The 72,089-nt window shown below is 38.6% G+C and overlaps 4 protein-coding genes across 8 annotated transcripts in view; 1 reads left to right on the forward strand and 3 right to left on the reverse strand.

The window, feature by feature from the left end:
• The first annotated feature begins 277 nt into the window (after positions 1-277).
• On the forward strand, positions 278-10,481 carry LOC131318977 (eukaryotic translation initiation factor 4G-like). 5 transcript variants are annotated; one of them, XM_058349060.1, is made up of 10 exons: positions 278-500; positions 614-793; positions 1,192-1,322; positions 1,764-1,913; positions 2,043-2,110; positions 2,260-2,316; positions 2,779-4,134; positions 4,229-7,326; positions 9,500-9,694; positions 10,003-10,481. In XM_058349060.1, the coding sequence occupies exons 2-10, from the start codon at positions 633-635 to the stop codon at positions 10,334-10,336; spliced, it is 5,550 nt and encodes a 1,849-aa protein (XP_058205043.1). In that variant the 5' UTR covers positions 278-500; positions 614-632; the 3' UTR covers positions 10,337-10,481. The 5 variants fall into 5 exon arrangements, with proteins under 5 accessions (XP_058205043.1, XP_058205058.1, XP_058205067.1 ...); XM_058349075.1 differs by having other exon boundaries at positions 368-500; positions 2,046-2,110; XM_058349084.1 differs by having other exon boundaries at positions 368-500; positions 1,770-1,913.
• A 10,319-nt stretch (positions 10,482-20,800) lies between these two features.
• On the reverse strand, positions 20,801-33,940 carry LOC131319005 (metacaspase-1-like). The gene is made up of 5 exons (XM_058349098.1): positions 33,391-33,940; positions 26,828-27,158; positions 21,861-21,981; positions 21,542-21,754; positions 20,801-21,061 (listed from the first exon to the last, which is right to left on the reverse strand). The coding sequence occupies exons 1-5, from the start codon at positions 33,881-33,883 to the stop codon at positions 21,002-21,004; spliced, it is 1,218 nt and encodes a 405-aa protein (XP_058205081.1). The 5' UTR covers positions 33,884-33,940; the 3' UTR covers positions 20,801-21,001.
• An 8,261-nt stretch (positions 33,941-42,201) lies between these two features.
• LOC131319021 (uncharacterized) lies at positions 42,202-44,183 on the reverse strand. The gene is made up of 3 exons (XM_058349119.1): positions 43,224-44,183; positions 42,967-43,116; positions 42,202-42,894 (listed from the first exon to the last, which is right to left on the reverse strand). Exons 1-3 carry the CDS (start codon positions 44,181-44,183, stop codon positions 42,442-42,444), a joined length of 1,563 nt encoding a protein of 520 aa, XP_058205102.1. The 3' UTR covers positions 42,202-42,441.
• A 19,944-nt stretch (positions 44,184-64,127) lies between these two features.
• LOC131319029 (uncharacterized) overlaps positions 64,128-72,089 on the reverse strand; it is an 8,776-nt gene continuing 814 nt past the window's right edge. The window contains exons 1-3 of the mRNA XM_058349131.1: positions 71,325-72,089; positions 65,296-65,557; positions 64,128-64,734 (exon numbers count right to left, since the gene is read on the reverse strand). The exon at positions 71,325-72,089 is cut by the window's right edge and continues 814 nt beyond it. Coding sequence (XP_058205114.1) covers positions 64,552-64,734; positions 65,296-65,557; positions 71,325-72,089 — 1,210 coding nt within the window. The 3' untranslated portion in view covers positions 64,128-64,551. The remainder of the gene's footprint in view (positions 64,735-65,295; positions 65,558-71,324) is intronic.

Below are 72,089 nucleotides of genomic sequence, written 5' to 3' on the forward strand. Positions count from 1 at the left end.
GAGAGGAGGGTTTTCAGTTTTTATGTTTGGTAGTGGAGTATATCGAGGGTAAAAAAGTCCTCAAGTAACAGACCCGAGCCATCCAGCTTCGGAAAAATATTTCAGGGTTGGTATCAAACCAAGCTTAAAAAGGAGGACAAACCTCTAATTTTCTTTTTTTTTAATCATGACCGATTCGATTTCTTTTTTTCATTTTTCATTTTTTTTTTGATCAACTACCGATTCGATTTCGATCTCCTTAAAAACGTACCTTTTTGACCGCCTTCCATGTTAGTTTGTTACCAAATACGGATTAATAAGTCTCTCTCTCTCTCTCTCTCTCTCTCTCTCTCACCAAAACACAACACACAACCCCCCCCCCCCCCCCCCCCCCCCAACTACACCCATACTTCCTCTCCTGCGTCGTCTTCTTCACCTCGCACTGTCGTCGTGGTTCCCGCCAATCATTCTATTCTCTGAACTATCCAAAAACCTTATTTTTCTCACTCCACTCAGTCCAGGTAACCCAAAAGGAATCACCTTTTGATTTTGTAATGTCAATTTTTTCTGGGTTTTTTTATTTTTATCTGTGCTTAATTTTGTGTTGTGATCGGTGGATCTGTATCGGGTGCAGGTAAGCCAACATTGGATATATGTCCCACAATCAATCTAGGGCTGAGAGGAACGATTCATCACAGTACAGAAAACCAGGTCGATCGGGCAGCAGCTCCGGGCAGCCGAGAAACTTCTCGGGTGGTAGCGGGAAGGGCGGCGGGACCGCCCCTCCGTCGTCTTCTTTGACGACTAGTCGGAGGTAGATTATTAGCGTTTTTTCCGTTCTCTTGTTTATTCGTATTTGGAAATTAGGGTTTGTAGTCAGGGACTGCGCCAGGAAATTTGATGGAGGGGAGGCGGGGATTTAACAGGAAATTCTACGTAGTGATATTTTTTTTGGCCACTTCCCGTGCTATTTTTTTTTTTTTTCCACATTGTGCTATGACATTAGAGCTTAATGTATGTTTATAATCTTTAAATTTATGTCCTTGAAGCTCGTTGTGATTTGTTAGACGTTAAAATCTATGAATCACTGTAAAATAAAACGAAAATCTATTGACCACCCCACCCCAAGCCCTCCCTCTGTCCCTGTTTGTAGTGGATTTTCTGCTTTTTGATCTTTGATTTTTTTTTCTTTCTTTCTCGGTTATATTATAGCTTTAAGAAGTCTAATAACGCACACGGAGGACAATCTTGGGCAAGCGGTGCAAATGTAAATTCAGATTCTAATATTGCTTCTGCTGCCCGTACTCTGCAGAATGGTTCCCAAAATCAACCACCAGTACATGGTATGTATATTTGAGATTTACATTCCATTTGCACTAATAGTTTCTTGTATGAATCTATTTTACTGCCTGGAAATTCGGAATAGTGTTTTCCTTAAAGAAGGTAAAAAATTTCGTAAACATAATTGGTTTTAATCCTTGATAGAGCAGTAGCAAAAAATATTAATGTAGCCGACTTCAATTGGTTAGGACTTAGGACACATGACTCAGTTTGGTGTGGTTGGTTACAAGTTGCGACCTTTTTTATGTGTTCTTTTTGTTGGTGTAAAGTTTATGATTGAATGATGAGGTTGTCGGTTGTAATTGATTTTTCCAAATCTAGAGGGATCAGTAATTTTGTATCATAGTATGATTATTAGTTGATATGGTAGGCGAATGATATTGGTTTGCTTATTCTATACTTGAAATGCTACGGTTTTGTTCATTTCATTGTTCTTGTTTTAGGAGCAGCTGATGCCCCAGTCACAGGTGTTACTGTCAAGCCAACAGCTGATATGGCGCCTCAGAAAAGTGCCCAAGCTGTTCCAAAGGCTCCATCTTCTCAGCCTGCTGCTGTCAATGTTGATACGACAGCTCCTGCAACCCCTACAAAGGGTACATATTTCTAGTGCTCGATATACATACACGATTGATGTAGTTATTTTTTGTGAATGTTTTTGGCTTTTTTTTTTGTTTTAATCTCTATTAGCTTGGTAATAGTGTTTTCCAATGGCTTATCCCCAGGAGATACATCTAGGTCATATCCTCTTCAGTTTGGGACCATAAGTCCTGGTTTTGTGAATGGAATGCAGGTATATTAGTATTCGTAGTGTGTGTTGATTCATTTGCTTATGCTTTTCTGGACTGATATCACGCGGGTTTAGTTAATTGTTTGGATGGCATAGCAATTAATCTCTTAAATAGTCCTGTCTGATGGTAGGGTGTTTCATTTTGTTTTTAGATACCTGCTCGAACTAACTCAGCTCCACCAAATTTGGATGAGCAGAAACGTGACCAGGTTAGTCTGTTCTTTCCCCCTCTGGTCTGGCAGTTTGTTGCAGATAACTAGTCTGTTACAATTATGCTATCTTTACTCTTTTCTTGTTCTGTTTCGCGTGGTCATAAATTCTGATGCATTTCACTCTTCTGTCTATGCTAATCAAAACAATGATCTGCCGAATTTGAAGTTGGCATGAATACACCATGTAATATCTGTAGGTTTCTATATACCAATTGAATTGTGAAAAAAAAAGTTGGTTTGTATGGAGCCTCAATCGGTAGTTTCTTCTGGACTCTAAATGATTAGAGTATGTATTTTCCCTATTTTTTGTGTGTCTAAACTGCTGGAGTTATGAGTAAACGTAACTATTACAATTCTTGCTTAGGGCAAGTGTCAGTAACATTGTGTTGCTGTCAATTCAGTTTAGTCTAATGCGTTTGTTTGCCACTTTCCCCTTCCCTTGTGATTCCTGGACTGCAGGCACGACATGCTTCTTCCAGAACAATACCTACATTTCCAGTTCCATCTGTGCCTAAGCAGCAAATCACAAGGAAGGACGCAGGTGCTGGTGACCAATCTAATACTGGTGGGTCCCATCAAATGCCCAAGGCCATAAGGGATTCTCCAATTTCGTCTGCACCCCCTGTAAGCCAAACTCACAAGGCTTCTATGCATCCTATCCCTGGGGTTTCCATGCCCATGCCGTTTCACCAGCCACAAGTCCCTGTTCAATTTGGTGTTCCCAATCCACAGATTCAGTCGCAGGGAATGACAGCCACTTCCTTGCCAATGCCATTCCCAATGGGAAATGTTCCTACGCTGCAGCAGCAGGTATTCGTTCAAAGTCTACAACCTCATCCAATGCAGCCTCAGGGAATAATGCATCAAGGTCCGAACTTGAATTTCACAACTTCAATGGGTCCTCAGCTGCCTCCTCAGTCAGGCAATATGGGAATTAGTAACAATCTTCAATTCACACAACAGCAGGTAGCAAAATTTGGTCTCACCCGCATACCTGTCAAGATAACTCATCCGGATACGCATGAAGAGTTGAGGCTTGATAGAAGGCCCAATATGCTTAGGGATGTTGGGTCGACTGGGCCCAAGTCACGCCCAAATGTGCCACCATCCCAGCCTGTTGCATCCATTCGACCTCCACATTCTATGAACTACTACAATTCTTACAACCCCAATTCTCTCTATTTTCCTGGGTCAAGTTCTGTTCCTTTAACAAGTAACCAGATTAATCCCAGTTCTCAGGCACCAAGGATAAGCTATCCAATTAGCCAGGGCCCACAAACTGTATCTTTCTTGAATCCATCTGCTCATAATTCGAGTTTTGAAGTTCCTCATGATGTCCATAAGGCAAAATCTTCAGCACCATCAGCTTCTGTACCGGTCACGGTTAAACCAGCTGCTGCGTCACATGTAGAAAAGATTGCTGAGTCGTCACTTGGAACTAACCCACCTTCTGTTGAAAAGTGTGGATCGCCCAAATTCCTGGAGCAGCCTTGGGAAACTAGCTCAACTCTTCTTCAAAGGAATTCAGATACTCCATTAGAAAGCTCTTCACATCTGCCAAAACATGGTCCAGAACTGATGTCATTGTCATTGCCTGTTGATGGTAAACAGCATAACGCAGCATCTCCTTTTCCTGTGGACGGAGCGGTATCTAAAGCGTTGTTGTCTACCCCTCCTGTTTCCCTTGAAGGGTCTGCACCAGTTTTACCCCATAGTACTGAAGAAAGAAGAAGAGTAACTGTTAATAGGTCCGACTCCATTAAGGACCCACAGAAGAAGCAGATGAAGAAAGGACTTTCTCAACCACAGCGTCAGGTAATTGTAACGTGTTGGTTAGATCAACAGCTTATGCTTTTAGAGACTTTATGTATGCCATAATTTGTGGGTGGCTTCTCAATTTCTTTTGCAGGCTTCTGGACAATCTACCTCTACTTCAGGCTTGCCTTCTCAGACATTAGAACATGCTAATTTTCCCAAGAGTGGAACTGCTGAGACCATGGGGACTATAACCACTGTTTCATCTAGTCCTAGTGGATGCATTATCAAGTCCACCAGTGAACAGGTGGCCACCCCTAGTGTTGCAACTCCTGGCTCTTTAGGATTTATTGATAGATTGGACACAGATCAATCGCTAAAGCTTGAGACTCCCAGAACAGAAGAACAAGCAGAAATTGTGGTGAATGAAGGGCCCAGACAAGTTGAAAGCAGTTCTGAGACATCTTCAGAATCTGTGTCTTCAAAGTTTTCGGAAGTCATTACTCATACTAAACTGAATTCTGTGCTGAAGGTAACAACCACCTCCAATGAGGTTGAATCTGTCGAAACTGCACAGAAGGATTCGGAAGACCCCAATGGTCATTGCGAAAAAGACGATATGAAATCTGATAATTTAGAGATATCAGTTTCCAGTTCAACGGTGCTGGATGCGACAAATGCTAAAACTTCCTTATGTCCCAATTTATCTCCGCGTTCAAATTGTGATAATATGACTTCAACTTCAGAAGCCTCTTTTGGTAAAAGTGACAGCTTGGGCGGTAGAGAATCTGTTGTTACAAAGGCTGTTCTGGCAGATGAGGAGCAAGCTGCTGTTTCAACATCCCAATCTGGCTCCAAACCAGCTTCGAAACATGAAAGGGAAGTTACTGATGATGTAAGTAATATCTTGGGTTCTCTTACAGCGGCTGATTCCAAGGATATACCTGTCATAGAACTTAGTAGGTCAAAGAGTAATATGGGGAAAGGGAAGAAGAAAAGAATTAAAGAAATTTTGCAAAAGGCAGATGCTGCCGGAACAACTTCCGATCTCTATATGGCATATAAGGGTCCAGAGGGAAACAAAGAGGATATTGACCCGTCACAAAGCATGGTCAGCGCCTCTAGTTCTGATTCTAAGCAGGTACCAGTTGATGCACATGAAGATAATATTGGAGAAAGTGAAAAGAGCAGGCAGAATAAAGCTGAGCCAGATGATTGGGAAGATGCTGCTGAAATCTCTACTCCTAAGCTGCATCCTGTAGATGACGGAAATGCTGTCACAGGCAATAAGTATTCAAGAGATTTCCTACTAAAATTCTCAGAGCAGTGTAGTGATCTTCCGGAGGGCTTTGAAATTACATCTGATATGGCCGAGGCCTTGATGGTTTCTACTGTCAATGCTTCTAGGGAGTCAAACCCTAGTCCTGGAAGATTAACTGACAAGTCATCAGGGGGACCTAGACTTGACCGCCGTGGGAGTGGCATTGGCGATGATGACAAGTGGAGTAAAGTACCTGGCCCACTCCCTTCAGGAAGGGATCCCAGAATGGATGGTTATGGGGGCAATATCCGAACTGGCCAAGGGAGCAATTTTGGTGTTCTAAGGAACCCACGTGCACTGACACCTGCTCAGTATGTTGGAGGGATCCTGTCTGGGCCAATGCAGTCCCTGGGTTCTCAAGGAGGTATACAACGAAATACCCCTGATTCTGATAGGTGGCAGCGTGCTTCTGGTTTTCATAAGGGTTTAATTGCTTCTCCTCAACCTCCGGTGCCGGTGATGCACAAAGCTGAAAGGAAGTACGAAGTGGGTAAAGTAACGGATGAGGAACAGGCCAAGCAGAGGCAGTTAAAAGCTATTCTTAATAAGTTAACGCCGCAAAACTTTGAAAAACTTTTTGAGCAAGTCAAAGCAGTCAACATTGACAATGCTGGTACTCTCACCGGTGTGATCTCACAGATATTTGATAAAGCTCTAATGGAACCAACTTTCTGTGAAATGTATGCCAACTTCTGTTACCACCTTGCTGGAGAGTTGCCTGATTTCAGTGAAGACAATGAAAAAAAGATCACGTTTAAGATATTGCTTTTGAACAAGTGCCAGGAGGAATTTGAGAGGGATGCAAGAGAGCAAGAAGAAGCAGACAGGGCTGAACAGGAAGGTGAGGTTAAGCAGTCTGAGGAGGGAAGAGAGGAGAAGAGGATCCGTGCACGGAGACGGATGCTGGGCAACATCAGGTTGATCGGGGAATTGTACAAGAAGAAGATGTTGACTGAGAGAATAATGCATGAATGTATAAAGAAGTTGTTGGGGCAGTATCAGAATCCAGATGAGGAAGATATTGAATCTTTGTGCAAATTAATGAGTACAATAGGAGAGACGATCGACCATCCCAGAGCCAAGGAACATATGGATGCGTATTTTGATATGATGTTCAAGTTGTCAAACAACATGAAACTGTCTTCCAGATTAAGGTTCATGTTGAAGGATGCTATCGATCTGAGAAAGAATAATTGGCAACAGAGGCGGAAAGTTGAAGGGCCAAAAAAGATCGATGAAGTGCACAGGGATGCTGCTCAAGAACGGCAGGTCCAAGCTGGTAGGCTAAGTCGTGGTCCAGGGGTCAACACTTCAACTAGGAGTCGTCAACCCATGGATTTTGGTCCCAGAGGGTCAAGTATGTTTTCTCCTCCGAGTGCTCAGATGGGTAGTTTCCGTGGGTCACAACTTCGTGGTTTTGGAACTCAGGAGAGCCGATTGGATGATAGACACTCCTTCGAGAATAGGACTCTGTCGGTACCTCTGCCCCAGAGACATATTAGTGAGGATTCTATTACACTTGGACCCCAAGGAGGTCTTGCAAGGGGAATGTCCATCAGGGGACAACCATCAATAGCAAACATCCCTTTAACTGATGCACCAGGTCTTGGTGATTCCAGAAGAATAACAGCTGGTCTGAATGGGTACAGTTCTGTATCAGAACGGACGGTTTCCGGAAGAGAGGATCTCATGCCAAGATACATCCCGGATAGGTTTGCGGGTTCTCATGAACAGTCAAGTATACAGGGTCGCAATATGAACCAGGGTAACAGGGACACAAAGAATGCAGATCGCAATTCCAGTAGTTTGCCGGAGTCACCAACCATTCGTGGTCAGGGACCAGGTTTTGCGCAAAATGTTTCATCTGATAAGGTTTGGCCGGAAGACCGCTTGCGAGACATGTCCATAGCAGCAATTAAAGAATTCTACAGGTAAATATCTGGTCCATGCATGATTTTCGATAGTCTTTTCTGTTCGGTCCTTCGTTATTTGTCCAATGTCCTTTATAATTGAAATATACGGATTGAATTTCAATTTTTATCAATGAGATAAGCACCAATTTTTATATGCTGTTCTGTACTTCATACCAGTCCCAAAGCCTAATAGGTGGAGGTAGATATTCACCTTCCCTTGCGCTAAAATACAAAATCTTCATAAGTTTGATCTTAATTGTTAGAAGAAAAGAATCCTCTATGTACCGGCATTACATCAATCAAAGACGAGTGGGAGAAAAAACCCTAGCTTGAGTTCCATTTACGAAAAGATGAAAGGCACTTTGAGGAGGTATTCACCGAAATAAACTCCCCCCACCCCCCCCCCCCCCCCCCAAAAAAAAAAAAATAAAAATTGCTGTCTTTATTAAAAGGAAATTCCACTATAGTTCTAAAGAATGCTGGTTCTTCGCCTACGAATGACACTCATCAGACAAAGAAGGGCAACATCTCCAAACTTCCATTTTCAGCCATGATGCAACATGCTCTCTGTCGATATATCACCAGGGAAATTTGCAGTACCATAACTGATTTTGCGGTTGCTTGAACCAACATCAACAAATGTGGTCAATAGAGATTCCTAGAGATGAGATGTGAGTTGTGATGATTGTATCTGTGTAACGGACAATGGGAAAAGGACTTCTTATCAGAGATAGTAAATGAATGGGAGGATAAGGAGCGTATAGGTATTTCACCTTCCTACTGCACATTTGGACTAGGTGTCACTTGTTATGGTAATCCAAAATTGGAAGTGAAGCCCTACGATAAAATATGCAGGAGAAGTAGGCAAACTAAGAAGGCCCAATTGGTGCACTTATTGCTTTTTTGTTTTGTTATATTATGTCGAATTGAAGGCACAGGAACTTTAAAAAAGTCCCAAGTGCATTTACCGACCACAATCTATATGAAGTTGAGATGTTTAACCGTTAGGTGGTGGCATTTTAAATTACCTCGGGCTGGCATTATTCCGGTGATTCTTCATTGGCTGTCTGATTTCCTGCACTCTATGGTTGTATACCATATGCAAGTTATGCCCCAAAGCTCTCTTTTCTCATGTCATGACGTGGGATTGGTTATGACGTGAGTGGTGTTGGTGATCTGTGTATATGGTCAAATCAAAATAGGAAGAGGCTTGACTACTATCTAAGTTGGTGTTCTGTTATGACTCAAAAGTGATGGTTTAGTTACGACTCATAGTGGTTATGAATCAAAGTGATTTTGCTTATGCCCCTGAGTAAGTGTATATGGTATGTGCACTCAAAAGGTGGTGCATATGGTATCAAGTCCCCTTTAAACTATCAACTTCATGTGAAATGTTTATGTTAATCATGGACTGTATTTCCTGTTGTGTAAACTCCCATGTTGTAGTCCATGTTTTGGGCTTATCATTGGTTACATAAGCACGAGTGCTTATGTTGGATTTCAATGCTCAATTGGATTACTTATGGTATCCAAAACAAACTTGCAAGTACAAGAATACCAATTAAGAGTGTTTTATCTCAATTATTTCAGGTTGCCATGCAAGATGTATTAAAGTTGATATATTTCTGTCTGAGGATTAATGTTTTAGGAGAAAGTAGAACATCTATGGTGCTACATTGAACTGAATGAATTTATAGAACCTGTCTACATTGAACTGAATGATACCTTTTCTCTAATTTTTGGTTATGGATGATTTTCTTCCTTTTCCAAATAGCAAAAACGCCATTTAGGGTGTTTTCTCCCACCTGCTAGGAACTTAGACTTGGCTGCTCCAATCCAGACTTGCTCTTTCCCATTTGCATGGTTCAGCTATCATATGTTTTGTGCATGCTCAAGGGTAATCTGTTTGACATAGGATTACAAATGATTAGCTAGTTTCCTAAACTTCAGCTTTTTTGGTTTGATCATAATAGCTGTGGTGAAGACAACATATAATGCTATTTAGGGAACTATTTATCCAATGTATTTTCGACCAAATCTACAACTTTGTTGTGTGAGCTTTGTTCTGCGTTGTGGGACTTGTGGTCTGCAAAAAGACTTTCTATATTGTCAATCTCCTATAGTGGAGGCCCTGTTCTCAGATATATTGTCATTCTGTTGAGCGCTAATACTGAACTGTTAATATTTTCAGCGCCAAAGATGAGAAGGAAGTTGCACTGTGCGTAAAGGAATTGAATTCCCCGAGCTTTTATCCCACGATGATATCTATCTGGGTCAACGATTCTTTTGAGAGGAAAGATATGGAAAGGGATCTTTTGGCCAACTTACTCATCCACCTTTCACAACCTCGGGATGGCACGTTAAACCAAGATCATCTCATCAGAGGGTAAAGAAAGGAAAATTCATCTTGTCATTTAAATAATCACTCCTCTGTCCCACTTTGTTTGCCCAGCTTCACAATTAACGACATCTCAATTTTATTTTTATTTTTGATAATTTTCTATGGTCTACACAAACTGATTGACATCTTTTGATTGGTAGTAAAAAATTCTGGAAATCATTCACGAAAGCACATTTTTTTTATCCGCTTATGGGGAACGACTGTCGAAAATGGACAAACACCATGTAACGGAGGAAGTAATCTGCATGCCTTCCTATCAGTTTGAAGCTCTTTCTGACTTTATTTTTGTTCAGGTTTGAATCTGTTCTTTCTACTTTGGAAGATGCCGTAAATGATGCCCCCAAAGCAGGAGAATTCCTCGGCCGTTTCTTTGCAAAAGTTATTTCTGAAAAGTTGCTTCCATTCTCAGATATAGGGCAATTGATATATCAAGGTGGGGAAGAGCAAGGAAGTCTGGTAGAGATAGGGCTTGCGGCTGAAGTTGTCGGAACCATCCTGGAGACTATCAAGTCAGAGAAAGGAGAATCCGTCGTGAATGAGATCCGTACAAGCTCTAGTTTGAAGTTTGAGAAATTCCGACCTCCAGATTCTAAGAAATCGTGGAGACTAGATAAGTTTATTCATTAGAGGATAGTGATGCTCATTGTACGTTTTAGTAGTTAGGGCTTTTCAATCAAGCAGTAATATGGGGATTCAGAATATGAGGGGTTTGCCCTTCCATGTTTTGGTATTATTTTCGTATAAAATCTACAGCAAAAGGTTCAGTTGGGCATCCAAATTTTGTTGCTCTTTTCATGGCATGAGTTTATGCTTGTACTTGTGATCCAATTTTTTTGTACCCAGTAATGGAATTACATCTTTTTTGCTCAGGGTTGCTAGGGTACTGAGAAGGGATTTTGGAGTGCTTATACCACCAGAAGTACATTTTCAATTCGACTTGCAATAAGATGGTACAATCAATACCTGCACAATCCGGTGGAATAGGAAATGTGATAATGAGCTATTGAAAAATAACACGAAGTGGTGGGGATGATTACACCAAATGTTTTTCAACCTTCAAACCATATCAGCTCCATCCGACGTAGATAAGGGCGTTTATGAAACGTCCAAAATTGCTCCAGAATTTTGGCTAAATTCAAAAGCGATTTTAGACGTTTTGTAAACGCTCTTATCGATGTTGGATGAAGCTGATTTTTTACGGAAACATTAAGCAAAATATATTAAACAAAATGAGTGGTTTCAATTATCTTTGTTGAACATAAGACGCATTGTCTATGCATAGATTGTTGTACCAGTAGCAGCACTTTCTTACAAGTCCAAAACACTTTTCCCTTTACAATCAAATTGAGCATACACGAAGTGAATACAAACACAAAGTATGTTAGAATCAAGAGAGAACAGTAGAGAATACACAACACAAGGAATATGTTGCTTAAGTCTGAGAATACATTGGTGGAGGCCTCCTCTTTATATAGAGTGAAGAGAGGCCTAGGCTGGGAAGGTTCCCAGAAGGTAACTATTACAGACATTTATTATTACACGAGTGATACATCATGGCATCTTTGAAAAACTACTAATACAAACACTTCTGGTGGAATCTCTCAGACCAGTACATCACGCCTAACTACGTTACACATATGGACCCATATGAAAACAATACATTTTACCACTTCCTAAAGGAATGACATGACTAAAAGTAAAGCAACAATTATCTTGCTACTTTTATTTTATTTCACTTTACATTGCTCCCTCCGTCCCTAAATAAGTGTCCGGCGCGCAAAATTAGGCTTTACAAAACATGCATATTTTTCATTAAAAATTTTAATTTTTTTTTACAATTTAATAAAACTCATTGCTATCTATTAATTTGTGAAAAAAAAATTAATTTTTTTAACGAAACAAATGCATTTTTTTGAAGGCCTAGTTTTGCGCGCCGGACATTTATTTAGGGACGGAGGGAGTACATAAACATACACCACACAAAAGAAATAGTTGTCATGAGCACATGGTTGTCACTCTGCATCATCTGAACCACTCTCTCTAAAATAGTCTTTAGTTTTATAAGTCAAGTAATAATGGTCCAAAAGATAGCGAATATTCTGGCGCCACTTTTCCGGATATGTATCATTGAATTTCCAATTTGCAGTTTCATAATGGAGGAGAGATGAGGGAACTTTTACAGGCGTCAATCCATAGAGTGAACACAGTTTTTGAGTCATGACAAGATAATTTCCACTGTCGATCTGGATTCTCTGAGACTCTGGATATGCAAAAAGAAATATAGTGTGATACTCCTTCCGCCAAGTGATAGAACCATCTGGATTAGGAAGACTCCTATTGTTGCAACTTGTCCAAAAAGCAAATTGGAGATTCCTGCCTGCGCTGTTAGGGATTCCTCTGATCTTCTGTTGCCAGAAGGATATACTTCCGAAGAGCAAGAGGAATTTCAAAAAAAAATCTTCTGGAGGATGAATCTGATTAAATGCCGCATGTGCTAGATAAATAAATACTGCTGATTTATTAAAAAAGACACTTATGGTATAAATATCTACTAAATACCATAAAAGGAGGTAGGCTTCTTTCTTGAAATAAAAGACATTACGGTCATATATTTCCAACTGGGTGAGAAAGGGGTAGACAGGATGGAAAGGTAAACCTCCCATGGGACCTTCATTAGGACCATACTTGAAAATGTAGAGATGTTGAAGATTTTGACACATTTGGACACACCTAGAAAGAAGGGTTAACTCTAAAATATGACACTAGAGGGGGACAGAAAGATTAATTGGGTGGAAACAGGAAATCATTGAAAAACAACCATGAACAAATGAATGTGATTTTGTTTTTAAAAACTGGTTAATTTCCCTTTTGAGCCTTGACAGAAAATCTGGGAGAACATTTGTTTTTCCTTTTATGTGAATAGAATCAAAACTCTAATTGGAAAACCAATTTGCTCATCTGAGCAACTGTACCTTTGGAAGATGCTTCTGTTTGAATTTGAGCACGCTCATCATATTAGTCTCAATTAAAAAATGATGACCGATTAAATGAAATTCAAACTTCTCAATACTCCTTTTGTAAGTAGAGTGGTAATGAAACTCTAGAGGAGAGAATGCACCACTCTTGTATCCACAGATTCTATGCTTTTGATTTGTATTTTCTTCCAAAAGAACTGCACCCTAATATAGATCAGAGGCATCTGTCTGAAGTACTCTTTTTCCATCTGAAGGCATGGTTAATGGAGGAAGGGTTTTGATTATGGCTTTGAGGTCTTTGACGGCTTTGGTACAATGAGCTGACCAAAGAGGAGGGTTTTTCTTTAGTAAAGCTGAGAAAGGAGTACGATATTGGGTAAGGTTGGGGATGAAATCAGCCATATAGTTAACAATTTCAAGGAACTGTTGAACTTGTTTGACTGCGAGATTTTCATCCGAAAAATGATCAAGCTAGGAGGCTATATGAGGCTGGAGGGTATGTTGAGCTTTACAGATATGCATCTCTAAAAAATCAATCTCTGGTTGGGCAAGAAGCATCTTTTTCTCTGAGAGCATGATACCATGGGTTTGAACCAAGGAATAGAAAGTTTGTAGTAAGATAGCATGAGACTCAATATCTGGAGAAAAAAGCAGAATATCATCAATGTAGACGAGTGCTGAGGATAGGATGCGGGCCCGAATCATGGCCTTTTGAAACAAGAATGAAATTGTTTTTAATCCAAAAGGCATGACTAACCACTGAAAGTGGTGATTTGGAATGTAAAAATCAGTTTTGGGATGATCATTTGGATGGATGCCTAGTTGCCAAAAACTTGCTTTCAAGTCAAATTTTGAGAAAATCTGAGCTTTAGGCAAGTTTGCAAAAAGAACACTTCTTCGAGGAAGAGGAAATTTGTTATCTTGTAGAAAATGATTTAGAGGCTGGTAATTGATGACCAAGCGAAGCTTTCCTCTTATCTGTTCTGTCCTTTTGTTTACATAAAATGCTTCACATGCCTACTGAGAGGTTGTGGGCTCGATCAAACCTTCTGACTGGAGTTGCTGGAGCTCTTGAAGAGCAAGTTGGTAGTGTTTTGGGTTCATTCCATGATGAGTAGCTTTTGTGGGGTTGATGTCTTCATTTTTCTTAAAGGGAAGAGAAATGAAGAATTCTAGGTTTTTCCATAGTTGATTGGAGCATTTGGTGAGGAACTGGAAATGGGATTAAGCACAAGAAGTTTGGATTATGGCTTCTTTGATGGAGGAGAAATTTTCTATGGAAAATAGATTTGGTTGAGTGGTCCAGGGTAACAGGTAGTTTTTGAATTTCAAGCATTTTTTGAGCTAGGAGATTTTGCTGAGATTTTGGAGAATATCAAAGCTTAACAATAAATCTTTTCTTGAGAGATCAGAACCATAGACTTAGTGTTTTATGGTGTATCAAGGGAAAAGTTGGATGGTAATAGGCTTACTAATTAGAGTGATGACAAAAGTTTCCCCATTGGCTGTTGTAAAGGGTTTGAAACATGACTGCCAGTAGGATCTGAGGAGAATTGCTGGATTGAGGATGGAGGCTGCAGCACCAGTATCAAAGAAGGCGAAAATTGGTATGGGTTTTTTATATTTCCCAAGCAAGATTTCGACATTGGCTAAGGGTTAAGATAGCAAGATGTTTGAGAATTTAAATGTTTGGATTTCATAGGAGAATGAGTCAGAATCATTAGAAGAGTCATCTGATTCTGACGAATCATTTGAATCATCAAAAGTAAATGCTAGGACTACTTCGGCTGTTTCTTCATCATTAATAGAAAATAGGGATTCGACATCAGCATCTTCAAGATCATCGTCAATAAGAGACAAAGAACTCACCATTTTGTTTCTTGCTGCTTTAGTTGGACACTGTTTGGCATAATGCCCTTTTTTCTGCATATGTAGCATCGATTAGACTTTCGCTGCCCTCTGAACTTTTTCTTCTTGAAAAATTTTCATTTTTTCTGGCGTGAAAACTTGCCAGATTTAAAAAACTTTGGAAACTTGTTAAGAGATTGGAACTTTCATTTCTGAAAGTGTTTAAATTTTTGATATGAAGGACGGCAAGTGCACTTCTTGTCTTTGCACTTTATAGATAAGTCTGGCCGGTCACATGCTTTGCCAAAAAGTTTTTCCTGTTCTTCAAGAGTTCTGAGGAATTTCTAGTGATTGCACAACTTTTTCAAAGTAATCAAAGAGTACTGGTAAATATTGCCAAGAGATGTTGCATTCAACGTCAATCCTTTTGTTTGAAGTAACCTTGTTGTTTCATTTCCCAATGGTTCAGGAAGTGAATTGAGAAAGCTTGCTTGAGGTTGACATCATCCATGCCGTTAAGGAGATAAAATCTCTGAGAGATATGGTCATAATGAATCTCCAAATCTTTTCTTTTGAATGAACAACACTTCATTGTAAGATATTCTTCTCGAACAAACTCCTTTGTATTGTTACGATCTCCAAAAAACTCAGTATGTAAGATTGAGATGAATTAATCAAGTGTTGGCAATTGTTTAAGCTGTAATTGTCGGTACTCACCAAGAGCCATGTACCATTGATGAAGACGGCCAAGGAATTTTGTTGTACACTTAGTAATGACGATACTCAGTGTAGCATTTGGGAAGAGCATAGCAGCAGTGCACCAAAAATGAATTTCATAAAGCTTATCCAACTATTTTGATGGAGAAATATTATCGAAGGAGAAACCATGGGTATGAATATTGGAATGCAAGAAGGAACCAAAAGTTAGAATTTCAGGAGGTGTGTCAAACTCGGGACCTTCTTCAATGATAGGATCTTCAACATGTTCCTCTGGTTTTCTGGGTTCATCATGAAAACATGAGGAATTGGCATAGAATCAGTGGATTCAGTATCCGAATTAAACTCAATGGTTGGTTCAGGAGATGAGGTTTCGGGTATAGTGGCTAAGGTATATAGGAGAGTGGAGATTGGATTTTTGGAAGGGCTAGAAGTTAACTGAACCATTAACTGGGGTGACTTTGAATTTGGATCAGATGGTTTAAAATGAGTGGAGTTAATTGGAGCAGAGGTAGAGGTGGATGGTGGAGATAGAACTGTTGGAGGTCAGATAAGTTTTATTTGAGGCTTTGGAAAAAGGAAGTTTTGGTGGAGATGGTCTTTTTGGTGGAGGAATGAAAGTTGATGAGCTCTCAAAGATGTTGGAGCTTGACTTACCAAATTCTGATGTAGGGTTTATAGGTAAGGGTTGAGACATTTGAGTATACCCAAAAAAATTTTGTTGAGAAGAAGATGCGAACATGTCATATGAGCTTTTTTGCTGATAATACTACTGAGCTTGAAGGGATTGAAGCTGGTTCTTTAGATGGTTCATTTCAGTATCCTTTTGGTAAAATACTACTGAAAATGCCTAGTTGGCATATGCCATTTGGAGAAGTTCCTGATGAACATGTTGAATTTTCTGCTGCAAATCTTTAATAAGAAGTTCCAAAGATGATAATTTCTTATGGACAACATTCTCCAAATTTTGTTGAGAGAGCAATTTTCTGGAGAATTTTGTTTTGAGTCAAAGAATTCGCTGACTGCCAATTTATTGCTGCTTCTGCTGCTGACACTGCTTTGGTGCTACCATCAGGGAGAATGGTAGTAGAATTTTATTACGGTGGGTCATCCTTTCTTGAGAATTATAGAACTTCAAAGGAGGAAAATCCGCTTCAGTCCAAGGAGAAGATGAGGTGAACATAAAACACCCACTGGATTGAGCTAAAAGACCATCATTAGATGGTGGTTGAGGATGAGGTGGAGATTTACAAGGAGTGAGAGGTAAAAGAGGGCATAGTGGACATGGATCTTCAGAATCTTCTTCATCTTCTAGAAGACTGTTTTCGAGACACTCATCACATTCACAGGCATCAAAATAACAATGGTCTGTTTCTGAATTTTTGAAATAGAAAACTAGGAGGCCATTGGGTCCAAAATATTTAATTGGAGGGGCAGATCCATAACCATCTACAAACATATCAATCTTAAGGGAAAAATGACAAGATGGGTGGAAGATGAGACAAAGGTTTCTTTTCGGGAACGAGATCTCTACCGTACCAACAGGTTTTGGGATGAAAAGTGGACTTGAGGATTGAACAGGTATGGGCTTTTGTTGGTTTTTCTCATAAGCTGTAACCCAAAATTCTGGGAGAAACTTGAGAAGCCCAGATCGAGAAATCTGTCGTGGAACATGGACACAGGAAGCTTGGTGAGGTGCGTTGACAATTAGAAAAAGGGTTTCATCTATGGAGGAAGGTAATAACATGTCTAAGGCATGGTTATGAAGGTGATATGGCATTTGGTAGTGAAGGGTTGCTGCGTATGTAGTGAAAATTTGGGAGGTACCACCAATTTGACTTGCACCTTTAAAGCTGTTAGCAAATAAGGATCTGCTAGTGGCATGTTGAAATTAGGATAAATGGTAAAGACTACAGTTCCAGCATTTAAAGTGGTTTGAACTGTAGCAATACATGCATGCTGGTACTGTATAAACCTGGTATCTACCAGAGCAAGTCTGGAAGAAACAGGTATACCTTTTCTACCATGAAAAGTGATAGCCGATCTGATTGCTTCAAAGTGAAGATAAGTAAATTCTTGTTGTTACCAAACGCGAGACAAATCAACTGGGATTTTCAAGGGTAAAAATTGTTCAGCTTTCTGTAGCTGGTATGAAACACTGATCAAACTTGGAGGCTTAGACATACTCTTTTACAGAAGTTGATCATTTTGTGGAGAAGAGTTGGGTGACAGTCTTTTTTTACAAAGATTTGTGGTCTAACAAATGCATTATAGGGATTTAGGAAAGGGAGATCAGTAAGGGGAACTTTACTATCATCAAGAAGATATTCAAATTCGTACAAGTATTCAAGATTAGAAGAAGAAGAAAAAGAATTTCTGCTAGAGGATAATCTTGAGGGAACAAGAGATGAGGTGGCAGAGCAATGGGTAGAAAACAAATAATTCATTCTTTAGGTAAAAATCTGGGTTCTTCGTTTTCTCATACATCAAATCTTTTTCTTTTCAATGTGAGATCTTTAACTAATTTTAATCAATGAAATTTTGTATATTAGGGTAAACAAACCGAGACACACTGCTGACACAAAGGCCAAAGTCTCAAGGTACTTTTAACCCACTGATACAAAATTCTTTAACCAAAATAGTTAATGAAGTTTCTGATGTAGAGGATTCTTAAAAGGCAATCATAGAGCATACGCTTCAAATTTCTTTTAGAAAAGATTTGGAATAGTTTTGGAAAAGAAGTTCTCAGAAGGGGTTTAAGTAAAATGGACAATATGGCTCTGATACCAAATTAAGCAGACACGAAATGAGTACAAACACAAAATAAGTTAGGATCAAGAAAGGACAGTAGAGAATACACAACACAAGGAATATATTGCTTAAGTCTAAGAATACATTGGTGGAGGCCTCCTCTTTTTATAGAGTGAAGAGAAGCCTAGGCTGAGAAGGTTCCCAGAAGGTAACTATTACAGACATTTACTATTACACATATGATACATCATGGCATCTTTGAAAAACAACTAATACAAACACTTCTAGTGGAATCTCTCAAACCAGTACATCATGCCTAACTACATTACACATATGTCTATGACTGTGATGAGCGTCTAGAAGACAGTCTTCTAGAAGATGAAAAAGATTCTGAAGATCCATGTCCACTATGCTCTCCTTTACCTCTCACTCCTTATATATCTCCACCTCCTCCTCAACCTCCATCTAATGATGGTCCTTCAGCTCAACCCAGTAAGTGTTTTATGTTCACCCATCTTCTCCTTGGACTGAAGCAGATTTTCCTCCTTTGAAGTTCCATAATTCTCAAGAAAGAACGACCTACCGTCATAAAATTACAGATTCTACCACCATTCTCCCTGATGGTAGCACCAAAGCAGTGTCAGCAGCAGAAGCAACAATAAATTGGCAGTCGGCGAATTCTTTGGCTCAAAACAAAATTCTCCAGAAAATTGCTCACTCTCAGTAAAATTTGGAGAATGTTGTCCATAAGAAATTATCATCTTTGGAACTTCTTATCAAAGATTTGCAGCAGAAAATTCAAAATGTTCATCGGGAACTTCTCCAAATGGCATATGCCAACTAGGTATTTTCAGCAGCCTTTTACCAAAAGGATGCTGAAACGAAGCATCTAAAGAACCAACTTCAATCCCTTCAAGCTCAGCAGTATTCTCAGCCAAAAAGCCCATTTGACATGTTCGCATCTTCCTCTCAACAAAGCTTTTTTTGGGTATTCTCAAATGTCTCAACTAGGGATGAAAATTTTAACCGAAAAACCGACTGAACCGATTAATTTTTGCTTAATTCGGTCGGTTTTAGGTATGAGTCGGTTCGGTTCAGTTTTGATTTTTTGAGAACCGAACGGTTCGGTTCGGTTTCGGTTTTATACAAAAACCAACCGATTCAAACCGAACCGAACCGATCCGATCCGATTATATGAAAGAGATTATGCTTTCAATCCTAACCGTTGGATCAATCACATATATATCCCCATTACCCACGATCATCTGATCCTAAAATCCCTAATACCCCCACATCTGTTACTCCTATTCTTCCCACCGACCTCACTTCCCAGTTTCCATTGCCGACATCACTACCCACTCCACGACTCCATGTTGAACACCTCTCTCTCTCTCTCTCTCTCTCTCTCTCTCTCTCCTGTGAGAACAAAGAACAGATTGTGATGGAGAACAAAGAACAGATCACAAGATGGCGCTGGAGAATGAAGAACAGATTGCTTCTCCGAAAGCACAATCCACACCTATCTCCCTCTCATCTCACTCTAAGATCTCGACAGTCAACACTCAACAGGTTCGAAACACAACAGTTTTTTTGAAAAAAGTAGGGTTTTTTGAAAAGAATATTTTTTTCTGTTTTGTTTACACGATTTGGTATGATTTGTATTGTTTATGGATGGATTTGGACATGATTTTGTATGATTTGTATTGTTTATGGATGGATTTGGACATGATTTTGTATGATTTGTGTTATTTATGGATGGATTTGGACATGATTTTGTATGATTTATGTTGTTTATTGATGGATTTGGACATTCAACTACCATTTTCGTCAAAAACTAATGGAACCGACTGAACCGAACCGCCAAAACTACCAACCAAACCGATCGGTTACTTCTAGGCTTGGGTCAGTGTCGGTTTGGAAGATACAAAAACCGACTTAGTGGGTTCGGTTCAAAAAGGAGTAAAAAACTGACTGAACCGAACCGATTTCATCCCTAGTCTCAACCCTTACCTATCAACCCTACCTCAGAATTTGGTGAGTCAAGCTCCAATATCATATTATTTGTTCTGTTACCTATTCTCTCCCCTCATCCCTTTTGTTCCTACTTCCTTCATCCTTTAAAGTGGAAAGCCAAGTTACAATCATATGATTTGATTCTGGCATTCAAAAGAGATCTTTCCTTGTTTGGATGGTGTTTTGAAAAAATTTGAGTTTGATTTTTGGGTAATAAGTGGAAAGAAAAATTAGGGCAATTGGAAATAAGGGAATCAGTGAAGGGAGATAGAAAGAGAAATGATAATAATGATTGAAGTGAGAAGAGAGAAATGATAGTAATAATTGAAATTAGGAGTATGAGTGTTTTTTAAGTTAGGAAATTTTTTTCCAAGTTATGAACCAAACAAGGAAGAGCATTCGAGTATAATGAAGTGCAATGAACCTGGATCACTGTTCTGTGCTCGTTAGTGCCCTATAGACAATTTTCTACAAATGGCAACCATCGATTCATTTGTTCACGAATTTCTTATTATTATCTAACTAAAAAGCTTCACCAAGTCATGAGATTGATACGATCAATTACAGTAATTCTTTTTTATTCTCTCACTACATGGAATGTAATGTTGAGGTTTCGATTAAATCGATTATATACAGTTTTATATTACTCTCCCTGTGCGTGGTATAGATGTAGGAAATTTGACATCAATTCAAATTCTACCATTGTCATGCAGAGTATCTAGGGTTTAATCCTTACGAACCTTTTCAGGTATATTCCCTTTACGCAAATGTGAAAACCTCTTTCCCATTATTCAAAAATATATATATATATATAGGAGTTGTATTTACAATCCCATAACTGGTTAATCACAATCATTATGACTAAGCAATTCCCTCTCAATACATAACTACTATATCAATAATCATGATTGGAATCCAATGAAGTTTCTTTATATGAAGAAACATAATAATGGAGTCCCATCTCAACTCAATGCCCTGTATAGAGAAATCACAATGAGAACGGCTTCGCATACACATCAAATGGCTGGCAGGCAGTTAACTGAGGCTCCTGTTAGCAAGACCAGCAAAGCATATCATCAGCAAGTTTCCATTACATTTTTTAAATTCAACATGAATCTCCATGTTTAACCAAGGCATATTAATCACATTAAGTCAACTTCACATGATCAATAGTGCGCATGAACATTTAGAAAAAATAAAAATAAAATATTCTGCATTTTCCCCTCTAAACATTTTAAGATGAATACTTCTCATCATAAAATCGTTCTTTACTTACTTGCACAGTTTTCCTTAATCATATCCATCATCGTGTGATTTTGTGCGCGAGCTCGCAATTGAAAAATTATCCATGAGTTTGTCTATAACTAATGTGCTTCCCTACCAAAAGTCGACATCAAAAATTTGTTTTTCCTCGATTTTCTTCTCGTTTTCTTTTGATGACGCAAAGTCCAAATAGTTGCAGCCACTTCATTACAGAATGTCTTTTCTCAAACATTAAGGTTTATGATGGAAAAGCATGACAAAATACCTGTCTCAAGCCACCACCAGCACTGCCTCCTGTCATAAGCATGGTGAGAAGGGATGTAACCACACCACCCCCAAGGTCATCCCCACTCCCGACACTTCGGATGGCAGAACGCATAGAGTTTAATACGCTCCCATATGTAGTCCCCTGCCCACGCTCGATGGCTTGTATGAAACAGAAAGTCATTGCACCTGTTGAGGTGATTTTAGATAGAGCCTGTTCCCATAGAAGCATTAGCTGAGTCTTTCCTTCGTCTGAGCCAAACAAATACCTTTTACAATGAAAATTCTAAGGACGTATAATCAGGCATATAAAAACTTACAGCTGTATCAGCAGAGGTTTGATCATCATCACAACCACTGAAGGAAATGACTTCACCACCGTTCGTTCCTTTCCAAATTCCTGATCGCGGGCTATGGTCCTCCCACACATACTGACCACTCCTATTTTCAAGAATGGAAAAACATAATTGCAAATGTAACAAAATACATAAACCCATTACATTAAAGAACTACTCCCTCCGTCCGCTTTTCTTCGTCTCTTGAGAGAGAACGTCTATTTCGCAGACAAAAAGAATAAACATTTCTGTGTATATTTTTTAGAATTAGTTTACACCTTTTAAAAGATTAATATGATTACGAGACATGCTAGGGCGTTCCCTTTAAGCGACGCATTGTGCCTGCCTTCGGGTGCTTCGAAAAATGAGCAAAGGGCGCCACACCGGCGCCCGGGTGTGGTGATAAGTGAGCAAGGGTTCTCGTGCGTGCCTGCAGGAGCGCGGGTAAAGAAGCTAGCCCAGTACTATAGGATTCGTTTAGCAACTTGGAATATAGGGACATTAACGGGTAAGACTAGGGAGCTAGTTGACACCATGCTTAGGAGTAGGATTAGTATAGCTTGCCTTCAGGAGACTAAGTGGGTAGGGGAGAGAGCTAGGGAGATAGAGGACACAGGTTATAAGCTTTACTATACGGGTAAAGATAGACATAGAAATGGGATAGGTATCGTAGTAGATAAACACCTGAAAGATTCGGTAGTTACGGTAACGAGAAAAAGAGATCGGATTATTTTAGTTAAGCTTGTGATCGGAGAGAGTATAATTAATATTATTAGTGCTTACGCACCCCAAGTAGGCTTGGCTGATCTTATTAAAGAGCAATTCTGGGAGCAAATGGATGACGTGGTTCAAGGGATACCTTTTGGGAAGAAGCTATTTATAGGAGGCGATTTCAATAGTCATGTGGGAGTGCATAAGCAAGGGTATGAGAAGATACATGGTGGCTTTGGATTAGGTGACCTTAACGAAGGTGGTAGAAGGATTTTAGATTTCGCGGTAGCTTTTGATCTTATAGTTGGGAATGGATTTTAGATTTCGCGGTAGCTTTTGATCTTATAGTTGGGAATACTCTCTATAAGAAGCGAAATGGGCATTTAATTACCTTTAAGAGTGGAGCCAATAGAAGCCAAATCGACTATTTTCTTGCTCGAGGGGCAGGCCACTTGACATGTAAGGATTGTAAGGTTATTCCCGGAGAGTGTCTAGTAGCACAACATAGACTTTTGGTATTAGATATTTGTCTCAAGGGGAATAATAGAAGGAGAAAGGAAACTAGATGCCCACGGACTAAATGGTGGGGCCTAAGAGGGGAGAAACTAGAGGTATTCAAGGAAAGAATGTCTCAAGAAGTACGGTGGGGAGTGGAAGGCGATAGTGACAATATGTGGAATACGATAGCTGACGGTATTAGAAGAGTATCAAAAGAAGTTCTTGGCGAGTCGAAAGGAAAAGGTCTAATTTCTAAGGAGACATGGTGGAATGAAGAGTTTCAAACCATGGTAAAAGCAAAGAAGGAGTGCTTTAAAAAGTGGTAAAAGGACCGGAATGTGAAAAAATTTCAGGGCTATAAGCAAGCTAGTAAGGAAGCTAAGAAAGCCGTTAGGAATGCTAAGTTGAAAGCCTATGAGAATTTCTACTCTAGACTCGATAGTAAAGATTGAGAAAAGATTATTTATAAACTTACTAAGCTACGAGAAAGGAAAGTTAGAGATGTTTCTCAAGTTAAGTGTATAAAAGATATTGATTCGGTGGTGTTGGTGAAAAACGAGGCGATCAAGGATAGATGGAAGTCGCATTTCGATAAGTTGTTAAATGAGAAACATGAAGGAGGCTTTGGTGGGGAGGAAGTGTATGTACCTGGCGAGAACATAGAATATGAGTTTTATCGAAGAATACAAAAGTTCGAAGTGGTTAAAGTTTTGAAAATGATGAAACTGGGTAAGGTCCTAAGACCAGATGGTATCCCTATTGAAGTGTGGAAAAGTCTAGGTGACTTGGGGGTGACTTGATTGACGAAGTTGTTCAACAAGATTATTATGACTAGGAAGATGCCCGACGAATGGAGAAGGAGCACCTTAGTACCTATCTATAAGAATAAAAGGGATATTCAAAACCGCAACAACTATAGAGGTATTAAATTGATGAGTCATACGATGAAGTTTTGGGAAAGAGTTTTTGAGCATCGCTTGAAGATGGTGACTACGGTGTCAAAGAAACAGTTTGGGTTCATGCCAGGAAGATCAATCATGGAAGCTATCTACCTATTAAGGAGATTGATAGAAAAATACAAAGCAAAGAAGAAGGATCTCCATATGGTTTTCATAGACTTAGAAAAGGCTTATGATAGGATGCCTAGGGACATCATATGGTGGGTTTTGGAGAGAAAAGGAGTGGCCAAAGGGTATATCGAGGTGATTAGAGACATGTATGAAGGTGCCGTCACTACCATTAGATCGCCAGTAGGGGAAACGAGTGAATTTCCTATCACCGTAGGATTGCATCAAGGGTCTGCCCTGAGCCCATACCTCTTTGCCTTAGTTATGGATGAATTGACTAGACAATTTCAAGAGGATATTCCATGGTATATGATGTTTACAGCTGACATTGTCCTCGTAGATGAAACCGCTAGAGGTGTTAATACGAAACTAAAAATTTGGAGAGAAGCATTAGAGTCAAATGGTTTTCGGATAAGTAGGAGTAAAACTGAGTATATGGTGTGCAAGTATAGTGGTACCAGTAGTGTGCATGAAGAAAGAGTGATGATCCAAGACCAGGAGATACCAAAGAGTGATCATTTTAGGTATTTAGGCTCAATTATTAGTAGAGATGGAGAGATTGCAGATGATATGACCCATTGGATCCAAGTGGGGTGGCTCAAGTGGAGAAGCGCTACTGGTGTATTATGTGACAAGAGGGTACTTACAAAATTGAAGGAAAAATTCTATGAAACTACCATAAGATCAGCGATACTTTATGGGACAGAATGTTGGCCTATTAAGAAACATGTGAGCAAAATGAGTGTAGCAGAATGAGAATGTTGAGGTGGATGTGCGGTAAGACTAGACGAGACAAGATTAGAAATGAAATAGTTCGTGAGATGGTAGGTGTAGCACCTATAGAGGAGAAGTTGAGGGAAAATAGGCTAAGGTGGTTTGGGCATATCTACCGTAGACCAGAAGATGCAGTAGTTAAGAGAGCGGATATGATAGCTCTAGGTAGCAATGTTACGGGAAGGGGTAGACCTAAATTGACATTAGATGCTGTAGTGCACAAAGATATGAGTATAATAGGTCTATGTGAACAAGTGGCACTTGACAGAGTCCATTGGAGGAAACAGATTCATGTAGCCGACCCCAAGTGATTGGGACGTAAGGCTTGGTTTGATTTGGTTTGGTTTGATTGGTTGAAAAAAAGAAAACAGTTAAAAAAAAGAAAGGTAAAAGTACACGAAGACCCCCTCAACTATCACTTTTTCTCACGGAGACCCCATAACATTTAAAATCGCCAATAGAGACCCCCTCAACTATAACTGTTAACCAAGAGCACCATTCTGTCAAAAAGATCATTAAGATGAAGGGGTCAGCATGGACATTTTTTATAGATGAGGGGGTCAGTGTGAGCGATTTTTAAGGGGTAGAATCGTCATTTTCCCTCATTCTGTTAACAGAGTTAGCCAATTTTTTATTCATATAGTTGAGGGAAGGGTAAACTATAGTTAACCCCCTCTAACTAAGCCTTGCGTGCACTTTGCTCCCTCTAACTTCTTTTTTTGGCACTCAACCCCCTCTACCTAACTGAAATTCAAACGGTCATAACTTCTTCGTCCGAAATCGAAAACATGCAAATTATATATCAATTTCGAGGTCTTGAAGTCAGCTTTCTAATGACACTAAAATCACATCACGATTCAAAGCACACAGAAAGTTAGGATCAAAAGAGTAAGGGCTGGTAGACAGAAAGACCGTTTTGATCATAACTTTCTGTGTACTTTGAATCGTGATATGATTTTGGTGTCATTAGAAAGCTGACTTCAAGACCTCGAAATCGATATACAATTTGCATGTTTTCGATTTCAGACAAAGAAGTTATGACCGTTTGAAGTTATGACCGTTTGAATTTCAGATAGTTAGAGGGAGTTGAGTGTCAAAACAAAAAGTTAGAGGGGGCAAAGTGCACGTGAAGCTTAGTTAGAGGGGGTTAACTGTAGTTTACCCTTGAGGGAATCTGTATAGGCGGTTTTAAATGTTTGGGGGTCTCTAGAAAAAAGTGATAGTTGAGGGAGTCTCCGTGGAGTTTCACCAATAAAGAAATATGGAAATATGTTTTTTCTATACTGACTTTTGTCAAGTTCTAAAATTAAATCATACAAAATTGAACATTCAATGGATTTAGGTTTCTATGTTGTGAGAAATTCAATCAACACTATTGCGGGTTTAGGTTCTTACAAAAACTCCATCATCACTATTGCTAAAAAAAGGTCCAAAACACCTAGAGAGGCCAAAAGGGTATTTTTGGCATTATGAAACTCAAACACCATGACATCAACATGAATCAGCTGTTTCTATCAAGAAATCTTACCGGTGACTGACAGAAGAGAGAATCTTGATAATTTCAAAAAAAAAAAAGTAGGGGAGTGCAATAACATTTCAGAACCTCAATGAAGGTCTCTGCATTTATCATGAACCTTAGGAAGTCAGTGAAATTTTCCCAAGAACATAAGCTTGTTGCAAGGTACTTTCCAGTTGAATGTGAATGCATCGGTATCCAAATAGGGGTAGATCGGGAATATTTGCACTTCGACTGGTTCATATTATATGAAAATGCAACTAGTAAAGACCTACCCAATAGGTAGAGTATCTTTTTCTTGAATGGAAATCATAAGTTGACTAATCAGTGGAGGAAAAATAAATGAGGATAAAGTCAAACTTTGGACATTGCAACATAAAACCCACCTGTTCATTCTGCAAAGGAATGGCAAGTCTAGTACAGTGCCACTATGGCAAGCATCTATAATTGCATGAAGCTTAACACCATGAGGAAGAGGCCTAACAATTGTTGCATTGATTTCATCGTCAACAATCATACCCTGAGTTTCAAAGTCCAGGGGGCACAAAGTTTCATCGTAACCATCAACTTCATCACCGCTAAAGTTCCTTTGCCGTGAACCATGACCAGAATAGTGGAACAGAAGGGAATCACCTGGTTGGCAGCCTTGTACGAGCCAATATAATGCCATCCGCATATTTTGTTTGGTTGGAAGTCTATAGGGATCAGTTTCTTCCTCTGCATTTCAAAATCCATGAAAAAGTATCACCATAAGACTTGTAGGAAATATAGGCACACATTTGGCGGATCACATTAAGAGGCATGAAATCATCAAAACCTCATGGGATAAGGCTGGAGGATACTTTAAAAAAAAAAATAGTCATTACTAAGTAAAAGGAAATGAAAAATTAGAATCGTCATCAGGCATTGAAATATAACCAAAGCATGATTTCCAGTTTTTGAGAACAATTTAGTTCATTGGAAATTGGTTACGAGCTATGAAGCACGGGTACTCTGAAACTAGTCGAGTATGGGTATCGGATACGGCAAATAAGTAGCCTATATTTGAATTTAGTGTGTTTAATTTCGGAAACTAGTCGAGTATGGGTATCAGATACAGCAAATAAGTAGCCTATATTTGAATTTAGACTTTAGAGTGTTTAATTTCGGATACGTTTCGGACACACAAGGAATCCTTATGGGATACGGCAGGATATGTGGTGGGGGTTAAAATGAGACTTTTTAAAACAATTAAGTAAAAATTATATGGGGCAAAATCATACTATTTACGTAAAATATACTCAATATACATAGACTGAGAATCGATCCACCATTCCAATGGAGACGCAAGTATGTAACCCACAGACCAGTCGAAGAATCTCCCTGACACACACACACACACACACACACACACACGCACACACACACACAGCGTAAACCCCTCCCTGTGACACACACACACACATGAGTCACAGCGTAAAAACACTGCTTTATCCACTGCCTTTATATTACATACTCTAGATATTCATACCTACATAGACTGTCTACATTGTGGATACATATTCAGTCGTTTCACTCTTTTTTGGTGTATTAGCAATTAAAATATTCTTTTAATGCTTGCTATTAGCAATTCAACAGCTCTTTTATTTCTTTGGCTTCATTTTTCTGTCTAGCAGAAGACTAATAATGAGAGAAATGTATAATCTCTACAAACGTATCCCCAGCATATCCGTATCCCATTTTTTAGATTTTCTTGTATCGTTGTATCTGTATCCCATATCCATATCGATGCTTCATAGGTTACCAGGAAAGCAAATAAATAAACTACTAACCTACACCTGTTTTCCTTTTCTCCCTCCACCTTTTTTGTAACGGCAAAAAGAAATATTATAACCTTCGAAATTGTTACAAAGATTAAAGGAATAAGGGTTTACGGCATCATACTCCTAAATCTAAGAACAAAAATTCCAAAATCTAGGGGTAATCATGTGCCCAAGACCTAATCCCTTAATTGGCAATCAAGGAGCACCCATTGGGACAAAGCCCACACCTCTAAAAGGCCTTAAAGCCTAGATAAAGCAATTAAAATAATTGGGACGCAGCCCAAACACCCAAAAGGCCTACAAGCCCAAATAGCATGGGACAGGTCCAACAAATACAGCCCAAATAAAGCACACCCTAACCCTAACAAACAACTTACCTGCCGCCAACACCGCCGGCCATCCCACAGCCACAGCCGCCGCAACACCGTCAAAACACCACAACATAGCAGCCAGCCATGGAACCTCCATCCTCAGAGATCCACCGACAGCCGCCGACATCACACTTGCCGTTAGGCCAAGAACCGTTCAAACCCAAGAGAAAGAAACGGTGGAGGCACACAAACCACACCCCCACGAGCCACGAGATCAGACCTATTTAGTCCTCAAAAAGTCTACGCTGTGTGAACAGGGAATTTGCAAGACATGTAAAAGAAGAAGAGAGATACACTTCAACTTTTTTTTGATAAAAAGATAGATACACTACAACTTCAGCCCCAAGACACCTACGAAAAATTTCTTTATCTGCTACGGACATGATTTCATGTCTTCCCTATTAACTAGAGATGTAGGAGAATGAATGCAATCTACCGAGGAACCAAAGAGCATTTCACTTGAATGTATAAGCATCATGAGAACCCAAAACCGAAATAGGCATTCAGCAATATCTAGGTGACAAGTTCAAAAAGGCTAATTACGAGGCTAAACAACATCCAAACTTTTAACATGTAAAATTTTGGAATAGTCTTTTGATAAAGGGCTAACAGAACCCTCAAAAGGGCTAACAGAAAAAGAAAAGGAAAAAAAGAAGAAACCAATCAAAAGGGCTAACAGAAAAGAAAAGTAAAAAAGAAAGAAACAATAAAATGATGGGAAATAAATAAGGGTAAAGTACACTGTCCATTTGGTGTCATTTTGCCCCTTACAATTTTAATTTCACTTGAGAAGCCCTCACACTTTCAGTTAAGTATAAATGTCTCCGTTGCCATTGGATTCCGTTAGGAAAAATATCAGTTCAGTGTACTAAGTTCAAATAATTTAAAAACCATGAAACAATATTTTAATATAGCAACAATATAAAAGACCATGGGCACATTTTTTGCACAGAAAAGGTATATGATCATTTTCCTTTTTTGAAATTTGATTTCCACACTCCACTTTCATGCAAGTGCACTCCAAAAATTGACTTTTACTGTACTGAAAATTGTTTTGTTTGTATTTTGAAGCAATAAAAGACAGATTTTGAAGAGCATTTATATGGAAGTTAAGTGCGAAAATCATTTTCCTTTCCCTATGGTAAATTTTCTTGCAAAAACAACAATAACTACACTTAATAGGCAATCGTTTTATTAAGAAAAAAATCGAAATCTTTTTGCATAAAAAGTTAAAAAGTACATCAAGTTAGTACGTAATGATGGGCGTACAGACCTAACATGTGGCTTGAAATGTACAAGGTGACTGTCCGAATGGATTATTAATGTAAGTTTTGAAAACTGAACCATTACGACGGAAGGTACATAGTTAATTTTGATATTTTTTACGGCAACAAATGCTACAAGGTTGTCATACCAAAACAAACAACCATGCTTATAAAAAGAAACTGTTTTTCCTTGTAAAAAAATATGGACTCTTTCTGTTGAAAAAAAGGTAGATCGCCACTTGAGAAGTAATTTCAAAATTTGTGGAGACTGGAGAGGGAAAAAATTCCACTCACGAAAATGAAGTGTAAAGCCTGGGAGAAGAGTAGGATATTTTGTCTTCAAATCTTAGATTTTAATTTTCCACTTTCCATGATAGTCAAATTATTCGAACCACGTTATACGGTTCTACTAAACTGATATTTTCTCCTAACAGAAACTAACATATTCTGACATTAGGGAGACATTAGTACTTGACCAAAAGTGTACGGCTATGTAGCACGAACACAGACACATAAACGGACACAGACTCAAAAACGGGAATTCTAAAAAATGGGGATACGGACACAGCGGGTGACACATCACATGCATATTTATTTGTGTATATAATACATATATTTCAAAATTTTCCAAGTTTAAATAGTAAAATGTGAGAGACAACAAACACACACACACACACACACACACACACACACACACAAAGAGAGAGAGAGAGAGAGAGAGAGAGAGAGATTGCAAGACTGAGAGAGGAGCTTGCAGCTGCTCAATTGTCTGTGACAGTGACCAATGTTCTAAAAATCGCTAGGCGCTAGTTGGGCGGGAAAGGGGCGTCTAATGACTCTAATCTAGGCGTTGGACCACCGCCTAGGGCCTAGGCGGGGACTAATCGGCCTAGGCAGCCGCCTTTTAGAACATTGACAGTGATAGAGCATATTTCAATTGTGAGACAGCAGAGAGGAGATTTCATCGTGAGCGGGAGGAGAGAGGAATTGTCAATGTTCTTAGGATAAGCCAATCATAATCAGTCGATATATGTTTTTGTACATATATGTTTTTGTACAGGTTTAAATAGGTTTTAACCCAAACCTTTAAGTAATATAACATATTTACCCTGAAAAAATAAAATAAATTACAGATGCAACCCCGCTGTGTCCCCATAGATGTCCCATCCAGGCCTACATGTGTCACCCCGTGTCCCCAGCCGTGTCCTACTCTAGAAATTAAATTATTGGACACACCAAGTGGCATATCAGAGACGTTTCTAGCCATGTCCCATGCATGTCCCCATGTTTAGACACGCCGATACGATGACCTCTACGAGTGTTGGAGCATCATAGGACTGTACATGCTTGAAAAGTGAAATGGAAAGTGTAAGGGAAAAGTGACACTAAGAGCAAAGTGTACTTTACCCAATAAATAAAGAAACGAGTGTCAGCACTTGTGCAAAGAATTACCGATCACCAGCATTTCCATTCAAACAAAATTTGAAGCCTCTTTCCGTAGGCAAACTTGTTAGTACATGGATAGTCTGCCTGACTCTGCCATAAAATTGGAAGGATTAAGGACGAGTACTAATTTATGGAAATGCGAAAAAGAAGAATACGACAGGCACAGGCTAACTTTTGGAGTTCTACTTTTTTTAGTGCAATTTTTTAAATTCTAAAAAAAAAAAATTATGAGCTTGACTAGAACTCGTCTCAATAAGTTGATATGCACTCTAAAACTGCATAAATAAAAAGGTAAATCAGCTCGGCTCGTGATTTGCTCAATTGATGGCTTGATGCACATTCGATATAGGCTCAAAAGGTAAACGAAATAAAGTTTCACACATTTTGAACCTCATTAAGTTTTCAAGCCAAGCTCAAACCAAACACTATTAGGTTGAATTCAGTTCACTGACAGCCCTCTGAAACTTCGAGAAGACCTTGTTTCTTGGCCTCTGAGGAAAGGTTTCTCCAAACAGAAGCATAGGGTGACTCTAATAACCCAACTTCTTAACTAATTGTACTAGTCTTGAACATGCAGTCTACACACATGCAGGTCACCGTCTATAAATAGAGGGTTGTACTTCCCTTGCATCATATGACATTAACCTAAGGGTAATTGATGCTCGAATTTTGGAAACTCCATAGACATTGAGTTGTAGATTCCTCATTCGTCCTTTGTGCTGAGATTGCTTCATCTATCGCCCTGGGAACCCATATAGTATTTGGTGCCTAAGCTTACCCGGGGGCAAAAAAAAAGTACTTGGTGCCTATATTGTGTTTGCGACCCTAATCTTTTTATTTGACCCCTTGTATCTTGAGCAAGTATCAAAAGATGATTGCTGCTTGCAACTTTCTCAATTGAGCAAATATAGGCTCTTCCTAACTCTACAAATTCCATCTGTGAACTTCACAAGAAAAAACTTAATTCGCTTATTTATTTTGTCTTCTCAACTTCCAATATTCCTCTTTCACATGTTTCACTATGGTTGGGAGCCAAAGAGGACCAACACTGGGTTTCTAATTCTTGAGGAAAAACTAAATCAGCCCTATGAATCTCATGTTTCTTCAAGAAAGACTAAAAATCAGTACTAGTTCTTTATCCACAACGTAGTTCAATTTCTCAGATCTCTCATGGAAAGAACTAACTATTGTATGTTGACTGATTTAAAATCTTGAACATAAATGTTTGTATTGATTTCCATTTTTCGTTCCTCTTCATATTTTCTTTCTAAGATTCCATTATCATTATGGCTCACAGTCAAACATCAGATACTATATAAGCATGTAATTTTGCCCAACATTCCACCAGCAAAGGAATCTGTCAATCCAACAAGAAATTGACAACCGCTTGGAAATACCGAAGAAACGGAAAAGAAGTTAAAAATGTGCTACAAGAAAAAATAGTAGACTTTAAAGTCACTCAAGATGTGAACATTCATAACCAAGCAAAACAGCTATTTCGATGGAGACAATATGGAAAGATACGTGGCATGCAATAGAGGATCTTTTCAAGATGCGGAGGAATCAGTTTCCCGACAATTGATGCCCTGGCATCGCCTTGATGCCTTTTCTATCTGTTTCATTGACTAGATATAACATCAAGAGAGAGATTTCCTAACTGGTCCTGATAAGAAGAAAAGACGAACAAAAGCAAAGCACCCAAAGAGAATCATTGATCCGAATAACCAACTGAAAAGGAGAGAGAAAGAAGAGAATATAAAAGAGGTTGAGCAAAGTAAAGAAGAGCAATCTCTACCGGCTGTTGTTGAAAACAGAACGAAACAATTCGTCTAAAACAAACTACATCCAACACCGACCGTTTTTATAATCAAATGCAACCTGTAGAAACCCGACTTCTATAACCAGCTAGGTGCAGATGGGCACTCCCCAAAATAATTACAAACCCAATTACTATATTACCATGCCGTACCCATACATACGAAACTATATAAGGGTTTGCACCCGATCTGTTCCTATCTATAGCACATGTAAGTATAAATATATCGACCAATACGATGGAATGTACCTGTGAGCATGAGAATGGAAGATTCTGGAAACTTAAACTTGTTGATGAGCAGATACTTCATGCACTTGGCGTCGTTGATGCAGCCCTTGAGCTCGTGTCTGGAGTACTTGTAGGATATCCCGCAGATGACGGCCTTCTTCCCGCCGTGGGCCGAAGGAGGCGGAGCGAGGTTGTTGTAAGGAGACGGGGCCGGCGGAGGCGTCTCGGGGTGAGAAGGCGGAGGAGGAGGGGCGGCGCGTGGATCGGCGATGTGAGTGACGGCCTGGCATAGGGCGCAGCGGATGGATCTGGCCCCAGGAGGAAGCTGCAGGGGGGTACGGCAGTGGGAGCAGTTTACGAGCATCGGCGGGTGGAACATTGTGATTGGTGGGGGTGGGTGGTTGACGGAGAGGGGTCGAGTTGTTGGGTGTACAGAGGAAGGAAACGGGGCGGGGGGGAGGGCGCTGGGCGCTGGGCGCTGGGGAAAAATTATACAGTGCTCCTGGTGTAACATCACACGGTTACATCAACCCCACGAGTCCACCGCTAGGCTCGGTTTGCAATTGTGAACGCTCTGTTCGCAACTGTTAACGAACTTATAATCCAACGTTAGAACTGTGGTTTATATGTTAAGTATGAAGAGATATATTAAGGAATTTTAGAAAGAAAGCCAGATGTCGCACATCACTGATGATCCAATGAAATTAGACTGGGCCGAAGGCCCAGGCGTTATTGGAGGGTTCGAGGGGCGTAGCCCTCCACGGTATGGTACAGTATCGTACAAGGGTATTTTTGGGATACAGGCCAAACCTGATTAGGATTAGAATAGAGTAGGTATAAATATTCTGTATTGTAAACCATATTCTATACTATGATAATAAAGAAAAGCAGCCGCTCTCACTCTTGTGATCGTACCCGATTTTGAGGAACCATATATATCTCTGTGTTAATTTCTTTACTGATTATACTCATATATCGTGCATGTGTGTGTGACAATCCTAATATCCAATAACACGTCTTCACCTCTTTTACATAAAAGATGAGGGTTTGATTCTTGTCAGAAATGCGAGTACTTGGTGTGATAATTCATGCCCTTTTGGACTTACCCCACGCATATGCCGCTTAGTGGTACACTATTTCCCGTCTCCTTAGGACTTACATTTATTGAGTAACAAAAAAAAAAAAAAAGAGCTTTATTTGAAACTTGAGGAAAGAAATAGAAAAGAAGAGAATAATTTAGAAGAAAATAAAAGGAAAAGTTAAAGAAAAAATGGAGGAAAAGTTGAGTTTATAGTCAAAATTTTCTTTCATCTCCCCATAATAACCAAAAAAAAAAAAAGAGGGAGAAAACTTTTTAAAATTTTCTCTTCCTTACTACTTCTTTCTCCAAATTCCAAACAGAGCTTTTAAATATGAGCCCATAAAAATTTGGGGGGTTAGAGGCAGTGATTGAAAAAGCACGCCTAAGTGCTCACCTAGGTGAGGCGAGCTTGTGATGCCTCACAGGTGTGAGGCAAGGCAAGGTTGGGTGAGGCGGGTGGCTAGTCTCGCTTCGAGTCGCCTAGGTGTGAGGCGTGAAAAAGTGGCGCCTAGGCATTGTTAGGGCAAAACAACTCAATTAAAACACAAATCTGTCTCTCCTCAATCATAAATCTATCGTCTCTCCGCTAGGCATAACAGGTATCTCTCTCTCTCTCTCTCTCTCTCTCTCTCTCTCTCTCTCTCTCTCTCCGATCGACACGCGTACGCACCCTTATTCTTCTCTCTGATCGACACACAGAGTCACACACGCACCATTCTTCTTCTTCTTCTTCCACACACACACACACACTCTCTCTCTCTCTGGGTCAGTCGGCTGCACTCTACAGCTACTGCTAGTGCTGGCCCTGCTAGGTAATATATATTTTTTCACACATACACTGATACACAGTACATATATATTATATAGTATACAGTATATATTGATTAATCTATATAATAAGAGAGGTCTGGGTTTGAATCCAAAAGACAACCAACGCTCAGATTTGTCTCCTCTATAAATCTACACCCTCCATTTTACAATGGTTGGCCCATAAATACTTATCCTTTACTGAGTAATTTTGGATTCTCTACTTATCCTTTTCTGAGCAATTTTCACACACCGTATAAGCCTAAAAAAGAGAATAATCTCTTTTGAGCAATTTCCACACACCGTATACGCCTCCTTCTCTCCCTATCTCTCTCTGCCGCCTTCCCACTCTCTCTCTCTCTCTCTCTCTCTCTCTCTGCCGCCTCCCGCCACCGCCACCTCCTCCGCCATATCACCCGCTGCCGCTGCTCTCCCGGCAACGGCTGACTCGCCATTCCTCCTCTGCCTGTCTCTCTCTGCCGCCGCTACCGCCGCTCTCTCCGCGTCGGCTGATTCCAGGTAACGTTGTATTCTCATGCTTAATTGGAAGGGAATTGGATCTCTACTTTAATCTGGTTTTGGTTTTAGGGGTGTCTACTTTAATCTGGTTTTGGTTTTAGGGGTGTCATAGTCTGATCGAAATTAAACATTAAACGACCAATAGGAATCTTAATTTTTTCCAACTTAATTGGAAACGAATTGGATTCTCAACTTAATTTTTTTCCGAGAGAGAGCGAATATCATGGTGAAGGAATATTGGTGAAGCCTTGGATTCTCAACTAAATTTTTCTCCGAGACAGCGCATATCATGGTAAAGGAATATTGGTGAAGCCCACCAAAACTTCTATAATGCACTACTAAATTACTGAAATTTGCAAGACCAAAGTTTGAGATCATAATCGTAAAAATTGTATAGCTGGTGAATGAGACACTTTGCAATGTGGGTCGTTCTTTATTTTCGTACTTTGACCGGTAGTCTTAGTAAGAGCATGTTCCATAGTTTAATGCATCCAAGGTGTTTGTAAAAATACCTCATGCAAATGGAATTGAGACGGGAGATTGAAATTGCTCTGTCATTGTTGAAGTGAACAATAGATAGCCTCCCTTTTTCCCTAGAGATTTAATTGCTCTGTCATGAGATTTATTTGTTGCAGTAGTATTGCCCATAATTTCCAATTCATGAAAGACTCCACTGGCTCAATGGAACTCTTGGTAAAGGATATGAAGACAGAATTCATCTTACAATGTGTCCATTCATATCTAAAGAAACTAATGTTAAAGGTAAATACTAAAAAACTATATATATAAATTACACTGTATATAGAATTCAAATAATATATTAATACCTTTACTTGTGATGCTCTGCCAGGATAATGGGGTGCAAATGCTCAAAGACTATATTTCTCAATTTTATGAATGTCCATACGTGTTTATTATTCTTGCTCCAAAATTTGGATGCGTTGACCATTGTGCTCCTGTGGTGACTTTTGTATTAAAAGTTGATTGGTCAGAAGAGTGTTGGCACATTTTCAAAGGTAATAAAACGATTTAAATTATTGTAGGGGTGATAAGTTGTCATTTTGATTTAATTGACATTTCATATTTATTTGCAATGAATTTAATAATTCTTAATCTTATTTATGCAGGAAAGTCGAGAACTGTCAAAGAGACATTGGATTTGTCGTGATAAGAGTTTTGTTAAGACATTGAAAATTCCATAATGACATTTTATTTGTTAGGTTAAGTTTTACAAAAATATATTTGTTGGACGTAGTTAATTTTTATTACGTGTGTTGGTGATTTATAGATTTTGAAAATTTGTGTAAAACTTGAATATTATTTGCACCTCGAATTGTCCTGCACATATACCAAAGTTTAATTTGTTCCTACCCATTTTTTGGTGTCCTCCCTTTGCTCATTGTTCGACCAGTAGCTTTAGTTGTCTTCAAAGTGTGTTACGCCGTGCCTTCAGGCACGGGCATTCGCTAGTAATTTAATATTATACAGTAGTAACTAGTAATAGTAGTGAATCAAAAATCTTATGATTAATTAGTTTGTTGTTTGTATATATTAATACTAGTGTTGTTGATCATATTTTATATCTTTTTTTGTGTATATATATTGTAGATGTCGAATAGAACCGATCCTATGAGCGTATTTTACTAGTATTTCATATGTTGAATTGTTGGTTAATATGTAATATAGTGATGTTTAGTCTTGTTTTGATGGTAGGAGTGAATATTGGTCATTTATGTAGTTTAAATTACTTTTTTTTTTGTAAACGCTCGCCTCGCTTCAATGAGGCGCTCACCTCGCCTCGCGTCACTAAGGGCTTTGTCGCCTCACGTACGCCTCGCATATTTAAATCACTGGTTGGAGGGTTACGGGACACCACGTGATGTTGCCTCAGAATATACATGTCACGTGGGAGGAAGATGATGGGGAAAATTGAAAGGAAAATTTGGGATTTGAATGTATAAAAGGAAAGTTCATTATTCCTATTTTGAAACCCATTAGGTAGGGGTGAGTATGATCCGAATTGGTTCAATTTTATGATAAACCAAGAACCAAACTGTGAGACCCTATATTGAATTTAGGGGTTAAAAAGAAAGGTGAATTTTATTTATGTGGTTCTTATGAAGTTTCTCTAAACTACAGGTGTATAGGTGTAATAAAACTAAAAAAAAGAAGCAGCATGTGCTGTGTGTGCACTTGGAAAGCTATAAAAGCGCATGTGTGCATATGTGATTTGTATCTTAAAAAAAAAAAAACCAAAGGCAGGGGATTTTCTCTTCTACGTTTATGAGAGAGAGAGAGAGGGCTAGGGATTGAAAACCCTAACTTGGTAAGCAACTCTTAATTGTATTTTCATGGGTATTGATCCAATAATTCATTATGTTCATGAATTGAGTTATTAGGGTTTTCGAAATCAACTGGGTTCAACTAATTAGGATTTTTCTTTATTGTTTTTCTTTGTTGGCAATGTTGATTTTGATAAGAAGTAGAGGAATTAAATGTTGGAACTTGGATTTGGTGACTAGGTTACTATTATTTGAGCACCTGCAAGAATTTCACCATGGAAACTGTGATTAAAAGGTGCTTAAAGTACTTAAACTTAGTGGTAGATGCTGGAAATTGCTTGTATGTGCTGAAATAATAGTCTATAAATGCTGCAACTGGGTTTAAGTTGCTAAAACTAAAGCTAGGTGGAGAAAATATGGATTAGAGGTGTTGAATCTATTAAATAGTTGTTGTAAACTACTATTTGGATGCCGAAAATGCCTCTATTGTTGCTGAAAATCACCTTTAGGTGCATGAATTAGGTTTAACATGTTGAAAATATGAATTATAGGTACTGTAAATGTGTAGAAATTGTTGATTTTCCTGTAGTCATGCCTTAAAGTGATGTGATAAGTGTTTATAGTTATAGAAAATAAGAGTTAAGACACCGTATTTGGCAAAATTAGATGTTGCGTTGTTGAGAATTGGTTAAAGAGGGTGTACGTTGGAGCTAGTCATAACATTTGGTATGATTATTTATTTCTTTGCTATGAGTATTTAAGCCTTGTGCTCATATTTGTGGATTAAATGCTAGGTTCGAAGGCAACAACGAGCATCGCGGCCCTACGTAGGGAGTGAGTTTGTGTTGGTTGTCCTTTCTGTTGGAGACCGAGGTGAGTGTTCGATTCATAGATGTTCTTCGATTGGATTAAATTTGTGATATTGAACTGTGACATTGTGTCGATGGGCAATAACGGCTAATGGCTGGACTTCGTGTCGTGCCTCCAACTTCGTGTCGATTCTTTGGCTTTATGCCAAGCTCATGACTTCGTGTCGAGTTAGTGGCTTCGTGCCGGATTAATAACTTCGTGTCGATTTATTGATGAATTACTCGTTTACACATGATTAATTATTGGAGATGTTAGATTTTTTTATTGCCCCATTGAACAACATCCATGTCTCATATACACTTTTGGAACTCGTTTTGGGTTCCAGTTTTGCAGGTATAGGTCGGTGTCCACTACATGTCGCATTTTGCATTTGTGACTCGCTCGAGGAGAACGTGTTGAGGCTTGTGGGAGTCTTGTCTCCCAACCCATAGTTGATGTCTGTAGAAATGGTTTGAGCAATAGTTGAATTTATATAGTTTATTTCCTTTCAATCTTCCAGTAACACCCCGACTTTTAAAAATAAATAAGGCGATATATATATATATATATATATATATATATATATAAACAGTCCGGATCTCCTAAGGGATCCCGCACGGGCTTACCGTGTAGAACTCCCATTTTCCGATTGAATTGCGACGATCCGATCCGCTCAAAGTGATCAGAACGTGATTTTAAGGGTACCCGCTAGAAATCAGCAAAAAAATGATCAGGAAGGGCTTGATCCGAACAATTTTTTATAGAACGGTTCAGTAAAAAACTGTTCGGATCAAGTCCTTTCCGATCATTTTTTTTGCTAATTTCTCGCGAGTTCCCTTAAAATCACGTTCTGATCACTTTGAGCGGATCGGATCGTCGCAATTCGATCGGAAAAGGGGAGTCCCGCACAGTAAGCCCGTGTGGGATCCCTCATTAGATATATTCTGTGTGTGTGTGTGTGTGTGTGTGTGTGTGTGTATATATTTAATGCTAATAATAATCAGTATAACATTTAGTGGTCACTTGCCATTAGGATTTAGAAAGTATACTAGTTGTGACGTAACATCTACAAAAAAAATTAGAATATTTTTCTGCTTATGTGTCAATTTTTATTAAGCTCTGCCGATATCACCCCACCATGTTAAGATCATTGCGACAAGAAAATAAGGCACGAATTTCTGCAAGGTGGAGAACCATGGGTTTCAAACAGAATAACCCGAAAAAGAGTCGGCGTCTTATTATAGGACGAATCGGATAGAAATCTCTAAAGAATATTCTAGATTTTGGAAGATACACTTAGATTATATTTAGATTTTATTTGATTATTTTAGGTTTTATTAGATAATCCTAGATTATTCTAGATTTTCTTTAGATATGATCAAAAGCCTTCTATAAATAGACTTTCCCTCCCTCTTGACACTCTACTTACAACACAACTTTACCAAGAGAGAGAGAGAGAGAGAGAGAGAGGAAAACAGAGGAAAGGGCTGATTTGCAAAGAGGTGAGTATTCCTTTTTTTCTCCTCACTGCCAAACACACTCACACACTTGCACTTTTGTTTTCCTAATTAATTCACACAATCAGGAAGTAATAAATGGACCTATAATATTGCTCAGGTCAAATTAAGTCAAAACAATTGGGGATCAAATCAATTCACAGGCTCACAAAATTGATCATAAATGGTTCATCCTTTAAAATTGGGGTGATTTACCTATACCTTATTTGTTTTTCACGGTCACCCCCTCCCCCGAAATTCGCTACGGCCAGGCCCTCTCATTAACGTTTACTTTACCTGTAGACCCCTTCCGTTAGCATTCCGTTTAGAACCGTTACTTTTTGAACAAAAAAATAGCTTAAGCTTCCAATATTACCCTCGGTGGGTCCAAACTCCCTTTTCCCTCCCTTTTCTCCCTCAGTACTCCTACTTTTCCCCCCAAAAAAATGTGAAACCCTAACCCTCTTCCTTTTTCCCTCATTTCCCCCATTTTCCTCTCCACCTCTCATCTCTCATCTCCCAGAGCTAATTTTTGTAGAGAAAACCCTAAACCCTTCCTATTCCACCCTATAAGCTCCCTCTTATCTTATCTCTCAGACCTAATTTCACAGCACACACCCTCTATTCCGTCCGTAAACCACCTCCCACTCCACTGACTGCAATGTCTACAAATTCTACAAGAACACTTCAATGTTCAGTGTGGGTGCGGAGTAAAGGCTCCACTTCGAACAGCCCTAAGTAACCCAAATGTTGGTAGGAGATTCTTAGGATGTGTGAACTACAAGGTACTAATTTATGATCTTTTATCCAATTTTATATATTTTTGAATTTATTATCCTATTTTAATACCATTTATTCTATTTATTAAAGAGGTTATTGTTTTCGATATTGGTTTGTTAGACTGACAATGCTTGCAAGTACTTTGATTGGGTTGACCCTCCCACATGTGAGAGAGGGAAGGATTTTGGTAACTAGATAGTGAAGAAGAACATGGATTTACAGAAAAATGTTGAAAACCTACGTAGACAAATTCTACATTTAAAGAAGACAGAAACAGATTTGAAGGGAGAAATCCGAGTGTTGAAGGAAAGGGAAAATGAGTTTCGACAGAAGATGGAACAGTGGCAGAAGAGGGAGGAATGGTTTGTAATGAAGATCAACTGTATGAACAGAAAAATTAAAGAGATGGAAGATGGGATTACAGTGAAGATGAAGAGTGGAAGAACAAAGAAGATTTGAATGCATTGGAGATCGAGGAGGTTGAAACACAGAATGTGGAATTGAGGGTAAAGCTAGAAGAGTTTGAAGCACAGAATGCGGAATTGAGGGTGCAGATGGAAGAGGTTGAAGCAAAGAATATGAGTTTGAGAGGTAGGAACAAAGCAATGAAAGAGAACATTGAGTTGGCCAATTTGAAAGTGAAATGGTTCGCTGCACTGGTGGTGATTTTAGTTGGCCTAGGGATTGTTTACTTTGGTGGCAAAGGATGGTTGAAGAAGAAATTGTTGGCATTACCTTAAAATATGTAATTATTACTGTCGTTACTTTGTGTTGAACAAAAATGTGATGCTTTTTTGTACTTAATTCATGGTACTTAATCCATGGTACTTGTTGGAATGGTGATGGAAATGATAATGGTAATGCCTTGTTTGGATTCCAAAACCTGTCCATGAACAGCAGGCCATTTATAGCAGCACCAAACAGCAAATAACTAGGACAACAATACTTGTTGCCAAACCCATACAACAGCAGAACAATGAACAACCAAAAACCTGGAATAACAGAACAACAACCAAACCCCAATACTAATTGCATAGTCACTAAACATAACTAAGGCCAATGCATAAGGCCATTTAGAACACGTTCCTAGTTGTTCAAGTGAAGTCATTAATCAACAGAACAACAACCAAACCCCACAGAGCATTAACCATTCATAGTTGTTCAAGTCAAGTCATGAATCATTATCCATTACAAAATGTTCAAAGTGTCCACATCCAAAAAACAAAATAGTGGACCATTTCATTAACCCTAACATTATCTACTGGGTTGATCCTTTACTTGTTCCATTGTAGACTTGTGATGAGAAAACACCATCTCCAATTCTTGCTATCTTCCAGTCTAGTTGATATCCACCACCTACTGCACTTTTAAATGTCACTTTTTTTCCATTCCTGACCAATGTTGGCAAACTAGGTTGAGCACCAATTTGAACAGCCCTTGCAACTCCACTTGCACCTGTTTGATCATTTCTTGCAGCACCAATTTCAATAGCCCTATCACCACCTATTTGAACAACCACTCCTTTCCCTCTTGACCAGCCTATCTTTACAGCCACAACAACTTCTTTTCTTCTTGACACTCTTCCCCTTGCAGCCACTCCTCTACCCACTGCTGTCCCTAGAGTAACACCCCTTTGGGATGCCCATGATCTAGTAACTACCCTTTCGGTAGTTATTCCTCTCGCCACTCCTCTACCACCACCAGTTGGAACCTCTATTGCCACTTCTTTACCTCTTGACAGTCCTCTCCCTCTTGCCACTCCTCTACCACCACTAGTTGGAACCCCTATTGCCACTCCTTTACCTCTTGACAGTCCTCTCCCTCTAGGCACTCCTCTTCCTGTACCTCTACCTCTTGTCACTCCACTTGACACATCTTTTCCTTTTCTACCAGTTGGAATCATTGGGCAAGGTGATGTTTCTCTTGTCACAACCTACAATACAGAAAATTAAAAAAATAGGTACAGGATACAAACTTACAGGCATATATGCAAAATGAAACCACACAAAGTACAAGATATGGTACAGGATATAATGATACCTGTGAGGTACTGCTCTCCCCAACCTCTGCACTTGTAGAAGCTACTAGAGCTTTGCATGTCCTATCATTATGGCCAGGTTGGTTGCATTTTCTGCACTTGAAAATAGTACCAATTTCTGCTAAAGCCTCTTCTGCACCTTTCCTCCTTGTCTTTTTTGGTCTGCCAATTTTCCTTCTATATGGTGGAGGCATAATGTCTTCAAATTCTATTCTCACCCACATGGATTTATCTGGGATGGGGTTAATGAGGTAGGCATAAGATTTCCTAAATGTTTCAGTGAGGAAGTATGGGGAAATGAAGTCCTCAGGCTTTCTTCTGTCCTTGATCATTGCTGCACAGGCATGCCTACATGGTATCCCAATCACATCCCATTTTCTACAATTGCATGTTTTCAACTCAATGTCTACAATAAAAGACTTACAGCGTGAGCAAATTTCAAACTTATGTGGTGCACAATATATGACAGAGAATTCTATTGCATTAGCCTTTTCAATCTCCAATTTCTTTACTATGTTAGGGCAGATGTTGGTCTTAAAAGTGCTACAGAATTTGGTCCTTTCTACATACCTCTGCATAACATGCTTCCTAAGACTTTCCATCATGGTGAGAATAGGTTGGTATCTCACCTTTTTAATTGCATAATTGAAGGACTCACTCAGGTTGTTAACCATCCTATTGGTCTTGGCCACTGGACTGTAAAAACACCTTGCCCAATTCTTAGGTGATTCATTTATCAGCCAATTGTGTGCTTCTAATGAAACTCCTCTAAGCTCCCTCATCTCGGCTTGATACTCAGGTAGAGTGTAAGCACTGGCTGCCCCCCACATAAAGTCCTTCAACTCCCTCCCTTTGTGCACTTTTTGGAAGTTGGAATAGTAATGCCTCATGCAAAACCTATGCTCCACTCCAAGGAATAACAAATCTATACATTCTGTAAGTCCTTGCATAATAATACACATACATTACAAGTTGGAATACCAAATTTAACAATGAATGACTTAAAGACAAGTACATATAACAACATTAAACTTGTCTTTTGTCTGTCAGAGATAAATACCCATCCTTTATCCTGAGGCTTCCCAATTACATCTGTGAGAAGTTCAAGAAACCAAGTCCAACTGGTCTTAAGCTCAGATTCCACAACAACCATTGCAATAGGATACATTTGGTTGTTTTCATCTCTCCCAACAGCATGCATCAACTGCCCCCCATATGGACCCTTCAAAAAACATGCATCCAAACCAATAATGGGCCTACAGTTGCCTACAAATCCTTTGGCCTGAGCATCAAACAAAATGAACATCCTCTACAAATAAGCCTGGCTCTTTGGAACAGGTCTCTCAACATGTATTTTTGCACAACTACCAGGGTTCTCATTTCTTATCATCTGACAATAGTCCCATATTCTATGGTATTGCTCACCATATGCCCCATCCACCATCTCTAAAGCGTTCCTCTTAGCCCTTTATATCTGCATTTCAGAGACATCCAATATCCATTTTCTCCTAACATCATTTTGCATTGCCTTAACCTTCCAATCAGGGTCATCATTCATCTCTACCACATACTTCTTTGCCAACCACTCTGTAGATGCCCACTGGTTGTGGTATACTCTAGGACAACTATGTTCCCCATTCAATTTTTTAATTTGGTAAGTTGTTGTGCGACCTACCCTAGATGCATGAAGCCTCCATTGACAAGGAGGTTCACCCCCTTCATCTTTGCACTTCACAGTTACTCTCCTTGATTCATTTTTTACATACTTATACTGACATCCGTTCCTAACATGGAACTCCTTCAAGAATGTCCTAAACACTCTAACATTGGGAAACAACATGCCTTCAACAAGTTTGGGATTTTTCATGTCTCTATCCTCATTAAACTCTGGATATTTGACCTTATTTTTTCCTTTCTTTCTACCTCCTCTTCATCTGATGAGCTCACAATAGTGCAATTGTCATCACTACAGTCACTTTCCTCATCAAGCTCACCATCCACAGCTTTCCTAATTGTTAAAGGTCCTTCATCACCATGATTGACTACATTTTCTATGTCATCACCATCAGATGAAGATGAACCCTTAACCCACTACATGCACCATCACTATCTATATCATCATCACTTGCACATTTATCTATATCATCATGACCACATTGTCCCCCCTCTCACCTTATATTCTGCACCTCCTCCTCATTACCATTTTCAACACCCCCTAACTCCTCCTCCTTATCATTTTCAACATCTGGTGGTACCCCCTCCCACCTTAACTCCTCATCATCATCATTTTCAACATCAGGATGGCTTACAAAGCATTCAATATCCTTACCCAAACCATCAAGAAAAATAAACATTTCTGTCATGTCTGCATCATTACTAACCATAAATAACCCATCCTCCATCGTATGATTTGGTCTTAAATAGAAAAAAGTGCACCCTGGCATACACCCTACTTCAAACAGGACTTCTAATAGGTTATTGTACGAAAACTCAAAAGGGACCACTCTTGAAAAATAAATGTCCCCATCAATGTAGCTGTTGACTGGATTCCCAACAAATTTAATATTCAATTGAACCCTACCATCCCCCATCATCAATAATTAGTTGCAAGCAGCCAAATAAGAAAAAAAAAAAAGAAAAGGTAGTGCTCTGTGTGGGGACTAATAAACAACAATATACCTAACACACACGCACTATTGCCTGGGGGGACCACAAACCCTTGAAAACCCTCCTTATACATGGGACCACAAATCCACACGACAAAAAAGTCATTCAACAGGGGAAAAAATCCTAACTTTTTAACATTGAATAGAGAGGGAGAGAAAGACAAGGCGACAAAACATAGCCATACATACAAAACCCATATTTAAACCCACACAACAAAAAGCATCAACAAAAGCCCTAACTTTCTCACATTGTAGATATATATATATATATATATATATATATATATATATATATATATATATATATACAAAACCCATTTTTAAACTCTGAAAAACCCCACATGCATCATCAACTCCAAAAAAATCCTAACTCACGATATACAAACGATTACGTATGTACTTACTTCGTGTACTTCAGAATCGTCCTCGAAATCATCGTCTGATTCGTCTTTAAGTCGAAATCATCGTCTGCTTCGTCTTCAAATCACACAAACCCTAATACATTCGATTCAACTGGTATTCGCGTGGATGCTACATGATTCGTGGGGATTTAGAGAGATTTTTATGTTAGTTATTGGGATTTTGTCGATTGAGATTATGATGTTAGGGTTTGTGGTGTTACGGTTTGGCAAAGGTAGAGAGAGAAGCTGTCGATTTGGGTTTGGTGGGAGGAAGAAAAGGAGCTGTGGAATTAAGAAAGCGTTTGTGTGATATATATATATATATATATATATATATATATATATATATATATATGAGAGGGTAACTTCGTCTTTTCACTCATTCCGTCCAACTGCGTTAGGTAAAATTTGGGTTAACGTTAATGAAGGGTCTGGTCGTAGCGAATTTCGGGGGAGGGGGTGACCGTGAAAAACGGATGAGGTTGGAGGGGTGTATAGGTAAATCACCCTTAAAATTGTGATCGGGTTTGATCTAGGGCTGAAAAACAAACTAAGTTGCTCACACAACTTGTGGCTTGACTCTACTCGTTTTGTAGTCGGATCGAACTCGAACTCGAGCTTAAATTTTTGGCTCATTTGGTGAGACCCATTTGAGCAATTTAATGGTTTGGACACATGTAGTATTGCTTGGCTTGAGATAATAAGGAAATAAAGATGGTGAAATAAATAAAAAAAACTACTGCCATAACACACTCACACTTGGATTGGCACAAGCAAAAGAAGTTGCTTTGTAGTAATTGCTTTTGTCTTTTAACGAATTTGCATAAAACAATAAAAAAACTTATGAAAGCAGTATTAGAAATCCCATGGTTAAATAGGTGCCATTGTGAATGAAATTAATTAGGAGTCTTATCGACAAATAAAAGAGATCATGCAATTGGTAACTCACAGATTTATTAGCAAGAAGCATTTTTATTTAACTCTAACAAAAGTAGGAATATTAGCTTAGATTTTATCAATAACAGTAGTAACAAAAGATGGCTATTTTATGAGTAGGTACGAGTCCTTTGAAGTAGTTGATCATAAGTTAAGTTGGACAGATCAAAAGGTGAGTTATGAATTATCCATGTTACATGAATTTTTGTAAAATTTATGTTTTTAGCTTACTAAATTATGGTTATTTAACAATAAAGTTCTTTTGTAGCAAACATACCATGAAATTATGATATTTTAAACAGTTTATGGAAAAAGTATTATCGATACATCCGAACGATGTCCCTGAATCTAGGGGACGTTAAAGATACTAGTCGAAATGATGTTATAAGGGCGGAGTGGAAAGGGGCACAGCCAGGTGTCCAACTGAATTGATGAGCAGAAGGTGACCTTGGCAACCTTCACCTTGAAGGGAGAAGCTTTGATATGGTAGGAGGCGAGTCAAAGGTTATTGTCAACTCCATTACCAGATGTCCAGCAGCCAGTGCCACAAGTGATTACGTGGGCAAGGTTTGTGAAAGCTTTTAACGTTCAATTTTGTCCAGAGTTGTACTGGTTTGGGCAAGAAGCAGAATTTATTAATCTGAAACAAGAAGGTATGACAGTGCTTGAATATAAGGCCAAGTTTGCTGCTCTTTCGACCTATGCTACAGATTTGGTGGATACAGATGAAAAGAAGTGTAGGCGATTTAGAAATGGTCTTGAAATGAATGTGCGTACAAGGATGATGTCTTACAAACCAAAAGATTATGCAGAGTTGGTTGAAACGACATGGTAGGTTGGCAAGGATGTTCAAGAAATGTTTGAAAAGTGGGAACAGACTAAGAGGAGCAAAACTGCAGCCAGTCAAGTTAGGCAAGTAAGCAAATCTGGTGGTGACTACAAGGGTGGAAGCAGATTCCAACATTTGAAGGGGCAAAGTGGACAAGGGCGAGAGGTGAGTAAGCAAAGTGTGAGTAGGGTTCTGGTGGAACAAATGGTCGAGGGATTTCCTTTCAGTGCTTCCATTGTGGTTCTCCTGATCATCATGTTAGAGATTGTCCGGAAGCGGGTAAGGAAATTAAATGTTACAATTGTGGGGAAATGGGACATATGTCAACACAGTGTACAAAACCTCGTGCGCCAACAGCATCTTCAGTTGGCAACGTTCCTATTGAACGCGGAGTTTCGAGTAGTTATGTTGGTCGTGGTGGCAGAGTGAGTGGTTCTATGGCACCGAGTAAGGTGTTTGCTATGACAAGACAGAATGTTCAAGCTACCCGGGAAGTGGTGACAGGTACCCTAGTAGTTTCTGGTATTTTTGTACAAGTTTTAATTGATCCAAGTTCTATGCATTCTGTCGAACGTGTTTAGCATGCGTTTAAATAAACCTTGTGTGCTATTAAATACTGCTTTGGCGATATCTACCCCCATTGGAGAGGTAGTGATAGTTGGGGTGTCATCTATGAATTGTGAGGTGTATGTTGATGATAGGAAACTAGAGGCGAATTCAATTTCTTTAGTCATGTCTGATTTTGACGTTATTCTTAGCATGGATTTCCTATCAATGCATCTGCATCTCTAGATTGTTTTAATAAAGAAGTTGTATTTAGAATACCAAGTGAAGCGAAAATTAAATTCTATGGTGATAGATAGGGTTCTTTGAATGGTATGATTTCTGCATTTAAGGCAGCGAATTTGTTGAGGACAGGATGCTAGAGTTATCTTGTTTATGTGGTTGACACTAAAAAGAAACCATTGGAATTGGTTGATATTCCTATAGTGAATGAATCTTCGAATGTGTTCCAAATGAATTATTGGGAATTGTGCCTGACAGAGAGGTGAAGTTTACTATTGAATTACTACTGGGGACAAATCCTATTTCCATTCCACCTTATAGAATGGCGCCAGCTGAATTGTTAGAGTTGAAGATTTGCTAGATAAAGGGTTTGTGCAATTGAGTATCTCTCTTTGGGGGCACCAATTCTTTTTATGAAAAAGAAGGATGGTACCATGCATATGTGTGTTGATTACAAGCAGCTGAATAAGGTTACAATTCGGAACAAAGTATCCTTCATCCATAATTAATGATTTGTTTGATCAGTTGCAAGGGACAGTCGTCTTTCCCAAGATAGATTTGAGATCGGGGTATCATCAAATAAAAGTGAAGGACAGTGATGTGTCCAAAATGGCTTTCCAAACGAGGTATGGTCATTTTGAGTTTTTAGTTATGCCTTTTAGGTTAAGTAATGCTCCTGCAGTATTTATGGATCTAATGAACATGGTGTTTGAGCCATATCTGGATTCATTTGTGATTGTGTTCATTGATGATATTTTGATTTACTCTCAGACTAAGGAGGATCATGAACGGCATTTAAGAACCATATTGCAGACTTTGCGGGAGAAACAATTGTACGGTAAACTGAGCAAATGTGAATTTTGGCGTGATAGTGTCGTGTTTCTGGGTCATGTAATTTCCAAGGACGATATTTGCATGGATCCAAAGAAGATAGAGGCTGTGGTAAATTGGGAAAGGCCAACTAATGTTTCGGAGATCTGTAGTTTCCTTAGCTTGGCAGGGTATCATTAGAGGTTCATTCAGGGCTTTTCTGCCATTGTTTTACACATGACAAAATTGATAAGGAAGGATGTAAGATTTATTTGGTCTGAAGAATGTGAAACAGTTTCTAAAAGTTGAAGACTCGATTGGTGACGGCACCAATATTGACTATACCGATGGGTAATGAGGATTTGGTGATATATAGTGATGCATCTCATCAGGGGCTTGGCTGTGTTATGATGCAACGAGGTAAAGTTATTGCTTTTGCGCCAAGACAACTGAAAAATCACGAGCACAACTATCCTACTCATGACTTAGAGTTGGCGGCGGTGGTTTTTGCTTTAAATTGTGGAGGCATTACTTGTATGGGGTGACTTGTGAAATTTACACGAACCGCCAGAGTTTGAAATATTTGTTTACGCAGAAGGATCTAAATTTGAGGCAAAGGCGGTGGATGGAGTTAATCAAAGATTATGACTATTAATCTATACACTATCATCTAGGGAAAGCCAATGTGGTTGCCGATGCTCTGAGTCGGAACACAGCTGGGAGGTTGGCTTGTGTTCAATGTACATGTAATGATATCTTTACCGAGTTGGCAATGATGGGAGTAGAGCTGACTTTGACAATAAGTGATGCTTTGATAGCTCAAATTGGAGTGAGGTCTGTGTTGATTGATCACATTCAGGAGACTTAGTATCAGGATCGAAGGTTGAGGGGATTCAGAGATCAGGTGAGAAAGGGAAAATGGAAGGACTACACGATTCGGGATGATTGAGTGCTGATATACGGGAATCTGTTGTGTGTTCCTAGGAATCTAAACTTAAAAAGGGAAATTTTGGAGGAAGCTCATAATTCACCATATGCTATGCACCCGAGAAGCACAAAAATGTTTCGGGATCTTAGAGAACATTACTGGTGGTATGGGATAAAGAAGGAGATAGCTTGGTATGTGGCTCGTTGTTTGGTGTGTCAGCAAGTAAAGGCGGAACATCAACGACCGACAAGTTTGTTGCAAAATCTTCCTATATCGGAGTGGAAATGGGAGCATATGACAATAGATTTTGTGACAGGTTTGCCACGTTCTCAAAAGGGTTATGATTCCATCTGGGTGATTGTGGATAGATTGACAAAATGAGCTTATTTTCTGCCAATTAATACTACGTATACCAAACCAAACCAAACCGAGCCTTAAGTCTCAATCACTTGGGGTCGGCTACATGAATCATTTTCCTCCATTGAGATCTGTCAAGAGCCATTTGTTCACACAAACCTACTATACTCATATCGTTGCGTACCACAACATCTAATGTCAATTTAGGTCTACCCCTCCCCGTAGCATTGCTACCCAAAGCTATCCTATCTGCTCTCTTAACTACTTCGTCTCCTGGTCTACGGTAGACATGTCCAAACCATCTTAGCCTATTTTCCCTCAACTTCTCTTCTATGGGTGCTATACCTACCATCTCACGAACCGTTTCATTTCTAATCCTGTTTCTTCTAGTCTTACCACACATCCACCTCAACATTCTTATTTCTGCTACACTCATCTTGTTCACCTGTTGCTTCTTAATAGGCCAACATTCTGTCCCGTAAAGCATCGCTGGTCTAATGGCAGTTCCATAGAATTTTCCCTTCAATACTATTGGTACCCTCTTGTCACACAGTACACCAGTAGCGCTCCTCCACTTGAGCCACCCCACTTGAATCCTATGGGTCACATCATCGGCAATCTCTCCATCTCTACTAATGATTGATCCTAAGTATCTAAAATGATCACTCTTAAGTATCTCCTGGTCTAGGATCATCACTCTTTCTTCGTGCGCACTGCTTGTACCACTGAACTTGCACACCATATACTCAGTTTTACTCCTACTTATTCGAAAAACCCTTTGACTCTAATGCTTCCCTCCAAATTTCTAGTTTCGTATTAACACCTTTAGCGGTTTCATCTACGAAAACAATGTCATCTGCAAACATCATACACCATGGAATATCCTCCTGAAGTTGTGTAGTCAATTCATCCATAACTAAGGCAAAAAGGTACAAGCTCAAGGCTGACCCTTGATGCAATCCTACAGTGATTGGGAATTCACTCGTTTCCCCTACCGGCAATCAAATGGTAGTGATGGCACTTTTATACATGTCTCTAATCACCTCGATATACCCTTTGGTCACTCTCTTTCTCTCCAGAACTCACCCTATGATGTCTTTAAGCACCCTATCATAAGCTTTTTCTAAGTCTATGAAAATCATATGAAGATCTTTCTTCTTTACTCTATGTTTTTCTACCATTCTCCTTAATAAGTAGATAGCTTCCATGGTTGATCTTCCAGGCATAAACCCAAACTGTTTCTCTGACACCGTAGTCACCATCCTCAAGCGATGCTCAATAACTCTTTCCCAATTAATACTACGTATACAACAGATAAATAAGCTCAAATTTATGTTGGTGAAATTATCAGATTGCATGGGGTGCTTGTGTCTATTATTAGTGACAGAAATCCTAAGTTTACTTCTAGATTTTGGGCTAGTTTGCAGCATGCCATGGTACTTCTTTGAAATTCAATACCGTTTTTCACCCTCAAACGGACGGGCAATCCGAACGAACTATTCAAACTTTGGAGGGCATGTTGAGAGCATGTATTCTTGATTTTAAAGGCAGTTGGGATAAATATTTTGTCAACAATGGAGTTTACTTATAATAACAGCTACCATAGCAGCATTGGTATGCCACCATTTGAAGCTTTGTATTGCAGAAAGTGTCAGACTCCTATTTATTGGGACGATGTACGAGAAAGACGAATATTGGGTCCGGAATTAATACAACGAACTGCTGATGGTGTTAAACTCATAAGAGAACGGTTGAAAATTGCGCAAGATCGATAAAAGAGCTATGCCGATAAAAGAAGGCGAGACTTGGAGTTTCAAGTTGGTGACCAAGTGTTTATTCGTGTGTCTCCTTAGAAAGGGTTGTACGTTTCAAGGGTAAGAAGAAATTTGCTTTGTAGAGACCCGTATTTTGATGTCGTATTTTTTTTTTCTTTTTCTTTTGTGAACGTCGTACGGCCTGTCGAGATAGACGGTGCAAATATCCGGTGTGACGTATTTGGAAAGATATAAGGTGATTGTGTGAAAGGTGCACATGTGAACGTGTGGTGCGAGAAGCGGAGAATTGCTCCCCACTTCTATAATCCTTTCCAGGAGAATTATTTCTCATCTTTTTCCTCTCTCACTCTCTTGGCAGTCTCTCTCTCCTCTTCTCCTCCGAAAACTCTCTCCTCTCTTCTCTCTTCGATTTCGTCCACCTAGGGTGTGATTCCGGACAAGGTTTGAGAATTAAAGTTGCTATACGGAGCATGGGCTTTCCGAATATCCAAGAAAAATCATGATCAGACCATGTGGGAGCTCAGTTGACTTGGTCAAAGGATTGGGTTTTGCTCAAAACCCACGAGGTAGGGATTTTTTACTCTTGACATGGCCCAAAAGCTTAAGCACAAGGTACTAGTAGTAGCCCACAAGATTTGTTATATGCCCAAGATCATCCATGTAGACTTTCGATGTGGGACGGGGTGTTACAATCTCCCCAACTTTATTGCCTCGCACCCTCGCGAGGGGTTGAGCACTATAATCACCATTATAAATCAAACCAACAACCAAATCAAACCAAACTCCAAGGGCCCACACGGTCGTTTACATGAATGGCTTTGATACCACCTGTAATGCCCCAAGCAGACCACTGGCCCAGTACCTTGATTTTGATCCACAGGTCACACCACATGGCCCAAAAGCTTAAGCACAAGGTACTAGTAGTAGCCCACAAGGTTTGTTATATGCCCAAGATCATCCATGTAGACTTCCAATATGGAATGGGGTGTTACAATGCGTTTATACGGTGTTTATGTACCTAAATCGTGCCTTGTTTCATTGTTTGAGGTTGTTTCTTCCATTTCCTAGAATCTGCAGAACAGGGTCTTCGTTTTTGGGGTTTTACGCCTTCTTACACTCGGACTAAATTTTGGTTCCTCCATATGAAATAGAGTAGACTTAAAGCCCGTTCTAATACCTCTAGAATCACCCGAAACCGTTGAGAATTGAATTAATGGTGGATTTTAGAAATCAGGTCACGAATCTGTCTCCCATTCTGCTGTTTCTGCTCGTTTTCTGGGTTTGCACCGAACTTCAAATGGCTGTAACTTTCTCGTTTGATGTCTGATTCATGCTAACTTTATATCGATTTCGAGGTCTTGAAGTCATCTTTGTATTGCCACCGGAATTGCCTTAAAACTCTTAGTACACCGAAAGTTATGATCATTTGAGTGGAGGTGTGTCAATCTGTCACGTTGATGCGTGACAGATTCGTATTGCTTCAGTAAATGCCTGTTTAACCATCCTTGGAGTGTAGATTTTACTAGGGTTCCTTCATACCTTTTAAGCTTCGTTCAATCACGCAACTTTCGGGACTAGAATCTTTTAAAAGTAATAAGAACTCTATTTATAGTGATTTATAGAAGATTGAGCTGTAATCTGGAAATTTGGGCAGCGAACAGAGCTGTGTTTTCATCGTTTGTTATGGTTAAATGACGCTATTGGTTATGGGTCCTTATGGGTTTTAAAGATTGGTAAATTGATGATCCTTTGGCGTTGGAATCATTGAAAAATATTGAGTATGGAATTTTTAATGGATTGTTGAACACTGACTGTTCTCTGGGACAGTTTTGGTCCGTTAGTCCTCATTAGTTTGTTTTGACTCCCGATTACTTCTAACCCCTTTTAAACATCGTTAAACTATCCCTAAGCTTGATTACTTAAGTTCCAATGATTTGTTGATCATTCAGATTCCTTTAAACTCTTTTAGCGCTCGTTCCATGAGATCTAAGTATTAATATTAGCAGATAGTACGTTGTAGAGTCGCTATGAGGTTGGTACGATATTGTGATACACTAAGAGAAAAAGGCATGTACTCTTTTATCAATCGATGTTCTGGTATGATTGATTGTTTGGAATACATTGAAATGTGATTGTCAAAGTGTATTTAACCTATAAGTCGGTTTGATTGACGTGCTTTATTGTGTCATGAAATTATGAAAAGTGTTTGTTGAAGGGGTTGTGTGATTGTTGGGATTCGAGTGGCTGTAATTAGGAAGTGGATGTAACGCAAGGGGTGGTAATGCTGTGACCCAGATAATGGGTGATGTTAACTGCAACGCAAGGGGTGGTAATGCAGACTGCAACGCAAGGGGTGGAAATGCAGAGTGGTCAAGATTATGAGAAGTGTCGAAATGGTTGTGAACCTATTGTGAGTACGTTTGATTGATGTGAGTATATTAAAGTTTCTATATGACATGCGAACTGTTAGGAACACTTACAAGGTGTTTGGAACCCTCTGGCTGTAATCTACCTTCCGTTGTGATAAACCCATGTTTCTCATGCACATTTATTGAATTCTTTCATTCTTTGTGCATACCTCATCGCATTTTCATATAGTTTGAGTATAGATTTCTCTACTGGGCACGTATATGCTCAACCCCATCATTTTCAGGTACAAGCAAAGGAAGTTGGCATGGAGTGTTTGTTGTGCATTTGTGACCAAACCTTTAAAGGGTATTCAAGAGGGATTTCATAGCACAAGATCTGAAAGAGCATTTTTTTTTTTTTGGGAAAGGTATTGTTTGTAAATTGTAATCATATTTCCTTCGGATACTGGTATTTTGATGACTTGAGGCCTTTGAGCTAGAAATGTAATATTTGAATTTTATTTGAGAACAATGAACATAAATGTCTTTTAGGGTATTGTTTGTATTACAGCGAGAATTTTATTTATTAAAAGTGTTTATTATTTTTGTTGAAAATCGAGGGCGTGACATGCTCCGAGGTATATTGGGCCACATGAGATCACCAGACGAGTTGGAGTAACGACGTATCATTTGGCTTTACTAGTAGAGTTGGCACGATTACACGACGTCTTCCATGTTTCCATGTTAAGGAAATACATACCAGATCCATCTCATGTCTTGGGTACGATACCGATAGAGCTGAAAGAAAACTTGACATATGTTGTAGAACCAATTGAGATTCTAGAACGGGGAGAACGTGTTCTTCGCTCCAAGGTAATACCGTTGGTGAAAGTGCTTTGGCGTTACTCATACAACGGAGGAAGCCACGTGGGAGAGTGAGGATCTGATGCGAAAGAACTATCCTTGGTTGTTTGTTTCAGGTAACTAATTTCGTGGACGAAATTCCTGAGAGGGGGAAAGTTGTGAGACCCTATCTTGAATTTAGGGGTTAAAGGTGAATTTTATTTGTGTGGTTCTTGTGAAGTTTTTATAAACTATAGGGGTATAGGTGTAATAAAACTAAAAAAAAAGACGAAGCATGTGCTGTGTGTGCACGTGGAAAGCTATAGAAGTTCATGTGTGCATATGTGATGTGTATCTTTATAAAAAAAGAAAAGAAAAAAAACCAAAGGCAGGGGATTTTCTCTTCTACGTTTCTGGGAGAGAGAGACGTAAGAGTTAGAGAGAGAAGGCCGGGGATTGAAAACCCTAACTTGGTAATCAACTCTTTCTTGTATTTTCATGGGTATTGATCTAATAATCCATTATGTTCATGAATTGAGTTATTAGGGTTTTCGAAATTAGTTAGGTTCAACTAATTAGGGCTTTTCTTTGTTGTTCTTCTTTGTTGGAACTGTTGATTGTGATTAGAAGTAGAGGAATTAAATGTTGGAACTTGGATTTGGTGACTAGATTACTATTATTTGAGTTCCTGTAGGAATTTCATCATGGAAACTGTGATTAAAGGGTGCTTAAAGTACTTAAACTTAGTGGTAGATGCTGGAAATTGCTTGTATGTACTGAAATAATAGTCTATAAGTGTTGAAATTGGGTTTAAGGTGCTGAAACTGAAGCTAAGTGCAAAAAATATGGATTAGAGGTGCTGAATCTGTTAATTAGTTGTTGTAAACTGCTATTTGGATGTCGAAAATGCCTCTATTGTTGCTGGAAATCACCTTTAGGTGCATGAATTATGTTTAACATGCTGAAAATTTGAATTATAGGTACTGTAAATGTATAGAAATTGTTGATTTTCCTATGGTCATGCCTTAAAGTGCTGTGATAAGTGTTTATAGTTGTAGAAGATAAGAGTTAAGACACCGTATTTGGCAAAATTAGATGTTGCATCGTTGAGAATTGGTTGAAGGGGGTGTATGTTGGAGCTAGTCGTAACATTTGGTATGATTATTTATTTATTTCCTATGAGTATTTAAGCCTTGTGCTCATATTTGTGGATTAAATGCTAGGTTCGAAGGCGAGAACGAGCATCGCGACCCCACGTAGGTGTTAGATTTCTTGAAGGATTCTGTAATGCCCCGATTTTTCGGAAGTAATATAAAATAAAATTTTAAGAAAATTTGCTAAATAAATATAATTTTCCAAAATAAAGTCTAGCTATTACAGTCACAAGATAAATTTACTGATTCAAAATACATTAACTTCAGAACTGACTCTAGGCTTGATACAAATATGACGCATACTCGATCTTCATTCCTGATATTCTTTTCGTGTCGAACTACACCATCTTTGAATCCTCTCCAGTGAATCCTGCGCTCTCTGGCAAATTGATCGCCGAACCAAACGATTTGCCAGGATACAGACGTATCCGTGAGTGATAAATCACCCAGTAGAATAATCCAACCCAACCACCCCTCTAACTTTACAGCTAACAAGCAACAAGATAATAATAATGCGAAAGAGCAGAATAAGGATTTACAAACACCAATTTATTACTATTCATTATCCTAATTTGAAATCTAAGATCTCTCCGCGAGATCTTTCCTCCCCCAACCGCTAGCCATGCTCGGTCCCATGAGGTCACTTCCCTTTGCTGTCGCAGGTACACCTAAGTTATATACCGAGTGTGCACCCCAATAACTACAACAAGGGGAAAGCTTATCATGCCTGAATCACAATTAGGGTTCGCCTATCTTATATACCACTTCATCATCATCAATGGACACACGCTAGTTTATCAATTCATCACTGGACACACGTCAGTTTCAATCTCATCACAAATCTCATCACATCTCAAAATCACGCCTGCAGGCAATCTAAAAATAAAACTTTCCAATTCATCTATTACCTAGCATCGTCTAGGTGAATTCTATTCGCATATCACCCCATGTCTCTAGGGTCCAATCTAGCATTTCAAATCAAGTATCGGGCAATATGCAATTAAAACGAATAATAATTAAAATAATTAGTAAGCAATGCAATCACGCAACTTTTTATGAATGGGTCGTTGCCCTTAATATCGCATGACTAGATGATAATAAGTAAGAACTTTTTAAAAGAATTAAAAAATTATTTATCTAAGCTCCTATTAATTATTTTTAAGTAATTAGATTAATTAAAAACTCATTAAATGCATTAATTAGGTAAAATATTAGAATAATTAACATGACCTTAATAAGAGTCCTAAAGGTCCTATGCAACCAATAGAGTGTCAAAAGTTGGGTTCGGAGAATCGCGGAATTAATTTAAATAAAGACGTTAAATAAAGTGGCCGAAAGTGAAGTAAATAGATAATAAATAATTTAATAAATAAAATATGTTGAGATTAACAAATTTTCTTCTTCGGGATGTAAGGAGTCTAAATAAAATTACTCGGGCATTAATAATATGGTTATAAGGTCGTAAGGAAATTTTAATTGGAAACACTGTAAAAATAATAATAAATAGTAAATTAAGTAAAAAAAAAAATGAAGTTAACAACATATCATCTTTGAGATGCAAAGAGTCTAGAAAAAAATAGTTTGGGTGTTAAAACATTGTTTGAAAGATTGCAAAGATTTTTCGTTTGTAAACTTTGAAAGATAACTAATAAATAATTTCATAAATAGGTAATTAAATAAAATATATATAATCTTAACAAGTTATGATATTTGAGGTGTGAAAAGTCTAGAAAAAATAGTTCAGGTGTAAAAAATGAGGTTTGGAAGGTCGCAAAGTTGTTTCAAAACATCTAAAATTAATAAATAGGAGTATTATTAATTTAAAAACTTATATTAATCAATTCAATCTACCAGATAAATTAAACTGATATAATTAATCGTTTTATACTAAGATGATATTATATTGTAATAAAATAATATCAAGTCTGTAGTTTTTCATAATATTAATATCAGAAAGATTGTGAAATAAATATCACATAGGTCATCTTCTTAGTAAATAATTACAAACAAAATGTCGGGCTCAAAAATAATATCAAATTGATGAATATGGCAGAAAACGCGTGGTGAATTATATTTTTTTCGTTCGGGACATAGGGTTAAGCATATAAACACTTAATATACTTAGAAAAGGGGTTGGAATGTATTATAATACATTGAATCGGATCGAATTGATTTAAAAACGAATCTTGAATTTTGGGGAAGAAGACTTCGGGTTCTTTGATCGGGAGACTTTGAGATCGAATTGAGGCTTGTTTAGGGATGCTCTGGGTTGTAGGAGGTGATCGGGATGGTTGAATTGAGTTTTGGTTGGGCGTAGCTATGAAACCCACTTTTCTCTCTTTCTTTCTCTCTCTAAAACTCCATTGATTGGAGCTTGGGTTTCTTCTGTTTTTCTCTTCTTTTCTGATTGGTGGAGTGTGGGAAATATCGTGGTATTTTCGTGGGTCAATGAGGTGAGGTATTTATAGGAGAATTTTGGTGGAAAAGGATAAAAGTGAATTTAATAGGGTTGGGTTCATGAGATTTGGAATGGACGAATTGGGTTTGGTTTTAGGGTTAGGAAGAAAGTAGAGACTGAGTAGGAGACGGAGAGACGAAAGGAGTTTGAGGTGAGGGAGGAAAAGGAGTGTGCATGCACGCATGTGTGTGTAGGAAAAAAATTTAAAAAGAATGCATGCATATATTGCATGCATAATTATATTTTTTTTTAAAAGAATTGCGTTAAGGAAAATAATTCTAATAATATTATATTTAGAAAAAAAATTTGGATAAAAAATCCGGGTCGTTACAGATTCCAACCTAAAACCAATTGACAATAGGTGGAGTAACCTCTAGAATATATTAACCAAGTTTGGGTGGCTTAGATGAACGATGTGGGACAAGTCTAACACTCTCCCTCACGTGCATCCCGGATGCACGTGGAGGTGACAAACCAGGAGCTGACTGACTGACTCGGGCGACAAAGATAACAGAGACTTTCTCACGAGAGGTGAGGCCACCCAAGACTTAACTCTGATACCATGTTAGATTTCTTGGAGAGTTCCAACCTAAAACCAATTGGCAATAGGTGGAGTAACCTCTAGAATATATTAACCAAGTTTAGGTAGTTTAGATGAACGATGTGGGACGAGTCTAACAGTATGGAGTGAGCTTGTGTTGGTTTTTCTTTTTATTGGAGACCGAGGTGAGTATTCAATTCATAGATGTTCTTCGATTTGATTGAACTTGTGATATTGAACTATGACTTTGTGTCGATGGGCAATAATGGCTAATAGCCAGACTTCGTGTCGATTCTTTGGCTTTATGCCAAGTTCATGACTTCGTGTCGAGTTAGTGGCTTCGTGCTGATTTATTGATGAATTACTCGCTTACACATGATTATTGGAGGTGTTAGATTTATTTATTGCTCCATTTAACAACATCCATGTCTCATATACACTCCTGGAACTCGTTTTGGGTTCCAGTTTTGCAGGTATAGGTCGGTGTCTACTACAGGTTACGTTTTGCATTTGTGACTCGCTTGAGGAGTACGTGTTGAGGCTTGTGGGAGTCTTGTCTCCTAGCCCGTAGTTGATGTCTGTACAGTTGGTAATAGTTGAGTTTGTATAGTTTATTTCCTTTCAGTCTTCCGCTGTAGTTTTTAGATGATAGTTATTTTGAGATGTAAATAATATGTGGCTGTTGAACTTCAGTTTTTAGTTATTCTTGGAATTGCCGCTAGCTGTCGTTTGCTTGTTGTGTCACGTGTCGTGTCAGGATAGGCTGATGAGGTGCTATTCTGGAACGGGGCGTTACACAAACCACTATCTACGGATTATGAATTTGGAGAATCAAACCAACCCACAAAAAACATAGAACCAAACCATTAAAATACGGATCGGTTTCGGTTTTAAACCACGGTTTGTTTTGAGCTAAGGTATCATTTTCAAAAAATATTTAAAGTACTTAAAATTATGAAGATAAATTAAAATAAAATTTATATTAAAACTAATTCCATTCAAATTACCAAAACACACTAACATCAATCAACTAATTAAGAGTAAAATACCAACAATTGCCTCAAGTCTTAAACTAAGAAAATGAAATTCTAATAAGCCATTTCAATAAACCAACTACTAAACATCTTCAGATAGTTTAATAAATAATATGCCAAAGATAATTCCTAAAACTATTGAATTGAAATGAGGTATCGAAAGGGCAGTAGCAACATTTTGGTAGCAACCAACTTGTGATGATCACTCCACAGCAAGATTAGCAATCATAGGAAATTAGGAATGAGTTGTGAGATATAAAAATTTAGTCTAAATTATCTTGGTAGAAAAGAAAAATTAAATATTGCGGTGGATTTCATAGGATCAAAATATTAAGAAATTAGTTGACTAAGGCTCCCTTATTTATTTGGTAATCATAATTAAATTACATATATATATATATATGTATGTATTATACGGTTTGGATCGGTTTGAAACTATAATTGTAAACATGAATCTACAAACCAAACTATATAACACGATTTTTAATTTTTTTAAACCATGACAAATCCATACTACTAAAAACCGAACCAAACCTTTTAGTTTGGACTGGATTTACGGTTTGACGGACTTTTGCTCACCCTACCATTAGGTATACCCAACTATTTTCCAAAATAACTAGGTCCACCATGACAGAAATACTCTTACATTCAAAAAAAATTATTAATCCCCCTCCCGCCACAACATCACGGGAAAGTTGGATGAAAAAATTGACCATGCCGAAAAGTTAATTGAAATTTTAGTGGCCGTTGGAAAGTTCGCTTGAAATTTGGTCGGTGCCAGAAAGTTAGCAGAAAAAATCGTCGGCGCCAGAGATGGTCACCAACAACCAACGACAAAGATGACAACCAGAGATGGTGACAGGTGGAGAACTAGAAGTTAACCGATGTGACTATTTGATAAAGAAAAATAAAAAAAGTAAAAGTAAAGGTGACCAGAGAGCATATTTTCACAGATAAGTTTGTTTATTTCAGATTTTGCAGATACGAACGACATGTTTTCATAGATAAGTTTATTAGTTTCAGATTTTGACAACATGTTTTCAAAGTTGTATTAGGTTTTATAGATAAAGACAACATGCTTTTAGAGACAAAGTTTATCTGTTCATATTTATACACTAAATTAGCCTTATTTAAAAACATATGAACTTATCTTTTCATATTTATGCTCTAAATTAATCTTGAATTTCAACAAATGAACTTACATATTCTTATTAATACAACAGATGAATTTATCTACTTTACTTATAATGCAAATTGGTTATAAAATTTAACAGTTGATATTAAATTTAGCTGTTAAAAAACAACTCAAAAGATAAATTTATCTCTGTCTACATCTCTAGTAAATATTATATATTTATTTTTAAACAATAAGTCATCACCAATCAACCTCTTCTTTTTCATCGGTCAAAATCCTCTTTTCCATCGGTCAACATCTCCGGTGCCGGTCATCAGCGGCCAACACCGGTGCTAGTGACTTTTTGGATCAACTTTGCTGACAAATTTTTAGCGAACTTTCCGATGCTGGAAACTTTTCTGGCCAAGTTTTCAGCGAACTTTCAGCCGCCGGTGAAGTTTTCAATCAAAATACCGGCAATAATGTGACGGGAGGGGTAAATAATTTTATTTAATGTGAGTGTTTTTTGTCTTATTAAAAATAGGAGAAGACCTCACACTTTAAAAATTACAAAATAATGGATCATAACCATTGCTCAAAATGTTAATGGACCAGGCTGATAGGTACAAACTGACCACCGAGCTAGGCCTGGTCTACTTAGCTGGGCCTGCTGTGCTCAACAAAACACGTGCTCTAACTGTTGTCAAATGGGCTGTGTCGTGCCAGCCCAGCTCGTTTAACTCCGTGCTAACTGTACTTCGTGTCGTGTCGGCCCATTTACTTTATCGTGTCGTGCGTGTCATGCCATTTTTTAATCGTGTCATGTCATGCTGGTCCGTTTACTTAATTGTGTTGTGCCGCTTTTTAATCGTGTCGTGTCATGCCGTGCCTATATCGACATATCTCCAACTGAGTTTCGTCGAAAAGAAAAAAAAAACTCCGAAAAATGTAAAATATTTATCAACACCAAAGTGTAAAATGTTATGTTCCAATATAAATTAAAAAAAAAAAATTTTGATATTAGGATTAGTATTTGGTATGCCATGTCGTGTCATGCCCGTCTAGAACCGTGCCGTGTTCGGTCCACTTTTATGCTCTACTCGTCTAAAACTGTGCTCGTGTCGTGCCATATTTAAACGTGCCGTGTACTTTTAAAATCGTGCCCATATCATGTCATTCTTGCTCGGCCCATTTGACACCTCTTACAATGACTCCTATCTAACGGGGTCCACTAAACTCGCCAGTCAGTTGAAGTGATAAGAACCAACACGCTCCCTTCTTCGGGGAAGGTCGGCCCAAGTAGTCCACGACTGCCAAACCTGTCAGGGCCCTCCGGGAAATGTTCTCACCAAATGTGAAATAAGTTACACCGGATAATATCTCCATAAACGCCAATTAAGGCTATAAATAGACCAGTAAAGCTAAAGGTACAGCAGGTTGCGTACAGCAGCCGCGCATAGACCGCTTTGGAGCCCGTCTCGGGCTTCGCAAAGATGATCGAAACCGCTCATTTTGTTCAAAATATTTCCCTAAATTTTGAAGCAAAATTGGATGATTCGTAAACACCCTTCCCGATATCGGATGGAGGTGATTTTTTACAGGGATCCTAAACGAAGTATTTTGAACAAAATGAACGGCTCCGATCATCTTTGTAGAGCCCGAGACGGGCGTAAAAGCAATCTGTGCGTGGCTTCTGTACACAACCTGTTGTACCTTTAACTTTACTGCAATTGTTTGGTTGGGAGTTTAATTTAGTTTAATTTTGGTAGTGGGTGGAGAGAGAAATAAGGTAATGATTGAAGAAATGGATAATAATTGGAGAGAGATAGAGAGAAATGAGAAAGTATTAATTGGAGAAATAGGGTAATGATTGGATAAAGAAGTAGGATAATGATTGAAAAATAAAATTAAAACTAAACAAAACTATGAACCGAACAAAGCCATCTCCTACTCGATTAGCCACGATATCAGCTCAATACAAAACTTGCTGGATTAAGGTTTTCCCTAGGCACCAGCGCGTCAGCTATAGGTTACAAATTTACAACTGGTTGAACTTTACAAGAGCGGACCAAAACAACAACTAAAATTGGTGAAAAGATGCATTTGGATGCCATCATTTCCCTAGCTATCTTACACAAAGTAAAGAGCAAAAAGGGACAACTAAGCTACTCATCCATTCAACCACTTCCTCCAACGAAGAAACGGCAAAATCATGCTACATCCTCCCGAGGAAAGAAACGTAAAACCTCTACAGAGCCTACGGGAAATTGCAACTGCAATATCCTCCTGTAGCCAAATCGTTCGTAGAAGCCTGATGATTCTACGGACAATAGAGTTTTCATTACCAGTCTCAAACGATAGGCATCTGGACATTATTGTCCTTGTTGCCATTGTAATGCATCTGTTTTTGGACGGCCTTTACTGCGGCTACTCTAGCTGCATTTGCGGCCCTGGTAGCTGCTGCTATTGCTCTGTTCACTCTTTCGTCCACCTTAGCCACATCGTATGCTTTCTCTGTTGCTCGTCTGGATTCCTGATAGTGAGAGAGTTCATATCAGGAAAACGTCGTCAAATGATTTACTTTCGCCGAATTATTTTTGGGTTGATATCGTTTCTTCTTAATTGCTTTGCTTACAGATTTCAATTAAACTTTATATTTCTCATTAAATGCTCATTCATCAATAGTGTAAACAAGTAGCTGTTGCCCAGCCATATTTGTTTCAGGAGATAGAATTGGGGGCATAACTAATCCTGTGGTACCAACATGTTTTTTCACCCTGGGATGTTGGAGGGGTTAATTTATACCAAGGGAGTGATTGCAATATGTGGTTAGGGAGGGATGAAGTTACATGGGTAGAATTATTTTTGCCATTGGAGGTGATACAATTGTTAGTCAGCCTTTATGGGCATCACAAAAATGGGACCAGTAATCCTAGGAGACAAGGAAAATATGTGGGCTCCTTAGAGCACATTTTGGGCCGAGTAAAGTCAATTGTTCCAACACACTGGAAAATAAGTCATCAACAATGCTACAATGGACATTCCTTTCTCTACTCAAGGGCAACATCATTAGAACGATGGAAGCAAAATATACCTGGACAGCATTGAGTACTTTGGAATGATAAACCGCAACGGGAGAAACAAGATAGGAATTGTTTTGTGTACTTGGGACATCAAGAATCCCATTATTCCAGTGCCCAGATTGGGTCTCCCCATTTCTGAAAGTGTACATTCCCAGTCCTTGCCTTCTTCCCTCGTGCCAGGCTCCTTCAAACCGATGCCCATTTCCAAAACGGTACACTCCAAATCCATGCATCTTGTCGGCAAAGTATTCTCCAGCATAAACATCCTCATTCCTAGATATAAGGTACGGATAGATGAATGTTTGGATAAATAAAAATTATTCAATAGATCCTGTGATTATAAAGGCTACAATAGCAACTTTTTTTATATAATTAAGAGTTAATAGCACCTAGGAGGCATTGAACTTGTGACCTAGAAACAAGCAAACTCCTATGTCCCATGCCTTGTCAAGGCAATCCCTTGGGATTGTCAAGGCTACGATAGCAACAAAACAATACTAATGTTTGATGTCATCTCTTTAGTCCTGCGCAGGGCCAGGTTCAAATGTGTCAGCTGAAAATAAATAAATAGATCCTCTGATTGTCAAGGCCACAATAGCTACCTCTCTTTTTTTTGATATGTTAAGATTTAATAGCACCTAGACGCATTGAACTTGAGACGGAGAAAGAAGCAAACCCCTAGGTCCCCTGCCTTAACCACGAAGGCAAGCCCTTGGGATTATCAAGGCTACAATAGCAACAAAGCAGCACTAATATTTGATGCCTAGGAGAATCTCTTTACTCCTGCGTAAGGCTAGGTTCAAACATGTCAGCTAGAAAAATATTATGATTTTAAAAAAAAAAAAAAACAATAGTTACTACAGGACATTCGTTTAGATAGGCAGAGGGAATAAAGGATCCTGCTTGGTGCCTCTGATAGCAAGAAGTTTAAGTCATCCATAAAAATACACTAATATTTAGAAGAAAGTGAGTTTGGTGTTACACACTGATATCTTTAGAGAATAGTGAGCTGGAAGCCATTTTTAGCACAGACTGAGCCTTGTTAGGGGCACACTAGGATCTTCCACGCACGTTGGAAAGCGCAGTTTGGGTTGGACGTGTAAATTAGACGTATGTATGGTGAGTGAAATATCGAGTTATAAGGGAGTAGGCACTGTATAAAATATAAATTGCACAAGAGCCGACTATAGAAGGTACTGTGTAGGACCACTGTAGGTAATTTAAAATTTGTAGAACTGTAAAAAATTCAATTGGAAGGTAGCAACTTATCTTCCTTCACTTTGGCAAGGCTGAAGTGGGTGAGAAGAAATTGGAAGATCTTCGTGATATAAGCAAGACCTCACAAAAAAAAAAAAAAAAACAAAACAAAACAAACAAACAAACATTTTTGCATCATATTGCAACAAAGAATTGCTACTAGTTGAACTCTATGCCATGCATAGTTCAAGATATTTTATTCTTTTACGCTCATTTATTCAATTCCATTTTGTATACTACTTTACCTTATGTTGTGCATAAGTAAATTATCACCCAAAAAAAATAAAAAATAAGAGGGAGTTCACAATCGGTCATATCAAATATCCGTGGAAAGGACTAAAAGTAAAATCCCAGAAACTCATATTACTCAATTTTCACATAGTTTCCATTATTGTTTCTATATATGTAGATTTTGATGTTAGCACTTTAGCTTCTTTAGATTCATTGAATCTAAAAAGAAACGACTGTAGAACTCCATGCAGTAAGGTTATTTTAGCTTTTAGAACAACATGTTTCATGCACCATGATTGATCTTTGTCACACCCTCATGTTATAACTGAAGTCTACTCAAACGACAGTGATGTAGGACAAAAATGGAGAATTTTTGTATTTTATTTTTATTGTTTTAAAATAAGAATTTGATTAGGAATATTTTCGTTTAGGTTAGAATTATTAACTTTCCGTATTCGGTTTAATTTTGATTTTTACCTTTATTAGGATTCTTGGTCTATAAGAATTAGGAGTTTATTTTAATTAATTAGGAAATATCTTTTATTTAATGCCGCTTGTTTTGACATGATTTATTATTTCTTTTACAGTAGAATTTCTAGGGTTAGGGTCTTATAAAAAGAGCTGTAACCTATTCAATTATAAAACTTATATAAGCTTTGATCAATAATATTACATAGATTATCTTTTTCTTTCTTGTGCGCAAGAATTGCTCGTTGCGACAAGTTGTTTATCTCGTTTGGATTAGTACACTAACTAGTCTCTCGTGAATTCCGCCGTGTCAAGTGGTATCAGAGCACGGCTTTTCCTGGCTCGATGGCACCAAACAAAGTTGAAGACACACCCATTGACGTTCATCGTGGTGAAGTATTTAACAGGACTCGCACTAAGGGATTTGCCCATGGTCAATCTGTTAAACGCAAAGTTGATAGGAACAGCGTTGAGGGATTTGCCCGCAACCAACCTATTAATCAAAACGTCTCCGGAAGATATTCTTATTATCAACTTGATAGTGAGGATGAATCTGAAGACGAGTTATTTGAGGATTATTATGGATATCAGTCGAATAAGCGACATTCAAGGTTTGAAGGGTTTTACCGCACAGATGACGACTTTTCAACTTTTCAGGTACAACCAATAATTCCTAGTTTTAATGGGTATTGCCATCCTGAGAATTTAATTTATTGGTTTCGTAAAGTTGATAAGTTTCTTGAGTATATGGAAATTCCGGAAGAAAAGGAAGTTAGATACGTGACTTGTAAATTACAAGGCTATGCTTCTAGATGGTGGAAGCAATTGCAATATAATCGGGAGCGCCAGTATAAACAACCAGTCAAGACATGGCTCAGGATGAGACGATTGATGAGTGATAGATTTCTTCAATCGCATCATGGTCAGATGTTATATGAAGAGTATCGAAGAAATCTTGAGTCCAAGCGATTGTCCCGAGATAATCTTGGGTTGTCTTATTCTTTTTCAAGTAATAAAAATTATACCGTTGCGGCTACTGAAAACTCGAGGGACACATCACTGAGACTGTTGGGTTCAGGTCACTCAAAGCGTCAACAAACCGATAAAAATCTTTCAATCTCAGATTCATCACGTTCCAGCTATTATGATGGATATGAGATCGCAGAAGAGGAAGGAGATCGAGTTGAACTAGAGGAGGTGATATTTGTTGAGCCCAACATCGAAGAAACAGTGGAGGTCGATGTTGAATGCAGTCATTGTGGGCACATTGAAGCTGACGGTAAAGAGAAATTTGACATTGGTATTAGCGAAAAAGAGGAAACTATAATTGAAGTTGATAATAAAAAAAATGGTATCGATGTTGGTGATCAAGTTGTTGATGACCAAAATAATTGTCCATTAGAGGTGGTTGATACTAATATTAGTGTCAATGAGGAGATTTTGGTTAGCGACATTGACGAAAGTAAATTGGTGTCCGAAAAAGTAGATTCAAAAGATTTAGCCAACGATAATGTCGAAGAATACATTCATGGAAAGGATTCAAAACATGATTGCGGGCAAAGCAGAATTAATGATGCTAATTTTGTCGATTTTCTTGGTGTGCAACAATTTGATTGGGTTCCGAACATTCGTCTAATACATCTTGTTAACAAGTTGAAGTACGAAGAGAAAAGATCATTGCATAAATACTTTACTTTAAATGATTTTTGGAAGACGAACACGAGGTTGAAGTATTCCAAATATCTATTTCTTTGGAATGGAAGATGGCAAGTTTCTAATGAGAACTCAAGGTTGAGTTCTTTTGAAGAAAATGAGACTGATGTAGGACAAAAATGGAGAATTTGTGTATTTTATTTTTATTGTTTTAAAATAAGATTTTGATTAGGAATATTTTCGTTTAGGTTAGAATTATTAACTTTCCGTATTCGGTTTAATTTTGATTTTTACCTTTATTAGGATTCTTGGTCTACAAGAATTAGGATTTTATTTTAATTAATTAGGAAATATCTTTTATTTAATGCCGCTTGTTTTGGCATGATTTATTATTTCTTTTACAGTAGAATTTCTAGGGTTAGGGTCTTATAAAAAGAGTTGTAACCTATTCAATTATAAAACTTATATAAGCTTTGATCAATAATATTACAAAGATTTTCTCTTTCTTTCTTGTGCGCAAGAATTGCTCGTTGCGACGAGTTGTTTATCTCGTTTGGATTAGTATGCTAACTAGTCTCTCGTGAATTCCACCGCGTCAGACAGTCATTCCATCCAACTGAATCCAGCAAATTTAATTGCTTTAATGTGCAGAAAGGGAGCCATTCTGCTTATTTGCAGGAGCAAATGATACATACATAGTCCATCCTTCTAGAGATATTATGATTTGAAACAAAATCCTTTGTACTATAATTGGAAGAGAAACACATACTATGACAAATGAGATACAACTACAATCTGCAATATTGCACACCAGTAACTAAATAAAACTAGAAGAGGGTAAACAAGGACTCAATTCATCCTCCAAGTTTTTGGTTGTAATCCACCAGACAACAAAGGTGAGAGTGAGCATAAGTAGAAAAGGTGTGTGCATAAAAGTGCTCAAAACTCACAAGCTAGGTGGAAAAGCCTTTGTTTAGATTAAAATGTTTTTTGGTGAGGAGCTTGTATAGTTGGGACACGAGAGAATGTGATCCTTCTTTTGACCAACTCTTAGACTGGTTGAGCTTTACCAATCTTCTGGAAGTGTATAGGGCCTTTTTGTCTCATGGTCCTTTTTGCATATGGGTGGCATTCCCTTGATGTGTTTTTTCTAACATAATTATTTACTTAATCAAAAAAAAAAAGCTAGGTAGATTTCTCCCATGTCCTACAAACTTATTGCACTCGCTAGTCACATCTCTGATTAGAAGATACGAAAACTATGAGGTACCAGTGACTGCTAAGAATTTAGGTAAGCTCCACAAAGAGGAATAAACATGTAGGGTGTTTGCCCAATAAAAATTCATGTACGAAAACCCAAGGTGCTGATTATCTAGTCTAGGCTTTACTGAAGTTTAACTAAATCACGATGAATTTGCTTTCAAAACCATTGTAGAAGTTGCTGCCAAATTTTTTCACAAGCCCAATATAGAAGATTAGCAGCAAAAGGGCGAAACAGTAGGGACTAAGAATATGAGAGGAGGCAATACCTTCTCATTCAACATTCCAGTTGCATGCCTCTACCTACTTTTGCAACTTTATCCAATAGTACTTAATTGACACAAATGTTCACTTTGCACGATTTCTACTATAGAATGCCAAATCAGATTACCTATTTCAACTACACCTACTCCATGATATTAGACAAGCTGCCTCTCTACCCATCAAACGAAAAACAAAAAAATAAAAATACAAGAGAGACAGGTACCCACAAGCACCCCACATCCCAATTATGTTGTCTTCTTTGAATGTCTTCTTCATCCTACACTAAGCATGTTGTTAAATGCATCCGACATCAGTTAGTCAGTGAGGGAATGTGTCTCCACGTTGAAACACCAAATTTGGAGAGCGAAGGGAATAGGGACATGTGAAATATCACTTTTACTCTGCTTGATTTATTATGTATGCTAAAATGGTACGCACAAGGAGTCAACATAGGCAATTCACACATAACCCCTACCAAAATGACAACCACTTTAGAATTTTTTCCTACACAATGGCATCACTACCACCTATGAAAATGCAGATACATGCACTTTAAGCATTCAATTAATCAGCAACGAGACCAATGTGTCATAGCTTATTTGATTGCTTTCAATTAAACGCAGCTACATACTTTGAATAGCCATATAAAGCTTATGCACATTCCACAACTACATACTTTGAATAGCCATATAAAGCTCATGCACATTCCACAACCTACAACTCCAAAACCTAATGCTACACAGCTAATACCCGATGGATGATAAATGTACAAGAAAGCATACAATATCCAACAACATTAATAGGCTGACAAATTTATTTGAACCCAAACAAGAAACTAGCAGTATAACTATACCCATCAAGTTATCACAAATGGAAAGAAAACCAATAAACCAAAATCACTGATTACCTGAAATGATAGTGACCAAACCCATGCTTGACACCCCACTTGAATTCTCCCACATACCGGCTACCATCTTCGCATGTATGAACTCCACACCCATGACTCTGCCCATTTGACCATTCCCCTGCATATACATCACCTGTATAAAACCTATATACACCAAACCCATTCCTAAGGCCTTGCCTATACTGCCCTCGATACCGACTCCCTCTTGCCCAAGTCTCCACCCCAAAACCATCATACTTCCCATCAATCCAGTCCCCTTCATACCTTCCACTCATGTAATAGTAATATACCCCGCAACCCGAACACTTCCCTTTATGAAACTCGCCTTCGTACACATCCCCATTGCCATAAACCTCGACCCAACATCCCGAACTCACTTTCTTCTCCGGTTTCGGCCTCGACCCAATCGACCAAAACACCGGGAGAGGCGACCTGCACGCGTGGCTCGAAGACGAGAGCTTAATGGGGAACGACCGGGCAAGGAACAGGCGGATCGAGGGGAGGCGGGGGAGAGCTAGGTTGAGAGAGAACAGCAGGGCAGCAGAGAAGGCGAAGGCGGAGAGGAAATCGAGCACGAAGGAGTGGCTCGGATGGGATACCAAGAAGTAGAAGAATGGGAGAGACAGTAGGAGGATGAGTCGAAGGTGGATGCGGAGGCGGCGGAGGTTGTGGAGGCGGCGGAGGAGGCTTGAGACGGCTGCCTTCGCCATCGAAGACCTGTTCAGAAACTTAAATCCTAGTGCCGATAACGGTGGTAATTGGGTG

This window comes from Rhododendron vialii, chromosome 1a, assembly GCF_030253575.1.
Source record: "Rhododendron vialii isolate Sample 1 chromosome 1a, ASM3025357v1".
In the NCBI taxonomy this organism is placed as follows: Eukaryota; Viridiplantae; Streptophyta; class Magnoliopsida; order Ericales; family Ericaceae; genus Rhododendron; species Rhododendron vialii.

Excerpts from the sequence above, each read along its gene's own strand:
- LOC131319005 (XM_058349098.1), bottom strand. The coding sequence starts at position 33,883 with ATGTTACACCAGGAGCACTGTATAATTTTTCCCCAGCGCCCAGCGCCC. Across the intron at positions 27,159-33,390 it reads TTCCATTCTCATGCTCACAG|AGGAAGAAACTGATCCCTAT; the intron begins GTACATTCCATC and ends TTTGAAATGCAG. Across the intron at positions 21,062-21,541 it reads CTGGTGGTGGCTTGAGACAG|GAGCCTCAGTTAACTGCCTG; the intron begins GTATTTTGTCAT and ends TCTTGCTAACAG.
- LOC131319021 (XM_058349119.1), bottom strand. The coding sequence starts at position 44,183 with ATGTGTATTATTATGCAAGGACTTACAGAATGTATAGATTTGTTATTC. Across the intron at positions 43,117-43,223 it reads GGGAGAGCAGTACCTCACAG|GTTGTGACAAGAGAAACATC; the intron begins GTATCATTATAT and ends TCTGTATTGTAG. Across the intron at positions 42,895-42,966 it reads GTAAAGGAGTGGCAATAGGG|GTTCCAACTGGTGGTGGTAG; the intron begins GTTCCAACTAGT and ends GTGGCAATAGAG.
- LOC131318977 (XM_058349060.1), top strand. The coding sequence starts at position 633 with ATGTCCCACAATCAATCTAGGGCTGAGAGGAACGATTCATCACAGTAC. Across the intron at positions 1,323-1,763 it reads AAATCAACCACCAGTACATG|GAGCAGCTGATGCCCCAGTC; the intron begins GTATGTATATTT and ends TTCTTGTTTTAG. Across the intron at positions 2,317-2,778 it reads ATGAGCAGAAACGTGACCAG|GCACGACATGCTTCTTCCAG; the intron begins GTTAGTCTGTTC and ends CCTGGACTGCAG.